Genomic DNA, 72,089 nt, shown 5'->3' with positions numbered 1-72,089 from the left:
GTTAGACGCGTCTAGCGCCAAAGTATGAGGAAAGAGCGTCATTTTTTTGCGTGAACGCCTTCCTTGCGTTAATGAGATGCAAGGTAGGCGTTCCCGTCTAAAAAAATGACTGCGACGCAAATGCGTCGTATTTATACTCCCGGGCAAAAATCACGCCCGGGAGTGGGCGGGGCAAAAAACCCCGCATTTGCGCCGGATTTTAGCGCCTGGGTCAGGGCAGGCGTTAAGGGACCTGTGGGCTCAAAATGAGCCCACAGCTGCCCTCCCATGCCCCCAGGGACCCCCCCTGCCACCCTTGCCCACCCCTGGAGGACACCCAAGGATGGAGGGACCCATCCCAGGGACATTCAGGTAAGTTCAGGTAAGTATAATTTTTTATTTTTTTAATATTTTTTTTGGCATAGAGGGGCCTGATTTGTGCCCCCCTACATGCCTCAATGCCCAATGACCATGCCCAGGGGACATAAGTCCCCTGGGCATGGCCATTGTGCAAGGGGGCATGACTCCTGTCTTTACTAAGACAGGAGTCATGTAAATGGCGTCTGGGCGTCGTTAAAAATGGCGCAAATCGGGTGGAGGCGATTTTTGGGCGTCAACCTGACTTGCACCATTTTAAGACGCCCTAACGCCATTTTCCCCAACGCCGGCGCTGCCTGGTGTACGTGGTTTTTTTCCACGCACACCAGGCAGCGCCGGTCTGCTAGCGCCGGCTAACGCCATTCAATAAATACGGCGCCCGCATGGCGCTTCAGAATGGCGTTAGCCGGCGCAAAACTTTTTGACGCTAAACTGCGTGAGCGCAGTTTAGCATCAAAAAGTATAAATATGGCCCCAAATGTTTTATTGTAAAAAAGTGGTAAGAATGTCTGCACAGTCATAGCCAAGAACATCCCAGCCATATAGTCAGGACAGATATCCTATTAGTAACGTGCACCAGACCACACCTGAAAGGGCCTGTAAGGCCTTGTTCCATAGATTAGGAAAAGAGAGCATGGGATTTTGTCTCCAGTTTGACCCTTATCATATACCAAAACCAGGCCTGCCAACTTAACACAGACCATGGCACAGACAGAGGGCAGTACAGCAGAGCCTGAGACCAGGCCCCATAACAATGAGCAAGCACCTGGTGGACTGTCACAATCATGTTTCAGTGTTGTGGCAAAGGCACACTGGCATGCAATGAGGAAACACATTGACAGCCACTAACAGGTCATACAGGATCAATGTCAACACAATGTGGAAGTAGAAGGAATGGATTGCACAGGATGACATGTCACAAGGCCACATAATCACGCACATGAGACCATTAGACCAACACACCACGGAAAACAGGTCTATTATGTAGCTTAGTTTCCTGCCCTCCCACCATCCAGGCAGCCTGGGCATAGGACTCAAACATCCCAAATCTGCAACAAACAGTACCTGGATCAATCCATGTCTCCTTCATGTCAGAGCAGCAACAGCCACTTGCCAATGACACAACTCTGAAATGCTCACATGAGGATGGTATGCTGAAGAGACCTGGAAGGAATAAGTGACATACAAGGAGTTTTTGGCAGGTAAAGGCATACATAATACACAAACCTCATTTCAAACTTCAGTTGTTTCACTGACAGTGCAATGTGACTGCCCAAAACAAAGGAGATCCTCAAGAGAGTCACATCTTGAAGCCTGATGTATCCAGCAAACCAAGGCTGTATGATGCATAGCATAAGATTTCCAGTCTTGTGGTGACAGAGATACCCTTCTCAACAAACACTGACCCCTACAGTACACCATGCAGTCACACCAATCACAGAACATCACATACTTACAAGTGGAGTACTGATTGATGGGATCTGCCTCCTCATCACTGTCATGCTCACTTGGCATTTCAGGAGGTTCACCCGGTGGCACTACCTGCTTCCCCCCTCACCAGGGATGCATGGGATGTTTCTTCTTAGGGCAAAGTTGTGGAGCATGCAGCAGGCCACAATGATCTTACACACTTTTGCGGGTGAGAAGAGGAAAACTCTACCTGTCTTGTCAATGGCCGGAATCTTGCCTTCAAGAGTCCAAAAGCCCGCTCCACGACACAATGTGTTTTTCCATGTCCCCTGGTGTAGTTGGGTTCCTCTTCGGTGTCAACAACCAGGGACGGTTTGGGTAAGCAGACTCCCCTGTAAGAAAATGTGACATGTGTGCAACCATGAGTCCAAAGCATTGTCTCACTAGCCGCAGACATAGCATACAAACACCCATGACAAAGGTTACTTACCAACAAGCCAGGCTCTCTCTGGGTACAGTTGTGTCATCAGCTGTGGAAAACAGCTGGATAGACCTGTTCATTGCCATGTGGTGGAACCAAGGCTACATGGGTACCATCAATGGCTCCTACAACATTTGGGATGTGTGCCAAACTATAGAACTCTGCCTTCACATGGGCAAAATCCTCACATTGAGGAAACCGGGTGTTTCAACATTGCTGAGACTCAATAGAGGCTGGGACATCCCACCAGTTAAGGTCACTGTATTTTGGAAGAACCCTGTGGCCAGGAAGCGCAACTCTGAAATAACATGACTTGTGCAATTGGTGGAATGCTATTTAGATAACAGATGGCTGGTATCAGATCTGGCTTCGACTGACGACAAAGATTCACAATTGTCTGCCTATCTAGGCGGTACATCTAGATTGCATGTCTGTCCCCCATGGCTTTCAAGTCTGCTGGTGGAAGGTACACAGAAGGATGTCTGATCCTTCTCTGCCCAGGGTAACTATGTGGGAAAATTAGGAGGCTATGGCAGTCTTTCATTGGGTCCCTTGCATATTACATAATACATGTCATATACGAACTGTGACATGTCATGTGAGTCACTGAAAACATGATACATAGCACTCATCAGGACTAACATTTTCACATTTGTAACACGTTACCATCTCCTTTTCAACATATACGTACACATCCGCTTTCTGGAAAGCAACAATATGTGCATCTAACTTACAACTCTGACTGTGATTCAATGCCCCAAATCCTGGAATGCCCATGGGGAGAAGGTGGTGTCTCTTACCCCAATTATGTTGTCATATGTGCTGGACCACATACCAATATGTTCACTAAAATGATTGACCTACATGAAAGGACAAAGACAGCATTCAAGATTCGCCAGCACAACATTTTCCAAATTGTGACTCATCTAAAATAGTGTTAAATTACATTGCATGCCTTTAAAATGGCAGCTGCCTGACTTACTCCATTGTACATTATGAACCGCCTGCGACCGCTGGCGGAAGCCATCATGGCAGTAGGTGTATTCTACTCTGGCAGACTTTGCCATAGGACAACATTGCTGCCTGTGGCGGTCTTGGGCCAATGGCAGTGTCCGCCAACGGTGACAGCTGCGTATGTGGTGGAGATGACTGCCATCTTCTGCTGAATCCCTCACTTGACTCCTGACACTGCTGCAAGCAAGACCTCCACTACCTGAGCTGCTGTGTACTGCCTCTGGGAGCAATCAGGCCTCATCTAACAGGTGATAGGGCTCCTGCCTTCTCCCCAGAAGGACTAGAGAAGCTGGTGGATGAGGTCCTACCCCGTATGAACATCTCTATGGTACACCAGAGGAGCAGGTAAGTGCCTCATGTGCACAATTTTATGTCAAGAACGGAGGCTCATATTATGCTTCTCTTACTTGCTGTAATTTTCAATAGCAGCAGTCAAGAAAACTACAACTCCCAAAAGGCTTACAACAGAAAAGCCAATGGGAGAGAAAAACGTAATAACAAATGCACCAATCACAACCATGGAAGCTATGCATACACCAAGCTTGACTGCGACCAGCCCTCTTTCTTGCTGCTCACAGTCAAGATAAGTCACGTTCTTTTCGCTTTTACATATTTATACTTATGGTGTATGTCTATTGTATTTGTTTTATAATATCTCGGTATGTTTCATGGTTATGCGTGTACCAGCGCTTTAGCATTCTTTCCTTAACAGCGCACAGTGTTTTATTTGGGTTCCAGAACCCGTTTTTGTACAGCGTGCTCGCGCGCGTCTGAGGCAGCTTCCCTGCCTCGAACGTTCTAACGGACGTGCTTCACTGGAAACGTGTCCGTTGAACTGTGCAGCTCAGCGCTTACCTCCTATTGCTCCGGACTGTTGTTTTTCATCATTTTCGGTGTGCCGGCTCAGCGTTTCTTCTTCCCGGACCTCATTTTACGAGGTGAAGAGTTTCCGTTTTTTCTCCCCTTGGTGTTCTATGCTGGGCCACGCCTTTTAGGGCGTGTTTATCCTCCCCTTCAGCCTTGCTGATATTTTAACCCCTTCTAGCCAGGTTTTCTTTTCCCCTTTTTCCTTATTTCTTTATATCATGGAAGGGCAAGACCCTTTTTCCGAATGCAATTTATTATGAAATTGGAGCCTTTATTAACGAGGCTGTGACTAAGGCTGTGTCAGCCACCATGAACAAAATGTCAAAGAACATTGAAAGTTTGGTACAAAATATGGTTCTCAAATCCTTTTTGGCCCAATCTGCAGGGATAGCAGAAAGAGAAAAAATAGGGATTTGTCAATACAAAAAGATGGCGCTTTAGTTGGTGAAGTTTCTTCACCCTTGACTGAGGATGATATGCCTCCCAGGCCTCCTTCTCAGGAGGGGAATGCTAAAAACGTTTCTGGAAAACGTAAGTCCAAAATAAAAAATACTTTTCCAGCACCAAAACAAGTTATAATTACACATATTTCGGATACCGATGAGGACATCAGTGATATTGATGATGATGACGATGATTCTGATGTATGGGGCTCGCTCGCGCAGGTTTCTCCCCCCAAAAAAGCCTAAATTGGAAATTTCTAACCCTTTTTCCGCAAAAATTATTTTAGATTCAGAAGGTAACCCCATGTTCGATCCCTCCTACCTTCACCATCCTAACTCCACTGAGTGGTCTCCTGCGGGTCATGTTGGTCAATACATAGCTTCCAGGTTAAGGCTTCCCCTGGATAAACAAACAAGAGCTAAGTTAAGGTCTGAATGCCCCAGACCCTCTCTCTCTTCCAACACCACTACCACCCCAGTGATTGATGAATCACTTTTGACTTTCTTCTCGAAATTTGGCAAGGACCCCCGTAAAGGGGTAGATAAGGCCTGGTCGAATTGCCAGGACAAGCTCCTTGATCTTGTGGGTCCTCTAGCTCGTATTTTGGATCTGGCAGAATCAGCCAAAACAGACAATGCAGACATTGACCCTTCAGAACTCTCCCTATGGACTCAGAGAGCATTCTGTTTGTTGGGCAACGCCAATGCTGCCATTACCTATGAAAGAAGGAAGGGACTGTTACTTAAATTGGATCCTAAGTTGTCTAATTTGGCGTCCATGGATCCTGGGGTGAAAGCTGAGGGTCGTCTCTTCGGAGACTCGTTTATCAAGGATTTGGGAAAGTTTGTCGCAACTTTTTCCTCTATCGATAAGGCTCAGCAGAACATCAAAAAAGTATTTAATCAACGGGTTTTCGCCAGGGCCGGTACAGGCAGGAGCCGCTCTACCGGCCGATTCACTCATCTGCAAGGAATCAGAGGCTCCTCATGCTCATATTCCAATTACGGATACCAATCCTACAAGCCCCAGTTCTACCCTCAGAGAGGCAGAGGTTACAGGGGCCGTGGACAACGCGGATTCAGATCCAACAAAAGCCAAGGTAAGCCTTACCTCTGGCCCTCCTCCAATAGGGGGCAGGCTCAATTTTTTCATAAAAAAATGGCGCTCTTTACTACCGATCCATGGGTTCTGAATACTATTCAGGGATACCAAATAGAATTTTATTCACAACCTCACCAAATTTATTTTCCTCCACTGCCAAGTTTCTCGACGGAAATGTCTCTTTTTATTTCAGAAGAAGTAAAGTCTCTCCTTTCCAAAAACGCCATTCAAATCTCATCTCCAGATCCCTCAGGTTTCCTCAGTTCGTTATTCCTAGTTCAGAAGAAAAACAAAAAGTTTAGGCCAGTCATAAATTTAAAGTGTTTCAACCAGTTTGTCGTCTACCGACATTTCAAAATGGAGACAATTCTTCATTTATGGGATATTCTCCTACCGCTGGACTTCATGGTACGACTAGATCTTCAGGATGCGTACCTTTCGGTTCCCATTCACAGGGGTCACCGCAAGTACCTTCAGTTTCAGTGGCTAGGTCTAACTTACCAGTTTTCTTCCCTGCCGTTTGGTTTGTCGTCAGCACCCTGGTGCTTCACAAAACTGATGAAACCAATAACGGCACATCTCAGATCTTTGGGCATCAGACTACTGATTTATCTCGACGATATCCTCATCTTACATAAGAATCGCAACACTCTTCTTTCCCAACTACAATTAACTTGTTCTGTTCTCTCCCAACTGGGGTTTCTAGTCAACAAAGAGAAATCAAGCATGGTTCCTTCGCAAAGAATTCAGTTTTTAGGTTTCGAAATAGATTCTTCTTCCTCCACCCTTCATCGTCCCCTTCAAAAAGTGAACTCCATCAAATCGGAGATTCGGAGAACGCTTCGAAAAAAACCCAGTTCTCTCTAAGATCCCTAGCCAGAATTGTGGGCCTCTTGTCCTCTTCAATTCAAGCCATATTTCCCGGCCCTTTACATTATCGGGCTCTTCAAAGATAAAAAATCCATCATCTCAGAAAAGGTCTAGCCTATTCAGATATGGTCTTTCTGGATCAGGAATCCCGCCTCGAACTCCAATGGTGGATAGACCATTTAGATGCCTGGAATGGCAGAACTATCTTTCCATCAGCCCCAGATCTTGTGTTAGAATCCGATGCAAGCCTGACGGGTTGGGGCGCCCGCTGTGGACCAATCTCGACTGGCGGTACATGGTCGTTACAGGAGTCCAGATTGCACATCAACTATTTAGAGATGCTTGCAGGTTCCTTTGCAATAAGGAGTCTGGCAAAAGGCAGGGTTCAGTGTACCATCCTCCTACGCATGGACAATGTTTCGGCTGTCCGATACATAAACCATCTAGGAGGGACCAGATCAAAGCCGTTAGCAGACCTGGCAAAAAGCCTGTGGGAATATTGTTTGAGCAACGAAATATCGATCACAGCGGAATATCTCCCCGGCTCCCTCAATCAGACGGCGGACTGGCATTCTCACTTCCTCAGGGACTACAGCGATTGGAAACTCCACCCCTCAGCATTTCAATCTATCCTCCACAAGTGGGGCCCCTTCAATATAGACCTTTTTGCCTCCCGCCTCAACGCCCAACTCCCCTTCTTTTTCAGTTGGCATCCGGATCCTTCGGCATTGGCTTCCGATGCGTTTCTTCAGGATTGGTCCCAATCAACCAACTACGCCTTCCCTCCTTTTATTATGATCACCAGAGTTCTGGCCCAAGTCAGGCATCAGGAAGCAACTCTGGTCCTCGTGGTACCTTTTTGGCAATCCCAGATTTGGTTTCCCCCTCTTCTGGAATTGGCAATCGACTTTCCCTTCCTTCTCCCCTCTTTTCCTTCCCTTCTGCTAGATCCTTTTGGGAATCCCCATCCCTTGGTACTCAACAGTACACTCACCCTTTCAGCATGGAAGGTATCAGGAATACCTCGTCTACCATCCCAATTTCGGAAGAAGCTACTGACTTCATCAATAAGGCATGGGTCCCTGGCACCAGGAAAGCATATTCTTCCGCCTGGTCCCTTTGGTCTAGCTGGTGTATGGGAAGGGACCTCAATCCCTTTTCAGAAGATATAAATTATGTAATTAACTTTCTGGCGGCGCAAGCTAGTGCAGGTAAGTCTTACAGGACAATTAACTTATATAGGTCTGCTATTTCCATGCATCACGCCCATGTCAACGGGAAACCGGTAGGTGAACACACCCTACTCTGTCGACTGTTGAAAGGAGTAAGATTTTCAGTTCCCCCATTACCTAAATATTCAAAGTTATGGGATGTCAATTTGGTTTTGAATTTGTTCCTGTCTTGGCAGGACAATGCTGATTTGTCTTTGAAAATGCTTTCAGCGAAACTTACTATGTTGCTTTGCTTAGTTTCTATTAAGCGCTTATCTGATGTTAGAGCACTTGATGTTACTTCCCGACAGTTTGCCCCCACAGTGGTACTATTTTCTATTAACAAACGCACAAAAACCAATTTACGTACAGTCTTTTATCCATATTTTCCAGATCAACCTAAGCTCTGTGTGGGGCAATGTCTCAAATGTTACGAAGAACGGACAGCTAATCTCAGAAAGCCCTCTGTTTCCCAACTGTTAATTTATTTCCAAAAACCACATAACCCAGTGTCTGCTGCAACTCTAGCCAGATGGGTTCATTGGGTGATGTCCCTTGCGGGTCTTGATACTTCCATATTTGGAGCTCACTCGGTTAGGGGTGCTATGGCTTCCAAGGCCTTCTGGGTTGGATCCAGGCTAGAGGACATTCTGAGATCTGCTGATTGGTCCAATGATAATGTGTTTAGGACATTTTATTGTAAACCAGTTCATACTGCTACGTCAATAATGATTAATATGCTTTAAAATAGCATAAAATGAGCCTCTGTTCTTGACATAAAATGTAGATTTTCCTAGTAGATTATGACTGAAAGTCTTAATTTTATTAAAGACACGGAGGCGAGTATTATCCCGCCTCAACAAGGAGATATTTCTGATTTGTCTTGTTTTTTCCCTTCCTTGCAGCTACTTCCACTCCAGCTCAAACTTCTACCTGATCAAAAGATGTGTTTGCCAAACACCAACATATCGGCTGGACGTTCAGATTCTTTTTGAAGCATTCCATCTTCTCCCTACCGGATTCCTGCTTCACTACTGTTTTGTCTAGCATTGATCCAGGACTTTTGTTCTTTGACTTTAGCAATTGCTATAATCTTTGCCATTTTTCCACTGTTTTCTCGTAATTCCTAGCCTTCTCGCATCAAGAAAGAGGGCTGGTCGCAGTCAAGCTTGGTGTATGCATAGCTTCCATGGTTGTGATTGGTGCATTTGTTATTACGTTTTTCTCTCCCATTGGCTTTTCTGTTGTAAGCCTTTTGGGAGTTGTAGTTTTCTTGACTGCTGCTATTGAAAATGAAAGCAAGTAAGAGAAGCATAATACTCGCCTCCGTGTCTTTAATAAAATTAAGACTTTCCGTCATAATCTACTAGGAAAACCTACATTTTCTCTGTACCTCTACTTATCAAAGCTTTAGTTAGCCTAGGCTTAGGCCCAGTTTGTCAGCTTATGTCCTCAGAACACTGTAGGGGCTGACAGTGTTCAATAATGGTTGAGTCAATAGGCATTTATCTATGTCAAGTGACAGGTTTGGAGTCCTGAGACAATGTGGTGAGTGTGTATTGGGTGATCTGTGACCCATATTGTGTTGGATTCACATATGTAGGTGAGGTGTCATGATGGCCATTAACAGGCAACTCTTGCCATAAAATGTTTTGCATGTGTGGTCACATGTGACTGCATGACAACAGGAGGTGTGAGTGCATTTTGAATTTGTCAGTTGATCACTATTTGAGCTCTTTCTGTGTTTGCACAGTGATCTCTAGCCACATCTGGCCTTATTAGCCTGTTCTTCTGCAGCCAGTTAATGACTCAGAATGCCCCTCAGCTCTGCACATAGACACCCAATGGCAATTGACTGAAAACTAGATGATGTACTGCGATGCATGTGATTTGTCGGATACAGTGTTTTGTGTAGGGTTATCTGCTCGGACTGCAGAGACCGGGCCTGTCTGTCATTACCAACAGCAAAAATCGAAATATGATCTGGTATCGATTCCCTTTTGCAATGCAAGTTTGACACTGTGCCCACACTCTGTACCCCTGCACAGCATGTGATGTTGCCAAATCATGCCTAACTGCCAATATGCAGCTTCCTGAGTCTCTGTCCACTGATTACTATGGGAATTACATTGGGGCACGCTGTTAATCTGTGACTGATGTGCTCTTTTCCACTCTGACAATGTGTGTCACAAGGCCTTGACAGGTCCCTTGATCCCACAGACCCATTTTCTCTTTCATCCAGCTCTTGTTTGTCCTGTGCATGCTCCGTGCATTTTGGGCATTGCACATCTGCAATCAGTGTGTTTTAAGCTGATGTGCCATGATATCAGACTCTGTGGTTTGGGTATAAAGCAGGACACATACAATGTATGGCCAGGTTTCTCTTAATATACTCTAGGTTTAGTGAACACACATGTGTGGAATTGTGTATTATAATGTTGATGTGACACACAGACTCCCACACCCTGAAGTAGCAGATGCCTGCATCTGTATCTTTATATGACCACACTTTGACAGGCTTGACACTTTGTGTAGTCTACATGCCACTCCCTTCATTGTGGTCCAAGCACAATAGGTCAGTCTTTAGGCTGTCTGTGACCTGCAGGGACTGTACGCAGTGGGTGGCATTCATAGGTAGTGGATGTTTGTGTGTGTTCTTTGCTGAGTGTTTTACATGTCACTTGCCACTTTTTGTGATGGGTTCCATTGTGTTCCTGATCAATGTCATGTGGGGAGCTAATGTTCAACAAAAGTCACAGTTGGCCTACCTGGTCAGTTCACGGCCTGAGCTGGGAGGGGTTTAGGGCACCCTATTGGGGTGTGTTTGTAGTCATATCCCTGTGTCCAATGACTGATGTGTACCACAGGTAGACAGGATGGTGAAGACAGGATGATAATTGATTGGTGCACTGACATGTATGTGACTCATCCATTTTCTATGGGACTTGTGGACATAATATGCGGTCTTGCTATTTGCGTCAATGCAAGACAACGCCCATCAGAAGAAGGGGATCTGAAGAACCATCGTCAAGAAGGTACGGACCATAAGGGCCCACAGCCAGAGAAGTGCCCACTGTCGGAAGAGGTGGGAGGACAACAGACGCTGGGTCCAGAAGACTGCAGAAGCCCAGCTGGGGCGGTCCTTCCAAAAAAGACAGGGTGGCCATTGGACCATGACCCCCCTCATGGCCCACATTTTGGTGGTGGCCAGCCAAGAGTTGGATGGGCATTTGAGGGCAGCACATCAGCCACAAGGGGGTGAGTACAAGGCAAATTCATGCCTGACCCTTGGCCAGGTGATTGAGTGAGGGACAGACTGCTCCCCCTGACAATGTGGGATGTGTCATGTGTCACAGATCATCTGGGTTCAAATTGGTATAAATGGGCCATGAGTTTCCATTTGCTGTGCTCATCCATTTGGAGCTGGAACCTAGAACTAAACTGGTGGGAACCCTCAGTCCAATTGAACAGCAGGGAGCACTCATCACTGTGTTTCGTGTACAAATGTTCTGCTTTACCTACTCTGGTGGGTGTTAGTTTCCACCAAAAGATCACTCCTCCCAAAAGTCACAGTCCAAAGGTAGGTAGGGCGTGGCTCACTGTCCACCGCCATGTGTCTGGGGCTATGTGTAGGTTGACATCTGCAACCCATGGGCACGCTTTCCCCATTGTATGTTGGGTGCTGGTGCCTCACAGCAGTCTGTGACGCTTGGTTGTCCATCGTACATGTGACATGACATGGCAAAATCTTAACATCTATAACATACTACTTTCCCTTGTTAAGTGGGGAATGTGCATTGTCATTTGTAAAGTGTCATCAGTGTAGCCAACATTCCAGTTTCCTATGTGTCTGTATGTGTTCCATTCCCACTAGGATACATAACTATGCATTAGATGTAGGCATGTGCTAGCCATGCCGATGGGATGATGTCTTGAATCTCTAACATTTATGTCCATGGGGTCCTGTTGTCATAAAGGTACATCTGCAATGATTGTCCATTTACTGTGATGCTCCAGACAGGACTGTGTCACCATCATAAGCTGTCAGACAGATACATTCATGTCTCACAATATGTCATTAGCCATGTGAACTGCAGTAGTCAAGCTGGACATGCGAGGTAGGCAGTAGCCTACCTGGCCATGATCGACAGGTAGGGCCAGGGTGTGGATCCACTTCATGATCATGTGTACCCTTGATGTGAAATGTTGGTTGTAGGTAATCAACCTGTGTGTTGATTGGGAATTGTGCCCTGACTTTTGGGATGCATCACAGATTGACTTGCAGTGATGTTTGCATCACATGTGTTTGGGCTCAGGGATTCATCCACAGACAGATGTCATACTTGCCATGTCTAATATGTGGGTAGTGATGTAGCGTCTCATTGTACAACAATATGGTGTCCTTCAGTTAGTGGTTGCAAGGTCTATGTCCCTCCTTCCTGCACGGTACAGTTGCCTACTACAAACACACTCAGAAGTAAACATGACAAAAGGTGTGAGACATTGGTGGAGTCTATCATGAACCGTACAGAACCATTCTTGTGTATATTCTGGAGACACCTCTCCATGATGTTTAGGTCCTGACTTCATTTTTGTTCCTTGCAACACCATTTGTGGGGCACGTCTGAGTGACCTTGCCACTACCTACTGGACTCATTCTGGGCAGGTGTCACTTATAGGACTTTATATTGTTGGGATGAGTCCATAGTGACATGGATATTTCCATGTCTCTTAATCCAGATATAGGATGTTTCTACCAGTGTTGTCTGAATCTCCTTAGCAACATCTGATATTGTTGATACATTACATCAGTGCAAGTTTGATGTGTGCATAGAATTGTGTCTGTGTAATTGGTAGGGTACCTTACAATGGGATCCAATTGATAGCTTCTGGTTCACTGGGGTGTGCTGTATGTGGCACAGTTTTGGGGTGGAGTAGTCACCTAGTTGTGGTAGCTAGTCTTCATCAGTTGTCTGAGACTAGGATGTGCTCTTGTGTTCCCTTTGTAATTCCAGATGGCATACATGGTTTTGTATTGGCACATGATGGTGCCACTTTCCTGGCACTTCATGCAGGGGATCACTTGACATGATGGTAGGTTGTGTCTCTCAGAGTTGTGACTGAAGTGTTTTCATGTCCAAGTTATGATCCTACTTCACTCTTTTGGCAGCAGCAGCACGAGCAGGCGAAGGAGACTGGGCTAAGTTGAGTGGGGAAGCATCTGGCCACGGGACCTCGGGTCAAGACACCACTGACACAGAGGGACCCAGTGGCCTGGAGGGTGAGGAGAGTGCCACGGTGGGACCAGATCTGCAGCTACATCCTCAGATTCCTCCTCCAGTGGCCATGCCCTGCTGGTGGCAGAACCATAGGGGACTACCCCAGTACCATCTTTGTCCGTATGAGATGCAGAGTAGGCAGTGAGACATTGAGACAGAGGAGAAATGGAGGTCCCAGATTTGGAGGTATATTTTTTAGCGTCACATTTGCAACATGCCAAGCACTGGTTAGATGGAGACCCCAACTGCGAGAGATCCTTATTAGATGGCACTCATGATGGACCCCAGCTTGGAGAGCTGTTGTTGCGAGGGCGGGCCATCCCAGATAATTTTCCACACATGATTTGACTCCTGGGCATACTCTGGAACAAGACAGTACTACGGATAATCAAGCATATGCCATATGTCTCAAACTTAGACATTTGGATAATGCACCCCTTTGCTCAAATAATAGATCTTATGGCAGTCGATAAATGGCAAGAGTGTGGCTGTATAATGTTATCAGACCTCTATCCAAAGGGTTGCTTTGTCACTAAGAAGTGGTGAAGGAGACTTTTAGCCTTGGAGGTGGGCAATTCTTGAAATATGCCAAAATTGCAACCACAGCACAACAGCTATGGCTGACCTTCCCCAAGGCCCCTGAGCAACCACACACTGGTGACTTTATTGTCTATGGGAGGTGGGCATAGGCTCATTACACATCCATCTAGGGTGCTGCATGTACGTAAGTGGCTAGCGCCGCTACGAATAGAAAAGGCCTTGCAACTTGTTAGTAATGAGCCTATTACTCCCAAGGTCTTGCTCAAAATATATGCTGGGGTTCAAAAGGTCTCAATCTGTGCCTGATTTAACAAATTCATTATAATATCATTCAGATGGTGTACCTATTTCCCAAGAGATTGCATTCCATTTACCCAATTATGGAGCAGTATTGTCCCTGCTGCAGTGCAGTGATAGCTGATTTTCTACATATATTGTGGCACTGTCCAGCAATTATACCTTATTGGATTGAAGTACTGTCCCATATCAGAGGCACTACTGACTGGGAAATGGCCCAGTGGATTGCCCAGTGTGTGCTGGGATTGATCCCCGACAACCCAAAAGGACACTGAGTAGGCGCTACACGAAACTGGGGCTTACTGTGGCAAAATAGTATTTAGTGATCAGCTGGCTGAGTCCTTGGCCCCAGACAAGAGGTCTGGAAAAGAGACTTACTTTAGTGGGCTGGGGGGGAAGAGGTGCATATGAGAAAAACATGCAGAGATGTGAAGGCAACAGGTGCCCTGTTAGCCGGGGGTGCAATGACACAAGCATTATTGGAGCCAAATGGGGAGAACCGCTCGAAAGAGGGGGAATAGAGTGATCCTGACAGAATAGAGATGTGCACCTGAATATGTGTAAAAAACTACATTCAAATGTTGTTTTTTTTCTCACAGTTGAACTGTGAACAGCATTGGGAACAACTTTTTGATGTATACTACAATACACAACGAAAACCACAGGGTGAGGGCTCATGGAGGGAGGGACAGGTGTTCCCTACAATGCTTTTATTTCGCTTCCTAAATTGTGTTTCTATCAGTTATCCCAGGTGATATTTATGTGTTCTTTGTTGGGGATGTTTAAGATATTCCCAAGTTTTTATGTGGCAGATATTTTTGATTGTCGTTCTGACTGCTAGTGATTTTTTTATTATGCATTCTTTTGTATTATTGCTGAGCAGGTATTTAATGCAGCTATATGTATAGACTAGTTGCTCAGGACTTTCTTCAAAATGATACTGCACTGGACCATGTAATGTGCTTCAAGCTGCCAATAAAGAAATAATGAGCATGAAAAAGATGCAGCACCGCACATGTCCAACTAATGATAATTGAATACATTCCCATTGAAATTAATGGAGATAGAGATTTGAACAAAACTAGGCCTGGGGGGAGTTGCAGAGTTCTGCTACGTGGAATTCCGTGAAGTGCTGAATAAAATTCCGCCACAGTGCGCAGAGTTCCGCGAGCGGCAGAGTTTGGGTGAGTTGTGCTTTTCGTGCTGATTTTCACCACTTGGAATTTCTCCTGCGCTGTAAAATCTGCGTGAACGGCATTGCGCAAAGTGCCAGACGGCACTCACTTCTTTCTGCCGCTCAAGTAGATTTTCTACTCTAGCAGCAGCTTCCTCAACACGACCCCTTGTGTTCAGTAATCTCGCCAATTTATCGATTTCTCTTGCTCGCGTTCACCAACTTAACATTGGCGGCGAGAGAAAAAACTCTGCTCTTCGTTACTTCGTGGAACTTTTATCAAATCTCCGCATAGAGCACAAAGTGGGGAAAATTCTGCAAACTCCGCCGGCAGAGCAGGGTTCTTTGCCTACCCCTAAACAAAACCTCATAGGAAATCATATTAAGTGAAATGGAAATATTTAAACTAGTTAAAAATACAAATATTTTTAATTTAATTCTACGAACATGTTTTATCACAATTTTACTTAATCTAATAACCCTTTTAAAATTAGAAATGAATGCGATATTGTTTATTAAAATATCATCAAAACAATTCTAATTAATTCTAAACATAACTTTTAATACTTTTTAATGCTTGATAAACATATATCTTTATTAATTTAGGTGGGATTTATGTATTTATAATTTACAATGCAGAAAAATAATCCTGATTTAATATAGTAAATTAATTTATTTAATATTAAATTTGTCTTTAATTCTGCAACTGTTTATATTGTTCTTAAATAAATAAATATAAAAATATATAACATTTATATTTTATTTTTTGTTTGCACATATGTTTTCCATCACTTCAGTTTATCCTGTAACTCTGCTTTGTGTAATGTTCAAATTTGCTGAAATTTTGTCACTGTGTAAAATCAAAACTGTTGTCCTTGTCAATGCTTGGCTACCTTGGCTATTAATCTTGACAGTGCATCCGATTGTTCATGAGCAAATCAACCATTAGTTGCCTGTAAATTCACAAACCCAACGGTTACTGAAATCTGTATCCTTTGGTGTAAGCAGAAGGTTACATGTTTATGCTATATATCTGCAAATGATAAACATACAAGAAAAAAGGTAAACAATTTTGTGGTGCGAACTATTGCTAGAAAAATACAACTGTGCACAATAAGCAAAATGCCTGTATTGTACCGAGGTCGACCCACACTAGCCAACCCTGTAATTACATCTATAGCTAAAAAAAAGTCCAAACCTTTCTATTTTTTTTGTTCAATAACATTGTGTCAATCAGAAACGATTTCAAAAGACAGCAGATTATGGTCGAGACCCAGGACCAAATGCACTAAGTGTTAAAGATCACGTTTTAAATTTTTATTATTTCTTCCTCAGAAACATTGTAAGACACTCTACTTAAGAGAGCGTTGTAATTAATCTATATATTTAATATACTTTTTTCTCTGATTGCTCAAATTGTTAGGGCTCTTAACATACATTAAAGCATATGATGTCATTATTAGAAAACAACAATGCAGGGTTCTTGCTAGAGTGCTAATTAAACTATTAAAATATAAAAGTTTGGACACACCACCATAAACTGTGTACCAATGTATACAAACATCAATGTTAATGTTAAAGAGTAATGCAAGAGTTTTAGTGACTGAATTTCAATAATTGAGGTGTATAATACTATTTTGGTACAAAACTAGACACAGTTTCATCAACTGCTTCTCAGTTGATCTGTTTTGTACTTGTTTCAGGCATTTGTGTTCTGCTACCAATCAATTTTGCTCTGACAGTAACCTTTTTGAACATTGCAAAAATGGCATATGCAGTGGCTGACTGACAAGCAGAATCATAATTTCTTAGAGAAATAGGGGCCTGACCTATTAAAGGATTATATAGGTTGGAAACAGTTGAATTGCTGCGTGCTACTAAAAGTTTTACCGACTTCTAAAATTGTCATACAGAATCGCTATTTGAAAGGACAACGTCGTAGCAGTCTCCGGAATGAGATGTACAATTTCTACAACTGATGTCCTGTCTCAAAATATTGGAAAGTTATTGACTATCTAGTTGGGTTGGTAAGGCATTTGTAAAAGTGTGCAAGCTGCTGTGCAACATGGCTTAAAGTTAAAAAGGTACAGTTCTATAACGTGGCCACTGTTGACCACGTCATAATGCTTTTTTCGTCTTTCACTGCAAGCCATGTTACACAGCAGCAGGGGCTGCTGTGCAATGAGATTTGACGTAAATAAAAAAACGAGCTAGTATGTGGCCAGCATTGACTTCACCATGGCAATTTTTTTTTTTAAAGAAGCCAGTCGTGGCTTGCTGCTCTTTAAAGGGACAGGGCTGGTGCTGCACATGGAGGTGCAGCGTGCAGAATGGGGGTTGGTGAGGGCATTTAATAAAACAAAAAGAAAGAAAAACTTACCTCCTCCGTTGCCGCCATGCACTCCTCTGTCCCTCGTAGCTCCAGGCTGCAGGCACAGGCTCCCAACCTGCCCTGCGGCCAATCCTGACCCTGCTCAGAGCAGCATGAGGACTGGCTGGGAACACCCAGCCAGCACACTCCCAGGCAGACTGGGAGCCTGTGCAGGCTCTCTCCAGCCCGGCAATTGCGTTGCTGGGCTGGAGAGAGCCTACTGCACATGTGTGTTTGGTCGGCTCGAGACGGCCAGCCAGACATACATGCACACTGAGAGAGTGCTCTGTGCACTCCCCTCAGTGCTCGTTCTCCCCAACACAGTTAATTATCATTTTCTTGTAAGGTTTTGCAGCTGCTGCTGCTGGCGTGGGCTGGGTGATGATCCTCCACCCTAACAGAGAAGCCACCCACAAAACACACATGAGGGACGATGAGCCAAATGTGGGTGGTGCAGGGGAGGAGGAAGTGGGCACCAACAATGGAAAGCAGTGGGGGAAGAAGCAACACAACAGAGATGCAGAGGAGGATAATGGGAGCAATAACAATGGGAGGGGAGAAGCTCACTAAGGTAGATATTTATACTTGGATTGCGCTGTATTAGCGCCCAAAATTCTGGTGCTAAAATGGTGCAAAGTTACTTCCATATTTATATTTTGACGCTAGACCCATCTAGCGTCAAAATATAGGGTTTAGTGCCATATTGTGGATGCAGCAAACTACATTGTGCCAATTAGATGCAATAGAGGGGTTCCCATCCACAATATCACACTAACCTTCTTACACCTTATTTATACTCTGGAGCAAAAATGACGTGCATGGAGTAGGCAGATCCAAATATTGGTGCTAAGCCTACTTAGCACCATTATTTAACGCCTGGGTCTGACCAAGCTTTAGGAGACCTGTTGACATATTTCCAGGGCTAAATTTCATGGTATGTGCTCACAGCTGCCCACCCCAAGCCCCAGGAACACCCCAACCCACACCAGAGGGACGGATGGGGGACCCCATCCTGGGTAAGTATAGGTAAGTATTATTTTTTTTTTCTGTGTCATTGAGGGCCCCTTACAATGGCCCCCTTGCATGGCACTGGGCCTAATTGGGCAGGGCCATTGGGGTGGTGGGCTTCACTCCTGTCCTGTCTTTACTAAGACAGGAGTAATTTTTTGGTGCTAATGCGTCAAGATGTGACGCTAGGCTGGTTAACACCACATATTATACGCATTAACCAGCCTAGCGTAATTTCTGGCACCCTAATGCCATATTCCCCTACTGCACCCCCCAGCTTGCGTCTTTTCTTTTGACACTAGCCGATCCGTAGCGCCAGCTTGTGGCATTCCATAAATATGTCACTCTGTGGTGCTCAGAAATGATGCAAGCCGGCAGTAAATTTTTTAGATGCAAAACTGCTTTTGCACAGTGGTGCTCTCATTTAAAGCTCTTCAATACCTTCAGGTCGAGTTTGTGCTACATAAAACTGTAAAAAAGAAAACAAAAAAAAACAAGGGAGGTGCAGGAGAAGAGGGTGGTAGGAGCAACAGCAGACAATGGGGAAGCAAAACAGGGGGTGGAGGGAGCAGCAACACAAGAGACAGCAGGAGGAAGGAGGTGGGACATGTAACACGAGTGAAGGGTCTATCAATCAATCAGTGATTTCTAAGGTGCGGCTAATCACCCATAGGGTCTCAAGGCGCTATTTGTGGCGTGCTGCTCAGTCGAAGAGACAGGCCTTGAGGTCCTTCCTGAACCACTTCAGTGATGCGGTCTGCCTGTGTTTGAGATCTAGCATGTTCCACGTCCGGGCTGCAGGGTAGGAGAAGGATCTTCCTCCTGCTGTGCTTTTCCGAATCTTGGGAACTGCTGCAAGGGTGAGTTGGGAGTAACGGAGGTGTCTTGGGTATATAGAAGGTGAGGCAGTGGTTGAAGTATGCCGGGTGTATATAGTGTAGTGCCTTGTAGATGTGGATCAGGAGTTTGTATGTGATGGGCTTGTTGACTGAGAGCCAGTGTAGGTTTTTGAGGTGGGAGGAGATGTGGCTGTGTCGGGCATGTCCAGGATGAGTCTGGCTGCTGCATTCTGGATTCTTTGTAGTCTTGATTGTAGTTTTTTGGTGATGCCGGCATAGAATATGTTGCTGTAGTCCAATTTGCTAGTGATGAGTGCGTGGATGACTGTCTTCCTCATGTCAAAGGGGATCCACTTGAAGATCTTTGGAAGGAAGCTGAGGGTGTGGAAGCATGATGACGAGACATAGTTGACTTGGTGGGTCATGGATAAGGACGAGTCCAGGATAATGCCCAGATGGCTTGCGGGGTCTGTGGGAACAGGGGAGTCTCCAAGTGCGGTGGGCCACCACAAGTTGTTTCAGGTAGATGGGGTGGAGCCAATTACAAGGATCTACATCTTGTGCGCGTTGAGTTTGATGCAGCTCGCTTCCATCCACACGACAGCTGCTCTCATTCCATTGTGGAAATTTCTCTTGGCCTTTACCGGGTGGTTGGACACGGAGTGGATCAGTTGGGTATCATCAGGCATAGGAGATTATGACCCTCATTCCGACCGCCATATTATGACTACTGTAGGATTTCCGCCACAATTTAGGTGGAAATCTGTCAGTAGTCGTGCTGGCGGTTGACAGTGGAAAGGCAGTTCCGCAGCCGTCACCTCCACAACAAAAGGACTCCACCTGTTGTATTATGAGCAGTAATATGACGTGGCGGTGTCATGATGGTGGGGCGCTGCTGACGGTGGAAACGCCCGGTCCCGTTTCCTGGCAGACAACATCCTCACCAGATAAGGTAAGTAAATTGTCAGACAGGGGAGGGGGGTGGAAGGGTGAGTGGTGTTGTGTGTGCGCGTGTGAGTGTGTATGCGTGTGTGAATGCGTGTATGATTGGTAAAGTGAGTGCGTGTTGGTATGTTTGTGTGAATGCATGTCTGTTGGTGCGAGTGAATGAGTGTATGTATGAGTGTTGGTGTGTGTGTTTGTGGGGTGTGTGTGAGTGTTCGTGTATGTGGGGAGGTTGGTGCTATCAAAGAAGGGTGGGTGGAGGATATTGTAATTGCAGGGGGATTTGGGAGAGTCATCTGCCAGTGGCAGGAATGGAATTTCTTGTCACTGGCAACCTTTCCACCAGGGTTTTCATTGCAGTGCTAATGCTGTGGAAACCCTGGTGGAAAGGTGACCAGTAATACCACCGGCGGTCTTCAGAGGACCGTCGGCCTGGAGGTGCTGTCCTCCGGCCCGGCTGTCCTACCTCCCTGGTGGTACCAGCGGAGATGTGGCGGTTTGGTAGAGGCCACACCACCACACTCGTAATGTAACAGCTGAGTGATGATCCTTGAGGCACTCCACAGAATGTATCTTTGGGTTCTTTCATGAACAGCGATAGTCTGACACTGTGATTTTCCAGTCAGGAAGGACCCAATCTATTCCAGGGCTTCATCTCAGATGCTGACGTTGTGGAGTGGGAGACGGTGTCAAGTGCGCCGGAGAGGTTGAGGAGGATGAGTGAGGCCATGCCTTCGTGGTCTAGTATGGTGCATATGTCATTGGTGGCTGCTAGGAGTGCTGTTATAGTGCTGTGGTTGATCCTGCATCCGGAGTGCGATGGGTCTAGGATTTGGGGTATCTCGAGGAATTCAGTAATTTGCTGGTTGACGGCATTTTCCGTTACTTTGGCTGGGAAAGGGAGCATAGAGATGGATATGTAGTTTTTCAGCTCCCTTGGGTTGGTGGTGGGTTTCTTGAGTAGTGGGTTGATCTCAGCATGCTTCCAGTCGGATGGGAAGATGGCAGTCTCAAAGGATCGGTTGATAGTTTGGCAGAGCTCAGGTGCTATGGTGGTACTGGCCAGTATAAAGATGTGATGAGGGCACGTATCCGAGGGTGCTCCCAAGTGGATGAAGATCATGAGTCTTTGGGTGTCCTATTTGGTGATGGGGTCCAGGAGTTCAGCATCTGGTGTCCGCCAACGGTGACAGCTGCGTATGTGGTGGAGATGACTGCCATCTTCTGCTGAATCCCTCACTTGACTCCTGACACTGCTGCAAGCAAGACCTCCACTACCTGAGCTGCTGTGTACTGCCTCTGGGAGCAATCAGGCCTCATCTAACAGGTGATAGGGCTCCTGCCTTCTCCCCAGAAGGACTAGAGAAGCTGGTGGATGAGGTCCTACCCCGTATGAACATCTCTATGGTACACCAGAGGAGCAGGTAAGTGCCTCATGTGCACAATTTTATGTCAAGAACGGAGGCTCATATTATGCTTCTCTTACTTGCTGTAATTTTCAATAGCAGCAGTCAAGAAAACTACAACTCCCAAAAGGCTTACAACAGAAAAGCCAATGGGAGAGAAAAACGTAATAACAAATGCACCAATCACAACCATGGAAGCTATGCATACACCAAGCTTGACTGCGACCAGCCCTCTTTCTTGCTGCTCGCAGTCAAGATAAGTCACGTTCTTTTCGCTTTTACATATTTATACTTATGGTGTATGTCTATTGTATTTGTTTTATAATATCTCGGTATGTTTCATGGTTATGTGTGTACCAGCGCTTTAGCATTCTTTCCTTAACAGCGCACGGTGTTTTATTTGGGTTCCAGAACCCGTTTTTGTACAGCGTGCTCGCGCGCGTCTGAGGCAGCTTCCCTGCCTCGAACGTTCTAACGGACGTGCTTCACTGGAAACGTGTCCGTTGAACTGTGCAGCTCAGCGCTTACCTCCTATTGCTCCGGACTGTTGTTTTTCATCATTTTCGGTGTGCCGGCTCAGCGTTTCTTCTTCCCGGACCTCATTTTACGAGGTGAAGAGTTTCCGTTTTTTCTCCCCTTGGTGTTCTATGCTGGGCCACGCCTTTTAGGGCGTGTTTATCCTCCCCTTCAGCCTTGCTGATATTTTAACCCCTTCTAGCCAGGTTTTCTTTTCCCCTTTTTCCTTATTTCTTTATATCATGGAAGGGCAAGACCCTTTTTCCGAATGCAATTTATTATGAAATTGGAGCCTTTATTAACGAGGCTGTGACTAAGGCTGTGTCAGCCACCATGAACAAAATGTCAAAGAACATTGAAAGTTTGGTACAAAATATGGTTCTCAAATCCTTTTTGGCCCAATCTGCAGGGATAGCAGAAAGAGAAAAAATAGGGATTTGTCAATACAAAAAGATGGCGCTTTAGTTGGTGAAGTTTCTTCACCCTTGACTGAGGATGATATGCCTCCCAGGCCTCCTTCTCAGGAGGGGAATGCTAAAAACGTTTCTGGAAAACGTAAGTCCAAAATAAAAAATACTTTTCCAGCACCAAAACAAGTTATAATTACACATATTTCGGATACCGATGAGGACATCGGTGATATTGATGATGATGACGATGATTCTGATGTATGGGGCTCGCTCGCGCAGGTTTCTCCCCCCAAAAAAGCCTAAATTGGAAATTTCTAACCCTTTTTCCGCAAAAATTATTTTAGATTCAGAAGGTAACCCCATGTTCGATCCCTCCTACCTTCACCATCCTAACTCCACTGAGTGGTCTCCTGCGGGTCATGTTGGTCAATACATAGCTTCCAGGTTAAGGCTTCCCCTGGATAAACAAACAAGAGCTAAGTTAAGGTCTGAATGCCCCAGACCCTCTCTCTCTTCCAACACCACTACCACCCCAGTGATTGATGAATCACTTTTGACTTTCTTCTCGAAATTTGGCAAGGACCCCCGTAAAGGGGTAGATAAGGCCTGGTCGAATTGCCAGGACAAGCTCCTTGATCTTGTGGGTCCTCTAGCTCGTATTTTGGATCTGGCAGAATCAGCCAAAACAGACAATGCAGACATTGACCCTTCAGAACTCTCCCTATGGACTCAGAGAGCATTCTGTTTGTTGGGCAACGCCAATGCTGCCATTACCTATGAAAGAAGGAAGGGACTGTTACTTAAATTGGATCCTAAGTTGTCTAATTTGGCGTCCATGGATCCTGGGGTGAAAGCTGAGGGTCGTCTCTTCGGAGACTCGTTTATCAAGGATTTGGGAAAGTTTGTCGCAACTTTTTCCTCTATCGATAAGGCTCAGCAGAACATCAAAAAAGTATTTAATCAACGGGTTTTCGCCAGGGCCGGTACAGGCAGGAGCCGCTCTACCGGCCGATTCACTCATCTGCAAGGAATCAGAGGCTCCTCATGCTCATATTCCAATTACGGATACCAATCCTACAAGCCCCAGTTCTACCCTCAGAGAGGCAGAGGTTACAGGGGCCGTGGACAACGCGGATTCAGATCCAACAAAAGCCAAGGTAAGCCTTACCTCTGGCCCTCCTCCAATAGGGGGCAGGCTCAATTTTTTCATAAAAAAATGGCGCTCTTTACTACCGATCCATGGGTTCTGAATACTATTCAGGGATACCAAATAGAATTTTATTCACAACCTCACCAAATTTATTTTCCTCCACTGCCAAGTTTCTCGACGGAAATGTCTCTTCTTATTTCAGAAGAAGTAAAGTCTCTCCTTTCCAAAAACGCCATTCAAATCTCATCTCCAGATCCCTCAGGTTTCCTCAGTTCGTTATTCCTAGTTCAGAAGAAAAACAAAAAGTTTAGGCCAGTCATAAATTTAAAGTGTTTCAACCAGTTTGTCGTCTACCGACATTTCAAAATGGAGACAATTCTTCATTTATGGGATATTCTCCTACCGCTGGACTTCATGGTACGACTAGATCTTCAGGATGCGTACCTTTCGGTTCCCATTCACAGGGGTCACCGCAAGTACCTTCAGTTTCAGTGGCTAGGTCTAACTTACCAGTTTTCTTCCCTGCCGTTTGGTTTGTCGTCAGCACCCTGCTGCTTCACAAAACTGATGAAACCAATAACGGCACATCTCAGATCTTTGGGCATCAGACTACTGATTTATCTCGACGATATCCTCATCTTACATAAGAATCGCAACACTCTTCTTTCCCAACTACAATTAACTTGTTCTGTTCTCTCCCAACTGGGGTTTCTAGTCAACAAAGAGAAATCAAGCATGGTTCCTTCGCAAAGAATTCAGTTTTTAGGTTTCGAAATAGATTCTTCTTCCTCCACCCTTCATCGTCCCCTTCAAAAAGTGAACTCCATCAAATCGGAGATTCGGAGAACGCTTCGAAAAAAACCCAGTTCTCTCTAAGATCCCTAGCCAGAATTGTGGGCCTCTTGTCCTCTTCAATTCAAGCCATATTTCCCGGCCCTTTACATTATCGGGCTCTTCAAAGATAAAAAATCCATCATCTCAGAAAAGGTCTAGCCTATTCAGATATGGTCTTTCTGGATCAGGAATCCCGCCTCGAACTCCAATGGTGGATAGACCATTTAGATGCCTGGAATGGCAGAACTATCTTTCCATCAGCCCCAGATCTTGTGTTAGAATCCGATGCAAGCCTGACGGGTTGGGGCGCCCGCTGTGGACCAATCTCGACTGGCGGTACATGGTCGTTACAGGAGTCCAGATTGCACATCAACTATTTAGAGATGCTTGCAGGTTCCTTTGCAATAAGGAGTCTGGCAAAAGGCAGGGTTCAGTGTACCATCCTCCTACGCATGGACAATGTTTCGGCTGTCCGATACATAAACCATCTAGGAGGGACCAGATCAAAGCCGTTAGCAGACCTGGCAAAAAGCCTGTGGGAATATTGTTTGAGCAACGAAATATCGATCACAGCGGAATATCTCCCCGGCTCCCTCAATCAGACGGCGGACTGGCATTCTCACTTCCTCAGGGACTACAGCGATTGGAAACTCCACCCCTCAGCATTTCAATCTATCCTCCACAAGTGGGGCCCCTTCAATATAGACCTTTTTGCCTCCCGCCTCAACGCCCAACTCCCCTTCTTTTTCAGTTGGCATCCGGATCCTTCGGCATTGGCTTCCGATGCGTTTCTTCAGGATTGGTCCCAATCAACCAACTATGCCTTCCCTCCTTTTATTATGATCACCAGAGTTCTGGCCCAAGTCAGGCATCAGGAAGCAACTCTGGTCCTCGTGGTACCTTTTTGGCAATCCCAGATTTGGTTTCCCCCTCTTCTGGAATTGGCAATCGACTTTCCCTTCCTTCTCCCCTCTTTTCCTTCCCTTCTGCTAGATCCTTTTGGGAATCCCCATCCCTTGGTACTCAACAGTACACTCACCCTTTCAGCATGGAAGGTATCAGGAATACCTCGTCTACCATCCCAATTTCGGAAGAAGCTACTGACTTCATCAATAAGGCATGGGTCCCCGGCACCAGGAAAGCATATTCTTCCGCCTGGTCCCTTTGGTCTAGCTGGTGTATGGGAAGGGACCTCAATCCCTTTTCAGAAGATATAAATTATGTAATTAACTTTCTGGCGGCGCAAGCTAGTGCAGGTAAGTCTTACAGGACAATTAACTTATATAGGTCTGCTATTTCCATGCATCACGCCCATGTCAACGGGAAACCGGTAAGTGAACACACCCTACTCTGTCGACTGTTGAAAGGAGTAAGATTTTCAGTTCCCCCATTACCTAAATATTCAAAGTTATGGGATGTCAATTTGGTTTTGAATTTGTTCCTGTCTTGGCAGGACAATGCTGATTTGTCTTTGAAAATGCTTTCAGCGAAACTTACTATGTTGCTTTGCTTAGTTTCTATTAAGCGCTTATCTGATGTTAGAGCACTTGATGTTACTTCCCGACAGTTTGCCCCCACAGTGGTACTATTTTCTATTAACAAACGCACAAAAACCAATTTACGTACAGTCTTTTATCCATATTTTCCAGATCAACCTAAGCTCTGTGTGGGGCAATGTCTCAAATGTTACGAAGAACGGACAGCTAATCTCAGAAAGCCCTCTGTTTCCCAACTGTTAATTTATTTCCAAAAACCACATAACCCAGTGTCTGCTGCAACTCTAGCCAGATGGGTTCATTGGGTGATGTCCCTTGCGGGTCTTGATACTTCCATATTTGGAGCTCACTCGGTTAGGGGTGCTATGGCTTCCAAGGCCTTCTGGGTTGGATCCAGGCTAGAGGACATTCTGAGATCTGCTGATTGGTCCAATGATAATGTGTTTAGGACATTTTATTGTAAACCAGTTCATACTGCTACGTCAATAATGATTAATATGCTTTAAAATAGCATAATATGAGCCTCTGTTCTTGACATAAAATGTAGATTTTCCTAGTAGATTATGACTGAAAGTCTTAATTTTATTAAAGACACGGAGGCGAGTATTATCCCGCCTCAACAAGGAGATATTTCTGATTTGTCTTGTTTTTTCCCTTCCTTGCAGCTACTTCCACTCCAGCTCAAACTTCTACCTGATCAAAAGATGTGTTTGCCAAACACCAACATATCGGCTGGACGTTCAGATTCTTTTTGAAGCATTCCATCTTCTCCCTACCGGATTCCTGCTTCACTACTGTTTTGTCTAGCATTGATCCAGGACTTTTGTTCTTTGACTTTAGCAATTGCTATAATCTTTGCCATTTTTCCACTGTTTTCTCGTAATTCCTAGCCTTCTCGCATCAAGAAAGAGGGCTGGTCGCAGTCAAGCTTGGTGTATGCATAGCTTCCATGGTTGTGATTGGTGCATTTGTTATTACGTTTTTCTCTCCCATTGGCTTTTCTGTTGTAAGCCTTTTGGGAGTTGTAGTTTTCTTGACTGCTGCTATTGAAAATTAAAGCAAGTAAGAGAAGCATAATACTCGCCTCCGTGTCTTTAATAAAATTAAGACTTTCCGTCATAATCTACTAGGAAAACCTACATTTTCTCTGTACCTCTACTTATCAAAGCTTTAGTTAGCCTAGGCTTAGGCCCAGTTTGTCAGCTTATGTCCTCAGAACACTGTAGGGGCTGACAGTGTGCAATAATGGTTGAGTCAATAGGCATTTATCTATGTCAAGTGACAGGTTTGGAGTCCTGAGACAATGTGGTGAGTGTGTATTGGGTGATCTGTGACCCATATTGTGTTGGATTCACATATGTAGGTGAGGTGTCATGATGGCCATTAACAGGCAACTCTTGACATAAAATGTTTTGCATGTGTGGTCACATGTGACTGCATGACAACAGGAGGTGTGAGTGCATTTTGAATTTGTCAGTTGATCACTATTTGAGCTCTTTCTGTGTTTGCACAGTGATCTCTAGCCACATCTGGCCTTATTAGCCTGTTCTTCTGCAGCCAGTTAATGACTCAGAATGCCCCTCAGCTCTGCACATAGACACCCAATGGCAATTGACTGAAAACTAGATGATGTACTGCGATGCATGTGATTTGTCGGATACAGTGTTTTGTGTAGGGTTATCTGCTCGGACTGCAGAGACCGGGCCTGTCTGTCATTACCAACAGCAAAAATCGAAATATGATCTGGTATCGATTCCCTTTTGCAATGCAAGTTTGACACTGTGCCCACACTCTGTACCCCTGCACAGCATGTGATGTTGCCAAATCATGCCTAACTGCCAATATGCAGCTTCCTGAGTCTCTGTCCACTGATTACTATGGGAATTACATTGGGGCACGCTGTTAATCTGTGACTGATGTGCTCTTTTCCACTCTGACAATGTGTGTCACAAGGCCTTGACAGGTCCCTTGATCCCACAGACCCATTTTCTCTTTCATCCAGCTCTTGTTTGTCCTGTGCATGCTCCGTGCATTTTGGGCATTGCACATCTGCAATCAGTGTGTTTTAAGCTGATGTGCCATGATATCAGACTCTGTGGTTTGGGTATAAAGCAGGACACATACAATGTATGGCCAGGTTTCTCTTAATATACTCTAGGTTTAGTGAACACACATGTGTGGAATTGTGTATTATAATGTTGATGTGACACACAGACTCCCACACCCTGAAGTAGCAGATGCCTGCATCTGTATCTTTATATGACCACACTTTGACAGGCTTGACACTTTGTGTAGTCTACATGCCACTCCCTTCATTGTGGTCCAAGCACAATAGGTCAGTCTTTAGGCTGTCTGTGACCTGCAGGGACTGTACGCAGTGGGTGGCATTCATAGGTAGTGGATGTTTGTGTGTGTTCTTTGCTGAGTGTTTTACATGTCACTTGCCACTTTTTGTGATGGGTTCCATTGTGTTCCTGATCAATGTCATGTGGGGAGCTAATGTTCAACAAAAGTCACAGTTGGCCTACCTGGTCAGTTCACGGCCTGAGCTGGGAGGGGTTTAGGGCACCCTATTGGGGTGTGTTTGTAGTCATATCCCTGTGTCCAATGACTGATGTGTACCACAGGTAGACAGGATGGTGAAGACAGGATGATAATTGATTGGTGCACTGACATGTATGTGACTCATCCATTTTCTATGGGACTTGTGGACATAATATGCGGTCTTGCTATTTGCGTCAATGCAAGACAACGCCCATCAGAAGAAGGGGATCTGAAGAACCATCGTCAAGAAGGTACGGACCATAAGGGCCCACAGCCAGAGAAGTGCCCACTGTCGGAAGAGGTGGGAGGACAACAGACGCTGGGTCCAGAAGACTGCAGAAGCCCAGCTGGGGCGGTCCTTCCAAAAAAGACAGGGTGGCCATTGGACCATGACCCCCCTCATGGCCCACATTTTGGTGGTGGCCAGCCAAGAGTTGGATGGGCATTTGAGGGCAGCACATCAGCCACAAGGGGGTGAGTACAAGGCAAATTCATGCCTGACCCTTGGCCAGGTGATTGAGTGAGGGACAGACTGCTCCCCCTGACAATGTGGGATGTGTCATGTGTCACAGATCATCTGGGTTCAAATTGGTATAAATGGGCCATGAGTTTCCATTTGCTGTGCTCATCCATTTGGAGCTGGAACCTAGAACTAAACTGGTGGGAACCCTCAGTCCAATTGAACAGCAGGGAGCACTCATCACTGTGTTTCGTGTACAAATGTTCTGCTTTACCTACTCTGGTGGGTGTTAGTTTCCACCAAAAGATCACTCCTCCCAAAAGTCACAGTCCAAAGGTAGGTAGGGCGTGGCTCACTGTCCACCGCCATGTGTCTGGGGCTATGTGTAGGTTGACATCTGCAACCCATGGGCACGCTTTCCCCATTGTATGTTGGGTGCTGGTGCCTCACAGCAGTCTGTGACGCTTGGTTGTCCATCGTACATGTGACATGACATGGCAAAATCTTAACATCTATAACATACTACTTTCCCTTGTTAAGTGGGGAATGTGCATTGTCATTTGTAAAGTGTCATCAGTGTAGCCAACATTCCAGTTTCCTATGTGTCTGTATGTGTTCCATTCCCACTAGGATACATAACTATGCATTAGATGTAGGCATGTGCTAGCCATGCCGATGGGATGATGTCTTGAATCTCTAACATTTATGTCCATGGGGTCCTGTTGTCATAAAGGTACATCTGCAATGATTGTCCATTTACTGTGATGCTCCAGACAGGACTGTGTCACCATCATAAGCTGTCAGACAGATACATTCATGTCTCACAATATGTCATTAGCCATGTGAACTGCAGTAGTCAAGCTGGACATGCGAGGTAGGCAGTAGCCTTCCTGGCCATGATCGACAGGTAGGGCCAGGGTGTGGATCCACTTCATGATCATGTGTACCCTTGATGTGAAATGTTGGTTGTAGGTAATCAACCTGTGTGTTGATTGGGAATTGTGCCCTGACTTTTGGGATGCATCACAGATTGACTTGCAGTGATGTTTGCATCACATGTGTTTGGGCTCAGGGATTCATCCACAGACAGATGTCATACTTGCCATGTCTAATATGTGGGTAGTGATGTAGCGTCTCATTGTACAACAATATGGTGTCCTTCAGTTAGTGGTTGCAAGGTCTATGTCCCTCCTTCCTGCACGGTACAGTTGCCTACTACAAACACACTCAGAAGTAAACATGACAAAAGGTGTGAGACATTGGTGGAGTCTATCATGAACCGTACAGAACCATTCTTGTGTATATTCTGGAGACACCTCTCCATGATGTTTAGGTCCTGACTTCATTTTTGTTCCTTGCAACACCATTTGTGGGGCACGTCTGAGTGACCTTGCCACTACCTACTGGACTCATTCTGGGCAGGTGTCACTTATAGGACTTTATATTGTTGGGATGAGTCCATAGTGACATGGATATTTCCATGTCTCTTAATCCAGATATAGGATGTTTCTACCAGTGTTGTCTGAATCTCCTTAGCAACATCTGGTATTGTTGATACATTACATCAGTGCAAGTTTGATGTGTGCATAGAATTGTGTCTGTGTAATTGGTAGGGTACCTTACAATGGGATCCAATTGATAGCTTCTGGTTCACTGGGGTGTGCTGTATGTGGCACAGTTTTGGGGTGGAGTAGTCACCTAGTTGTGGTAGCTAGACTTCATCAGTTGTCTGAGACTAGGATGTGCTCTTGTGTTCCCTTTGTAATTCCAGATGGCATACATGGTTTTGTATTGGCACATGATGGTGCCACTTTCCTGGCACTTCATGCAGGGGATCACTTGACATGATGGTAGGTTGTGTCTCTCAGAGTTGTGACTGAAGTGTTTTCATGTCCAAGTTATGATCCTACTTCACTCTTTTGGCAGCAGCAGCACGAGCAGGCGAAGGAGACTGGGCTAAGTTGAGTGGGGAAGCATCTGGCCACGGGACCTCGGGTCAAGACACCACTGACACAGAGGGACCCAGTGGCCTGGAGGGTGAGGAGAGTGCCACGGTGGGACCAGATCTGCAGCTACATCCTCAGATTCCTCCTCCAGTGGCCATGCCCTGCTGGTGGCAGAACCATAGGGGACTACCCCAGTACCATCTTTGTCCGTATGAGATGCAGAGTAGGCAGTGAGACATTGAGACAGAGGAGAAATGGAGGTCCCAGATTTGGAGGTATATTTTTTAGCGTCACATTTGCAACATGCCAAGCACTGGTTAGATGGAGACCCCAACTGCGAGAGATCCTTATTAGATGGCACTCATGATGGACCCCAGCTTGGAGAGCTGTTGTTGCGAGGGCGGGCCATCCCAGATAATTTTCCACACATGATTTGACTCCTGGGCATACTCTGGAACAAGACAGTACTACGGATAATCAAGCATATGCCATATGTCTCAAACTTAGACATTTGGATAATGCACCCCTTTGCTCAAATAATAGATCTTATGGCAGTCGATAAATGGCAAGAGTGTGGCTGTATAATGTTATCAGACCTCTATCCAAAGGGTTGCTTTGTCACTAAGAAGTGGTGAAGGAGACTTTTAGCCTTGGAGGTGGGCAATTCTTGAAATATGCCAAAATTGCAACCACAGCACAACAGCTATGGCTGACCTTCCCCAAGGCCCCTGAGCAACCACACACTGGTGACTTTATTGTCTATGGGAGGTGGGCATAGGCTCATTACACATCCATCTAGGGTGCTGCATGTACGTAAGTGGCTAGCGCCGCTACGAATAGAAAAGGCCTTGCAACTTGTTAGTAATGAGCCTATTACTCCCAAGGTCTTGCTCAAAATATATGCTGGGGTTCAAAAGGTCTCAATCTGTGCCTGATTTAACAAATTCATTATAATATCATTCAGATGGTGTACCTATTTCCCAAGAGATTGCATTCCATTTACCCAATTATGGAGCAGTATTGTCCCTGCTGCAGTGCAGTGATAGCTGATTTTCTACATATATTGTGGCACTGTCCAGCAATTATACCTTATTGGATTGAAGTACTGTCCCATATCAGAGGCACTACTGACTGGGAAATGGCCCAGTGGATTGCCCAGTGTGTGCTGGGATTGATCCCCGACAACCCAAAAGGACACTGAGTAGGCGCTACACGAAACTGGGGCTTACTGTGGCAAAATAGTATTTAGTGATCAGCTGGCTGAGTCCTTGGCCCCAGACAAGAGGTCTGGAAAAGAGACTTACTTTAGTGGGCTGGGGGGGAAGAGGTGCATATGAGAAAAACATGCAGAGATGTGAAGGCAACAGGTGCCCTGTTAGCCGGGGGTGCAATGACACAAGCATTATTGGAGCCAAATGGGGAGAACCGCTCGAAAGAGGGGGAATAGAGTGATCCTGACAGAATAGAGATATGCACCTGAATATGTGTAAAAAACTACATTCAAATGTTGTTTTTTTTCTCACAGTTGAACTGTGAACAGCATTGGGAACAACTTTTTGATGTATACTACAATACACAACGAAAACCACAGGGTGAGGGCTCATGGAGGGAGGGACAGGTGTTCCCTACAATGCTTTTATTTCGCTTCCTAAATTGTGTTTCTATCAGTTATCCCAGGTGATATTTATGTGTTCTTTGTTGGGGATGTTTAAGATATTCCCAAGTTTTTATGTGGCAGATATTTTTGATTGTCGTTCTGACTGCTAGTGATTTTTTTATTATGCATTCTTTTGTATTATTGCTGAGCAGGTATTTAATGCAGCTATATGTATAGACTAGTTGCTCAGGACTTTCTTCAAAATGATACTGCACTGGACCATGTAATGTGCTTCGAGCTGCCAATAAAGAAATAATGAGCATGAAAAAGATGCAGCACCGCACATGTCCAACTAATGATAATTGAATACATTCCCATTGAAATTAATGGAGATAGAGATTTGAACAAAACTAGGCCTGGGGGGAGTTGCAGAGTTCTGCTACGTGGAATTCCGTGAAGTGCTGAATAAAATTCCGCCACAGTGCGCAGAGTTCCGCGAGCGGCAGAGTTTGGGTGAGTTGTGCTTTTCGTGCTGATTTTCACCACTTGGAATTTCTCCTGCGCTGTAAAATCTGCGTGAACGGCATTGCGCAAAGTGCCAGACGGCACTCACTTCTTTCTGCCGCTCAAGTAGATTTTCTACTCTAGCAGCAGCTTCCTCAACACGACCCCTTGTGTTCAGTAATCTCGCCAATTTATCGATTTCTCTTGCTCGCGTTCACCAACTTAACATTGGCGGCGAGAGAAAAAACTCTGCTCTTCGTTACTTCGTGGAACTTTTATCAAATCTCCGCATAGAGCACAAAGTGGGGAAAATTCTGCAAACTCCGCCGGCAGAGCAGGGTTCTTTGCCTACCCCTAAACAAAACCTCATAGGAAATCATATTAAGTGAAATGGAAATATTTAAACTAGTTAAAAATACAAATATTTTTAATTTAATTCTACGAACATGTTTTATCACAATTTTACTTAATCTAATAACCCTTTTAAAATTAGAAATGAATGCGATATTGTTTATTAAAATATCATCAAAACAATTCTAATTAATTCTAAACATAACTTTTAATACTTTTTAATGCTTGATAAACATATATCTTTATTAATTTAGGTGGGATTTATGTATTTATAATTTACAATGCAGAAAAATAATCCTGATTTAATATAGTAAATTAATTTATTTAATATTAAATTTGTCTTTAATTCTGCAACTGTTTATATTGTTCTTAAATAAATAAATATAAAAATATATAACATTTATATTTTATTTTTTGTTTGCACATATGTTTTCCATCACTTCAGTTTATCCTGTAACTCTGCTTTGTGTAATGTTCAAATTTGCTGAAATTTTGTCACTGTGTAAAATCAAAACTGTTGTCCTTGTCAATGCTTGGCTACCTTGGCTATTAATCTTGACAGTGCATCCGATTGTTCATGAGCAAATCAACCATTAGTTGCCTGTAAATTCACAAACCCAACGGTTACTGAAATCTGTATCCTTTGGTGTAAGCAGAAGGTTACATGTTTATGCTATATATCTGCAAATGATAAACATACAAGAAAAAAGGTAAACAATTTTGTGGTGCGAACTATTGCTAGAAAAATACAACTGTGCACAATAAGCAAAATGCCTGTATTGTACCGAGGTCGACCCACACTAGCCAACCCTGTAATTACATCTATAGCTAAAAAAAAGTCCAAACCTTTCTATTTTTTTTGTTCAATAACATTGTGTCAATCAGAAACGATTTCAAAAGACAGCAGATTATGGTCGAGACCCAGGACCAAATGCACTAAGTGTTAAAGATCACGTTTTAAATTTTTATTATTTCTTCCTCAGAAACATTGTAAGACACTCTACTTAAGAGAGCGTTGTAATTAATCTATATATTTATTATACTTTTTTCTCTGATTGCTCAAATTGTTAGGGCCCTTAACATACATTAAAGCATATGATGTCATTATTAGAAAACAACAATGCAGGGTTCTTGCTAGAGTGCTAATTAAACTATTAAAATATAAAAGTTTGGACACACCACCATAAACTGTGTACCAATGTATACAAACATCAATGTTAATGTTAAAGAGTAATGCAAGAGTTTTAGTGACTGAATTTCAATAATTGAGGTGTATAATACTATGTTGGTACAAAACTAGACACAGTTTCATCAACTGCTTCTCAGTTGATCTGTTTTGTACTTGTTTCAGGCATTTGTGTTCTGCTACCAATCAATTTTGCTCTGACAGTAACCTTTTTGAACATTGCAAAAATGGCATATGCAGTGACTGACTGACAAGCAGAATCATAATTTCTTAGAGAAATAGGGGCCTGACCTATTAAAGGATTATATAGGTTGGAAACAGTTGAATTGCTGCGTGCTACTAAAAGTTTTACCGACTTCTAAAATTGTCATACAGAATCGCTATTTGAAAGGACAACGTCGTAGCAGTCTCCGGAATGAGATGTACAATTTCTACAACTGATGTCCTGTCTCAAAATATTGGAAAGTTATTGACTATCTAGTTGGGTTGGTAAGGCATTTGTAAAAGTGTGCAAGCTGCTGTGCAACATGGCTTAAAGTTAAAAAGGTACAGTTCTATAACGTGGCCACTGTTGACCACGTCATAATGCTTTTTTCGTCTTTCACTGCAAGCCATGTTACACAGCAGCAGGGGCTGCTGTGCAATGAGATTTGACGTAAATAAAAAAACGAGCTAGTATGTGGCCAGCATTGACTTCACCATGGCAATTTTTTTTTTTAAAGAAGCCAGTCGTGGCTTGCTGCTCTTTAAAGGGACAGGGCTGGTGCTGCACATGGAGGTGCAGCGTGCAGAATGGGGGTTGGTGAGGGCATTTAATAAAACAAAAAGAAAGAAAAACTTACCTCCTCCGTTGCCGCCATGCACTCCTCTGTCCCTCGTAGCTCCAGGCTGCAGGCACAGGCTCCCAACCTGCCCTGCGGCCAATCCTGACCCTGCTCAGAGCAGCATGAGGACTGGCTGGGAACACCCAGCCAGCACACTCCCAGGCAGACTGGGAGCCTGTGCAGGCTCTCTCCAGCCCGGCAATTGCGTTGCTGGGCTGGAGAGAGCCTACTGCACATGTGTGTTTGGTCGGCTCGAGACGGCCAGCCAGACATACATGCACACTGAGGGAGTGCTCTGTGCACTCCCCTCAGTGCTCGTTCTCCCCAACACAGTTAATTATCATTTTCTTGTAAGGTTTTGCAGCTGCTGCTGCTGGCGTGGGCTGGGTGATGATCCTCCACCCTAACAGAGAAGCCACCCACAAAACACACATGAGGGACGATGAGCCAAATGTGGGTGGTGCAGGGGAGGAGGAAGTGGGCACCAACAATGGAAAGCAGTGGGGGAAGAAGCAACACAACAGAGATGCAGAGGAGGATAATGGGAGCAATAACAATGGGAGGGGAGAAGCTCACTAAGGTAGATATTTATACTTGGATTGCGCTGTATTAGCGCCCAAAATTCTGGTGCTAAAATGGTGCAAAGTTACTTCCATATTTATATTTTGACGCTAGACCCATCTAGCGTCAAAATATAGGGTTTAGTGCCATATTGTGGATGCAGCAAACTACATTGTGCCAATTAGATGCAATAGAGGGGTTCCCATCCACAATATCACACTAACCTTCTTACACCTTATTTATACTCTGGAGCAAAAATGACGTGCATGGAGTAGGCAGATCCAAATATTGGTGCTAAGCCTACTTAGCACCATTATTTAACGCCTGGGTCTGACCAAGCTTTAGGAGACCTGTTGACATATTTCCAGGGCTAAATATCATGGTATGTGCTCACAGCTGCCCACCCCAAGCCCCAGGAACACCCCAACCCACACCAGAGGGACGGATGGGGGACCCCATCCTGGGTAAGTATAGGTAAGTATTATTTTTTTTTTCTGTGTCATTGAGGGCCCCTTACAATGGCCCCCTTGCAATGCACTGGGCCTAATTGGGCAGGGCCATTGGGGTGGTGGGCTTCACTCCTGTCCTGTCTTTACTAAGACAGGAGTAATTTTTTGGTGCTAATGCGTCAAGATGTGACGCTAGGCTGGTTAACACCACATATTATACGCATTAACCAGCCTAGCGTAATTTCTGGCACCCTAATGCCATATTCCCCTACTGCACCCCCCAGCTTGCGTCTTTTCTTTTGACACTAGCCGATCCGTAGCGCCAGCTTGTGGCATTCCATAAATATGTCACTCTGTGGTGCTCAGAAATGATGCAAGCCGGCAGTAAATTTTTTAGATGCAAAACTGCTTTTGCACAGTGGTGCTCTCATTTAAAGCTCTTCAATACCTTCAGGTCGAGTTTGTGCTACATAAAACTGTAAAAAAGAAAACAAAAAAAAACAAGGGAGGTGCAGGAGAAGAGGGTGGTAGGAGCAACAGCAGACAATGGGGAAGCAAAACAGGGGGTGGAGGGAGCAGCAACACAAGAGACAGCAGGAGGAAGGAGGTGGGACATGTAACACGAGTGAAGGGTCTATCAATCAATCAGTGATTTCTAAGGTGCGGCTAATCACCCATAGGGTCTCAAGGCGCTATTTGTGGCGTGCTGCTCAGTCGAAGAGACAGGCCTTGAGGTCCTTCCTGAACCACTTCAGTGATGCGGTCTGCCTGTGTTTGAGATCTAGCATGTTCCACGTCCGGGCTGCAGGGTAGGAGAAGGATCTTCCTCCTGCTGTGCTTTTCCGAATCTTGGGAACTGCTGCAAGGGTGAGTTGGGAGTAACGGAGGTGTCTTGGGTATATAGAAGGCGAGGCAGTGGTTGAAGTATGCCGGGTGTATATAGTGTAGTGCCTTGTAGATGTGGATCAGGAGTTTTTATGTGATGGGCTTGTTGACTGAGAGCCAGTGTAGGTTTTTGAGGTGGGAGGAGATGTGGCTGTGTCGGGCATGTCCAGGATGAGTCTGGCTGCTGCATTCTGGATTCTTTGTAGTCTTGATTGCAGTTTTTTGGTGATGCCGGCATAGAATATGTTGCTGTAGTCCAATTTGCTAGTGATGAGTGCGTGGATGACTGTCTTCCTCATGTCAAAGGGGATCCACTTGAAGATCTTTGGAAGGAAGCTGAGGGTGTGGAAGCATGATGACGAGACATAGTTGACTTGGTGGGTCATGGATAAGGACGAGTCCAGGATAATGCCCAGATGGCTTGCGGGGTCTGTGGGAACAGGGGAGTCTCCAAGTGCGGTGGGCCACCACAAGTTGTTTCAGGTAGATGGGGTGGAGCCAATTACAAGGATCTACATCTTGTGCGCGTTGAGTTTGATGCAGCTGGCTTCCATCCACACGACAGCTGCTCTCATTCCATTGTGGAAATTTCTCTTGGCCTTTACCGGGTGGTTGGACACGGAGTGCATCAGTTGGGTATCATCAGGCATAGGAGATTATGACCCTCATTCCGACCGCCATATTATGACTACTGTAGGATTTCCGCCACAATTTAGGTGGAAATCTGTCAGTAGTCGTGCTGGCGGTTGACAGTGGAAAGGCAGTTCCGCAGCCGTCACCTCCACAACAAAAGGACTCCACCTGTTGTATTATGAGCAGTAATATGACGTGGCGGTGTCATGATGGTGGGGCGCTGCTGACGGTGGAAACGCCCGGTCCCGTTTCCTGGCAGACAACATCCTCACCAGATAAGGTAAGTAAATTGTCAGACAGGGGAGGGGGGTGGAAGGGTGAGTGGTGTTGTGTGTGCGCGTGTGAGTGTGTATGCATGTGTGAATGCGTGTATGATTGGTAAAGTGAGTGCGTGTTGGTATGTTTGTGTGAATGCATGTCTGTTGGTGCGAGTGAATGAGTGTATGTATGAGTGTTGGTGTGTGTGTTTGTGGGGTGTGTGTGAGTGTTCGTGTATGTGGGGAGGTTGGTGCTATCAAAGAAGGGTGGGTGGAGGATATTGTAATTGCAGGGGGATTTGGGAGAGTCATCTGCCAGTGGCAGGAATGGAATTTCTTGTCACTGGCAACCTTTCCACCAGGGTTTTCATTGCAGTGCTAATGCTGTGGAAACCCTGGTGGAAAGGTGACCAGTAATACCACCGGCGGTCTTCAGAGGACCGTCGGCCTGGAGGTGCTGTCCTCCGGCCCGGCTGTCCTACCTCCCTGGTGGTACCAGCGGAGATGTGGCGGTTTGGTAGAGGCCACACCACCACACTCGTAATGTAACAGCTGAGTGATGATCCTTGAGGCACTCCACAGAATGTATCTTTGGGTTCTTTCATGAACAGCGATAGTCTGACACTGTGATTTTCCAGTCAGGAAGGACCCAATCTATTCCAGGGCTTCATCTCAGATGCTGACGTTGTGGAGTGGGAGACGGTGTCAAGTGCGCCGGAGAGGTTGAGGAGGATGAGTGAGGCCATGCCTTCGTGGTCTAGTATGGTGCATATGTCATTGGTGGCTGCTAGGAGTGCTGTTATAGTGCTGTGGTTGATCCTGCATCCGGAGTGCGATGGGTCTAGGATTTGGGGTATCTCGAGGAATTCAGTAATTTGCTGGTTGACGGCATTTTCCGTTACTTTGGCTGGGAAAGGGAGCATAGAGATGGATATGTAGTTTTTCAGCTCCCTTGGGTTGGTGGTGGGTTTCTTGAGTAGTGGGTTGATCTCAGCATGCTTCCAGTCGGATGGGAAGATGGCAGTCTCAAAGGATCGGTTGATAGTTTGGCAGAGCTCAGGTGCTATGGTGGTACTGGCCAGTATAAAGATGTGATGAGGGCACGTATCCGAGGGTGCTCCCAAGTGGATGAAGATCATGAGTCTTTGGGTGTCCTATTTGGTGATGGGGTCCAGGAGTTCAGCATCTGGTGTGGTGCTGGGTCTGTGGTGGTATTTATGAGCAGTGCAGGCCGGTTTTGGTTCTTGAAGCCTTGGTAAATGTCCTGGATTTATCAGTGTAAAATGGTGTTGAGGTCGTCAATGAGGTCTTGGAAGGGAGGGTTGGATGAGGTGTCTGTCCTGGGGTCCGTGAACTGTTTGATGATGGCAAAGAGCTCTTTGCTGTTGTGAGTGCTGGTGCTGAGGTGTTCTTGAATGACAGCTTTTTTGGTGGCTCTGATGTTCTGGCGGCGCATGGTGACTGCGTTCTTGTAGGCTATGCGGATTTGCTGTTCCTCCATTTCCATTACAGTCATCTGCAGGAGCGTTTGGACTCTTGCAGGTCTGTCACAAAACATTTGTTTTGCTATGTCGGTCTCCTGAGGGGAGCCACGTTGTTGGCACATTCCGATAATCAGTGGTGTAGATTGTGTGGTGCTTCATTAGTGTCCTCTGCATCCGGTGGGGGGGGGAGTGGCTGAGAGTGTTGGTGAGTTGTACTTCTGTAACTTTGCCCTAGTGTCTGCCAGGGAGGGCGGGGGCATAGCGGCATGCAGTGTTCTTCATGAAGGTAAAGTGGACATGCTTGTGGTCGGTCCAATGGTGTTCGGAGGTGTGAGAAATGGTAATGTTGTTTCCTGCTGAGAAGATGGGATTGAGGATGTGTCCAGCTCTGTCGATGGGGATGTTGACAAGTTGTTTGAGACCGAGTGTTGCGAGGTTGTCCAAGAGGTTCGTGGTGTTGGGATCATCATGGATATCAAGGTGGAAATTGAGGTTGTAGTCAGAGGAGGTGAGTGCTTGGGGGGGCAACGAGGTTGGCGATGTCTGTGCAGATTTGAGATTGGGGTCCAGGTCAAGGATGAGTGTGCCATGAAGGGAGGGGTTGGGGTTGTTTTGAATCTGGAAGTCTAGGTGTTCATGGGTTGGCTGAGACAGTACTCATTGGTGGCTGTCAGGCGGAGGGTGTTCTTGTGGACTGTGGCAATGCCTCCTCCAGACTGGTAGGCTCTGTCCATGTGGATGATTTTGTAGTTGTCCGGGATGGCCGTGGTCCGGGGCCGAGGTGGGGATGATCCACATCTCCATGAGGAAGGCAACGTCCTGAGCGGTCGAGTCGAGGAGGTCCCAGACTTCTACTTTGTGCTTGATGAGGGAGCGTGTATTGAGGAGTATGCACTTGAGGTGGTGGTCCGTGTTTGGTACGTGATTGTGTGGTAGTCCTTGGAGGATGCGGGAGCATGCACAGCATGAAAAAGGTCCATGAGTGTTCCTCGGTGCAGCTAGGTGTCAGGCTGGGGATCTTTTCGGGTTGAGGACACATAGGCCCTCATTACAACCCTGGCGGTCGGTGTTAAAGCGGCGGTAATACCACAAACAGGGTGGCGGAAACATTTTTGGATTACAACCGTGGCGGAAACCGCCAATATAGACAGCCACTTTAACACTTCGACCACCACAGCGGAAGAAACAAACAGCGCGGCAGTCACTGCTAACAGACAGGCAGGAAACAAAGTACTGCCCACCCTATTACAAGAGGCCTATCCGCCACCTTTTCCAGGGCGGAACCAATGCTATCAAAAGCACGACGGAAACAGTACACAGAAGGGAAAACACTTACCTCTCGACACCCAACGAGGAACCAGGATGCCATGGAGCCCGAACTACAGGTGTTACCAATGCTGGTCTTCCTCCTCTTGTATCAGGAGCAGCAAAGACGCTGTTGAGAACCACGGTGAGTACTGCACCTACAACACAGGGGAGGGTGGGAGGGAAAAGAGAGTGACACACACACGCAACACTCAATACCCCCACCCCCAACCTCACCCACAACACCATACACACAATTACATGCAGCAACATTACATATACACCCCCTCACCCCCTGGAAGAATGCAAGGACAAAAGGAAATGATTGTAACGATTGTAATCAATAAAAATCAGATAGTGCAATTTCAAAAATCAGTATATACAAATATGTACAGTAACTACACAAGTCCGGATAGTGTACTAATCATTGTCTGTGGACCACTGGGTCCAAAATGCATGGGCGAGGCCCACACATGATACCTGACTCGAAACGGAGAGAACATTGCTGCGGCATCAGATCGAAAATATACAGGCACCTCAGGGGGAGGGGGGCACCTCAGCCAGATGAACGGACGACGCGACTGCTGCACAAGGGGGCTCCATGCCCATTGATGTATCCTGGGGAGTGCAAAGTCACAGTCTCTCAAGTCTTTCCAGTGGGTGGTTTGCCCACTGCTTTATCCTGGGGAGTCCAAAGCCACAGTCTCTCAAGTCTGTCCAGTGGGCGGTTTGCCCACTGCTTTATCCAGGGCAGTGCAAAGCCACAGTCTCTCAAGTGGATGTCATTCTTCACTGGTTCTGGAGGGGGCCTGGTGCCCAGAGTGCTTCATCCTGCCAAGGACAGAAGTAGTGGATGTCTTTCTCCACTGGTTCTGGAGGGGGCCTGGTGCCCAGAGTGCTTCATCCTGCTAAGGACAGGGGTAGTGGATGTATCTCTCCACTGGTTCTGGAGGGGGCTTGGGGCCCAGAGTGCTCCACGTGCAGTGTGGCCGGTACAATTCCCTCAACTGGGTGTGCGTGCCATGAGATTGGTGAGGTTCAGATAGCATGATACGCCATGGAGGCAGCGACATACCCAACACTGCTGCAGCTGTGCCATCCACCTGCAGGTGTAAATAGTGATGGAAGAAATGCCTCATGATAGCTGCCCAGGGTCCAAGAACTCTCCTCCAGCCTCAGACGACTGACCACTGGGGATGGTAGCCATGTCAGCGGTGGTGCCTGTGTCCGAGGATGCCACGGGCCGGTGGCGGTGCTTGCGGCGGTGTCTGTCGCGGCAATGCTTGTGGTCGTGCTTGGGTCAGCACCTACAGAGGGACACAGCAGGACGTTTCCTGCAGCCTCAGATGGCTGCCCACTGGTGAAGAGGCTGGGGACTGTTGCTGAGGCTGTGGACGTGCCAGGGCGGTGCAGGTGGCGGTGCTTGCGGCGGTGTCTGTTGCGGCGGTGCTTGCGGCAGTGTCTGTCGCGGTGGTGCTTGTGGCAGTGCTTGGGTCAGCACCTGCAGAGGGACACAGCAGAGCGTTTCCTGCAGCCTCGGATGGCTGCCTACTGGGGAAGAGGCAGAGGACTGTCGCGGAGGCTGTAGCCATGCCGATGGCGGTGCAGGTGACGCTGTAGGTGGCGGTTGTGCTGGGGGTTGTGGTGGCGGGGCAGCTAGCGGTGTTCGCCACCGTACAGATTGCCGTGGTCGTGGACAGAAAGTGTGACACTGGTCCCTCAGTCGGTGCTACCATGCCCTCTCCTGACCTGCTCTTCAGCTTTTGGCCCTTCCCCAGCTTTGATGGTGCCACAGTTGTCTTGCCACTATCCCCTTTGGTTTTTGCTGAGCCCTTGGTGGCTGGTACTTTAGGATTCTCCCTCCGAGATGTGGGCACCTTTTTCACCATGGCAGGTGCCAGAATGTCCTTGCCCTCGCTACGTGGCACACTGACAGCCTGATGGGTGGCGCACTCCATGACCCCGCAGTTGCTGGCACCACTGTGGCTGGGGATTTGGTGGCTGAGGTGCTGGGCTGGGACATGGAAGCCTGGCCCTAGGGGAAGGACGGGGGAGAGAGGTGTAGGGAAGAGGTCATTGTTAGCCAGGAAGAGTTTCTTAGACACACTGGGACAGGAAGATGGAGTGGGTTTGGGAGTGGAGGAAGAGGTAGTGGTTGTAGGAGGTGTACGTCTGCTGAATTTGGGTGAAGGTGCATGGGCCGGAGGCTGTTGTGAGGTGGATGGCTGTTGGGTGGGTGTGTGCCTGCATTTGCGTACTTTGGGAGGAGGGCTCACAGACACACTGGTAGAGGACACTGGGGATGTGTGCATGGTAGTGGGGGTGGTGAGTGCACGTGAGCGGAGTGTGGTGATGGGCGTGTGGTGATGGAGGCAGTGGCTGAGGATGTAGTGCATGCAGGTGTGAGTGGAGATGAGACAGGGATGGAGGAGGAGGACGTGGAGGAGGGGGACACAGTGGAGGCTGTGGATGTTGCTATGTCTGCATGGGGATGGTGCTTGTGTGAGTGCCTGTGGGATGTGTGGTGATTATGTTTGCCATGTCCACTCTTGTGTGTTGATGAGTGTGCATGCTGGTCTGATGGTGTGCTTGGGATAGGCTGAGGTACAGGGGATTGGATGGGGGTGGAGAAAGTTGGAGGGGGGAGGCTGGACACAGAGACAATGGCTGCCATCAGTGCTGAGGCCAGAGCCTGAAATGCTCTCTGTTGGGCTGCCTGCCCAGAATGAATGCCCTCCAGGTATGCATTTGTTTGTTGCAAATGCCTCTCGACACCCTGGATGGCATTCACAATGGTAGATTGCCCATCAGTGAGGGATCTCAGGAAATCAATAGCCTCCTCACTGAGGGCAGCAGGGCTGACTGGGGCAGGGCCTGAGGTGCCTGGGGCGAAGGAGATGCCCACCCTCCTGGGTGAGTGGGCACGGGACACATGCTGAGGGGCCGCTGAGAGGGCGGTGCTGGTAGGGGGGGTTGCGGCTGTACCTGTTGATACGGTGGGCACAGAGGTGCCTGCCACCGCAAGGGAGCTCCCATCAGAGGAGGATTCACTGTCACTGCTATCTGCTCATGTCCCCGCCGTGGAGCTCCCCTCGCCCTCCGTCCCATTGGTGGCTTCAGACTCCATTGTTTCGCCCCCCAGGGCCAAGTGGGTTGCAGCTCCCTCCTGCTCCGGTGCCAATGCTCCTCCGCCTGATGATGCTATTGCACACAAGAACAGGGAGACTACAAAAAGGGGGGAGAAGACAGAAGAAAGACATGTTCAGTGCATGCAACACCACTACCGTTGGCGAACACAACACACAGGGAGCAGCCCTATGCACTACGCCATGCACTAACAGTTCCTAGAAATTTCACCGGACCATGGGGTACGAGGCCTAACACCAATTGCTGCACACATGGGAGCCTGACTACATGTAGATGGCTCTTACCACTGTTGGGGTTGGGGTGCCACATAGCCTGCTTCACAAGGGACCTTGCCTACAAACTTTGTCCTGGCATAGGGGAACTCACTACCCACCCCTCCCACCCAGACACCTCGTAATGCGCGCAGAGTCAGCTGAATGAGAGTGTACTCACCCCCTTGTGACTGCTGTGATGCCCTCAAGCGCCCACCCACCTCTGGATACGCCACCGCCAGGATCTGGAACATCAGGGGGGGTCATGGTGCGACGGGCCCTAGCTGGGCCTCCGCTGTCTTCTTGCTCTAGCGGCGCAGGTCCTCCCATTTTTTATGGCAGTGGGTGCTCCGTCTGTGGTAGACCCCCAGGGTCCGGACGTCCTTGGCGATGGAACACCAAATACCCTTCTTCTGGTGGGCGCTGACCTAGAGGAATGGTACGGGAGAAATGGAAATTACTTACATGTCCGGACCGTCATACTCATTGCCCCCCAGTTCCCACCCTTGCCCTGACGCACATAAACTCCCCGTCCGCACATGCAGGCCTCAGCCCCCCCCCATGTATCTTCCATCAACACCACACAAAACAGGCACTGCCCATGCAGCATACTCACAGTGTACCCACCTGTTTGTCTGGAGGACCGTACAGTTGCGTGTACTGGGGAGGACCCCATCCATTAGTTTCTCCAACTCCTCCGAATTGAAGGCAGGGGCCCTTTCCCCAGACACATGAGCCATTGTCGCTTCCAAACTGAGGTCACAGCAGCACTTGCAGTGTAGGTCCTCTCCTGTTGAAGGTCAGGTATCACGTGAGTGAACAGACAGAAAATGGCGGTCACGTCCGCGGCGGTACGTACCGTCACCGCCGGCGTACATCGTCATTGGCTCCTGGGACCCCTAGGGCCCAATGTTAACCAATGCTGAATTGCGCCGCGGTCTTCGACCGCCCACCGCGACGGTGTAGAACGCCAACACAGTTACCTCATATCCCCTTGTCCCACCTTACAGGTCAGGCAGCCGCCATTTCAGGAGGCCACATGGGATGTATGTTAACTGCATCACACCTGTCTAAGCCGGGAATATAGACAGATACCGGCACATTGCAGATTTATTATGTTTCTGAAAATTAAACATTGTGATACCTAGGTGTTGGATGACTCTCTGCTTGCTATTTTCCTACATATGGCACGTCCGCTGGGGCACGTGATGAGATGGCGGCATCCTCTGGTGTACAGACCCCTGGTGGACCTGTCGACAATGGAAGAGAGACACATCCTGGTCACATACAGACTTAATTTTGTGCAACAATCCAGGAACTGTGTGCACAGTTGGAGCCGGACCTGATGTCAGCTATCCGCCATCCCACAGGAATCCTCCCACTATTGCAGGTCCTGTCTGTACTATATTTCCTGGCCAGTGGGTCTTTTCAAACAACAGTGGCCATGGCATCAGAGATGTCCTAGCCAATGTTCTCAAACGTGTTGTCCAGAGTGTTATCTACTCTGCTGAAACACATGCGCAGCTACATCGTTTTCCCTCAGGTGGAGGATTTGCCCACAGTGGAAGGTGACTTCTATGCCCTGGGACATATCCCCAACATCATTGGTGCCATTGATGGGATACATATGGCATTTGTCCCTGTAGTGCTTTCCTCTTATTTAGTTTCTAAGCACTAACATAACACAACAGAAATGCACTTCTGAGGTCAAAGAAGACTTTTATTGTTGTTAATTCTTCCCCAACCACAATATTTATGAATGACGAATTAGTAGCTTTCAAGTCCGCGTTAATCAAACAAAATATATCAGTTTGCAATATACACAGCAGGTTATATTTCTAAGATATTGAATGCAAAGCAAAACAAATACTTCACTGTGTGGGAACTATTCACAGCTTCATCTTTCTAAGGTCTGCAAGCTGATGACCCCTGTCAGCCGCGAGAAAGAGATTCATCTACCCACACGGGATTGCTGGCAGCTGGCGCCAAGCTCCAGCACGAGGTCCGGCAGATTCAAATCTGACTCTCTGCAGCCTGTTACATTCGTTACAAAGGTGTGCCCCCTCCTCTCAGACCTGGGAAACTGAGCAAGCCTTTTGGAGACTGGCCAGGTCTCCAAGACTACTCCTGTTCCCAAGCTCAAGCAGAGAGAACAACACCCATGTACTCTCTCTTATCATGTCTAGTCTACTGTGAGAAAAACATCTTGGTTCTCTGGTGCAAAAACACAGCTTGGAAAAATACAGCTTGGATTCTCAACTGCAATGTCTAACTCCACGTTAAAGGCAATAGGCAGCTAACCTAGATATCAAATGCAATGTCTAGTGTCATGTCAAAGCCAATAAGCATCTAAGCTGAATACAAAATGCAATGTCTTATATCATGTCAAAGCCCATAGGCAGCTGAGCTGAATATAAAATGCAATGTATAATATCATGTCAAAGCCAATAGGCAGCGGAGCTGAATACAAAATGTAATATATGATATCATGTCAAAGCCAATAGGCAGAATATCTAATAGCATGTCAAAGTCAATAGGCAGCTAAATTGAATACATCGTGTCAAAGCCAATAGGAATGCAATGTCAAAGCCAATAGGCGGCTAGACTGGATACAGCATGTCAAAGCCAATAGGCAGAATACAGAATGTAATGACTAATGCAATGTCAAAGCCCATAGGCGGCTCAACTGAATACAGAAAGTAATGGCTAATGCCATGTCAAAGCCAATAGGCAGAATACAGACTAATGCAATGTCAAAGCCCATAGGCGGCTAAACTGAATACAGAAAGTAATGGCTAATGCCATGTCAAAGCCCATAGGCGGCTCAACTGAACAAAACATACCATGTGCTACTGGTGAACATTGAGCAACTAATATGCGCAGTGGTGAAACACAAAGTCATTGGTCAAACAAACTCCATCAAATGGCAGTACATTCCGCCCTTTGACCAATGAATTTTTGTTTCACATATCTCCTGTTTCAAACAAAAACAAAAAACATCAGCACAAACAAAAAAAACATTATGATCAAAGCAATCCCTGTAAAGCAATAGAAGTGAATTAACACATTGATTTCATAACCTTTCACATCAGATACATCTATATAGAAAAGACTGGGCAATTTGTATACTCTGAGTGAGTCTCTAATTTAACAGTGTTAGCAATTTGATGTGGCATGAGTTCTACTCATGTAAAGGTGCACGGTCCACCTGAAAGGTTTGCTGGAAGGTAAGCAAAAGTCAGAGTTCCATACGAGAGGGAAAAAAAAAAAAACACCGCTTAGTTCCAGTGGAAGAATGCAATCAAACAAGTTGAACTTGAACTGAAGGCGCAGTTTGCGCAAAATGGATCCATGGTGCTGGCACTTTACTCAGCCAGGTTCAGGTTGGGGATTCGGTCCCTCCCCCGACCCCACATGCACACACAGGAAGGGGGACCACACAGCACACTCAGGGACAGTGGCGAAACGTGGTAGGATCTGCAAAAGAAACAAGTATGACTTTTCTTGCAAATAACATTTTTCATTTAAACTGCACCCTTCCTCTTTCTTTCCCTGTTTTATAATCAGCAGGACGTTTTTGGGGCCCTTTGTTACATTTTCTGCAGGTTCTGGAGGATCACTTGGGGCTTCAGCCCACACATCAGTACTGAGGTTTTTATCTGCTGCGCCACAGCTTCCCTTTTCTTGCACTGTCAGAAGGGCTGGGGCAGACTCATTCTTTACCAAACCTCCATTCACTGCACTTTTGCCAATTTGGGCCATTCTGTCTCCAATTTGTATCAATGAATCAGATTCTTTTCTAGGTATCAGCATAATTTCGATTTTTCCTTGGTAATCTGCAGCAATCACTCTCCCTAAAACCTGATCAATTTGCCATTTCTGTTCTGGTAACTTTCCTCTCCCCAACTGCTCTGTGACTGCTTGCATGACGGATTGCTTTTGTGCGTGCTGCACAGTTTTTATCAAATCTAGGGGAATGTGCATCTCTCTCATCTCTGCCCACCTGTAAGTGGCCTTTTCTCTCAGCTGTTCACATTTCTGGGGCACCCACTTAGCCATCCCCACTAAGGCAGAATTCTGGGTGAACACTTCTCTCTCTGCATTTTTCTCATTAACATCTGCAAGGTAATTGAACCAGTTAGGTACAAGCCATATGTAAAAACAAACAGCTAAAACATTAGCAATAAACCAAAAATCAGCGTAAAAATGACACATCTCACGTAGCTCTTGCTTTAAAATCTGACACACATTATACAACTCCATTCCTTCTCCTGTGCCAGAAAACAACATTTCAGTCAATGAATCATTAGTAAAACAAACATGCTTTTTATCTTCAGTAGACACAAATTCAAATGGTGCACACAATTTCACTGGTAATTCTTTTACCTGTGGTACTCTAGCCCTGTCTTGCAAGTACCAGATCCATTGTATGATTCTAGCTAGGGGCACTATTTTCTTTCCTTGTTCATGATTTAAATGTACATAAGTATTTCCTTCTTGCACTGCGCAGAAACCTAAAGTCTGCATTATTTCATTTGCCAAATCACAAGCGCGCAGCTGCATATAATTTTTCACAGTGACCATATACAAAAGTGTTAGGATTTCACTCAAATGAGAGCTATTCTTTTTCCAAAAATCAAACAAGCTAATGAAACTCGGGGTGTCTTGCTCTAAAATCCTTCGTTTTACTTGTGCATTTTGCAACGGTAACTCGTAAATCACATTCACATTCTGGTCTCTCTCCTCCGTGTTATCAGTTAAGGAATGCATTTTGTCTGCCAAAAACCCTGGCTCACACGAAAACTCAGTGCAGCTCGGAGCTGTCTTAACCCCCTCATTACTGGAATGGGACAAGAAAGATTCTTCAAAAACAGCCCTTTTATAACTTTCAGTCGGGCTAATTTGCTCACGTAAATTCCTATTTTCATGTTCCAACTTCCTACATTTCTCCTGCATTTCTCTGTAAGCAGATAAAGGTATCCAGACCTTTCTGTCATCATTACTTCCAAAACACACGTTTTCTACATATGTACAACAGAAATTATTTCTCAAAGCATTATCAGGCCTTTTAGCTACACATGCATTTTCTTCTGTAATTCCCCAAACAGAAAACAATTCACAGTTTTTCGTAGCACCATCAGGCAGTTTACCAATACATGCATTCCCAGACATGGTCTGCCGTGCTACTGTGATTCTCCAAAAAAAACAATTTCTGTAATTCTCCAAACAACAAAAACAATTACACTTTTAAAGTGTGCACTTAGAAATCTACCAACTCGTCAAACCCCTTCTTAATCACCTCTTAATGACCGACCCCACTTCTGGTACCAATTGTAGTGCTTTCCTCTTATTTAGTTTCTAAGCACTAACATAACACAACAGAAATGCACTTCTGAGGTCAAAGAAGTCTTTTATTGTTGTTAATTCTTCCCCAACCACAATATTTATGAATGACGAATTAGTAGCTTTCAAGTCCGCGTTAATCAAACAAAATATATCAGTTTGCAATATACACAGCAGGTTATATTTATAAGATATTGAATGCAAAGCAAAACAAATACTTCACCGTGTGGGAACTATTCACAGCTTCATCTTTCTAAGGTCTGCAAGCTGATGACCCCTGTCAGCCGCGAGAAAGAGATTCATCTACCCACACGGGATTGCTGGCAGCTGGCGCCAAGCTCCAGCACGAGGTCCGGCAGATTCAAATCTGACTCTCTGCAGCCTGTTACATTCGTTACAAAGGTGTGCCCCCTCCTCTCAGACCTGGGAAACTGAGCAAGCCTTTTGGAGACTGGCCAGGTCTCCAAGACTACTCCTGTTCCCAAGCTCAAGCAGAGAGAACAACACCCATGTACTCTCTCTTATCATGTCTAGTCTACTGTGAGAAAAACATCTTGGTTCTCTGGTGCAAAAACACAGCTTGGAAAAATACAGCTTGGATTCTCAACTGCAATGTCTAACTCCACGTTAAAGGCAATAGGCAGCTAACCTAGATATCAAATGCAATGTCTAGTGTCATGTCAAAGCCAATAAGCATCTAAGCTGAATACAAAATGCAATGTCTTATATCATGTCAAAGCCCATAGGCAGCTGAGCTGAATATAAAATGCAATGTATAATATCATGTCAAAGCCAATAGGCAGCGGAGCTGAATACAAAATGTAATATATGATATCATGTCAAAGCCAATAGGCAGAATATCTAATAGCATGTCAAAGTCAATAGGCAGCTAAATTGAATACATCGTGTCAAAGCCAATAGGAATGCAATGTCAAAGCCAATAGGCGGCTAGACTGGATACAGCATGTCAAAGCCAATAGGCAGAATACAGAATGTAATGACTAATGCAATGTCAAAGCCCATAGGCAGCTCAACTGAATACAGAAAGTAATGGCTAATGCCATGTCAAAGCCAATAGGCAGAATACAGACTAATGCAATGTCAAAGCCCATAGGCGGCTAAACTGAATACAGAAAGTAATGGCTAATGCCATGTCAAAGCCCATAGGCGGCTCAACTGAACAAAACATACCATGTGCTACTGGTGAACATTGAGCAACTAATATGCACAGTGGTGAAACACAAAGTCATTGGTCAAACAAACTCCATCAAATGGCAGTACATTCCCCCCCCCACAGGAAGGAACAGGTGTACAGAAACCGGAAAAGATACCATTCGATGAATGTGCAGATGGTGTGTTTGGCAGACCAGTACATCTCCCATGTCAATGCCAAGTATCCTGGCTTTGTGCATGATGCTTACATTTTTAGGAATAGCAGCATCCCTTATGTGATGGGGCAACTCCAGAGGCACTGTGTGTGGTTAATAGGTGAGGTCAAGGTCCCAATACAGTTGACATAGGTGTCTGGGTATGTGGCTGTCCCCAAGGGTTAGTGTGTGTCTAACAGTTGTCCCTCAACATTTGCAGGTGACTCTGGTTACCCCAACCTGTCATGGCTACTGACCCCAGTGAGGAATCCCAGGACAAGGGCAGAGGAACGCTACAATGAAGCACATGGGCGAACTAGGAGGGTGATCGAGCGCACCTTCGGCCTCCTGAAGGCCAGATTCCGGTGCCTCCTTCTGACAGGTGGATCCCTCTACTACTCACTGAAGAAGGTGTGCCAGATAATCGTGGCCTGCTGTATGCTGCACAACCTGGTTTTGCAATGCCAGGTGCCTTTTCTGTAGGAGGATGGGCCAGATGGTGATCTTGGGGCAGCTGTGGAGCCTGTGGACAGTGAAGAAGAGGAGGAAGAAGAAGAGGATATCGACAACCGAAACAACATCATCAGGCAATACTTCCAGTGAGACACAAGTAATAAGATGCCACTGCTTCCCACATCTCATTCTATTGTTGGAAATAGCATAAGTGTGTCATTTTCATTTAGTGTATGGACCCTGACTTGTCACTTTGACTTTCCATTTCACAGATTTGAGTTCTACTTTGTGCTCTCTGCTATGTTTACTGCTGGCCTACAGCTGTGTTACATTGGTATGTGAACATGTAAATTGACAATGCTATATTCCATAGTTGTTCAATTACACATTTGTGAAAGCACAGACTGACTCCAGATTGTTTTGTGATTGAAGTGTGTTTATTCCTGTGCAAATAAGTGGAGGGGGTTGTAAAATGGGCTGGGGGGATGGTGGAGGAATGTCCATGGCAGAGTCCAGTCTATTTGTTTCACAGGTGCATTGTCCAAAGGGGCATAGGAAGTGGAGCAATGGCAGTTTAAGGATGGACAGGGTGACATAGAGGGACAGAAAGGTGATATTCAGGGGGGTCTCATTTCCTGGCGGGGGTCTTGGCATTGTTCTCTGTCTTGTTCCTGGATCTCAGGGCCCGTTTGCGGGGGGAGGGTTCTCCATCTGCAGGGGGTGGGGTGCTTTTGTCCTGTTGTTCCTGTGGTGGTGCCTCCTGTCCACTAGCACCAGCGGAGGTGGAGGGCTGTTCATCATCCAGGCTAGTGTCAGGGGCCCCTTGTTGTGCCACTGTGTCCCTCCTGGTGTTGGCGAGGTCTACCAGCACCCCTGCAATGGTGACCAGGGTGGTGTTAATGGACTTCAAGTCCTCCCTGATCCCACAGTAGTGTTCCTCCTGCAGCTGCTGGGTCTCCTGAAACTTGGTCAGTACCATTGCCATTGTCTCCTGGGATTGATGGTAAGCTCCCATGATGTTGGAGAGTGCCTCGTAGACAGTGGGCTCCCTGGGCCTGTCCTCCTCCTGTCACACAGCAGTCCTCCCAGTTTCCCTGTTATCTTGTGCCTCTGTCCCCTGAACCGTGTGCCCACTGCCCCCAGGCCCCTGATTTTCTTGGGTTGGTCTGTTTGCCTGGGTTCCCTGTAGTGGTGGACACACTGCTGATTGACATGTCCTGGGGACAGAGGGATGGGCCAGCTGCGTAGGTGCTGTGCTGGTGTTTCCTGAGGGGGGAGGCTCTGTGGTGGCTTGTGCCAGTGTCAGGGGAACCGACTGTCCAGAGGTCCCTGATGGGCCGGGCTGGTCATCTTGATCCAGTTGTGCAGAGCTGCTGTCATCACTGTGGGCCTCTTCTGTGAGGGGACTGGATATGTCTCACACCTCCTGTCCGGTGACGTTGGGTTGGGATGTAAATGCATAGTTATTGTATCTGTGTGTGCCATTGTGTGCAAAGGGGGAGTGACCCTGTACTCCAGTGCTTGCATTATTGGTTTGGTCCTTGTGTGATTGGTAATTTTGGGGCATGAGTGAGTCTCTCTACTGGACATGCTTGGGTAATGGGTGTCAAAGCATCTGTGTTACATGCAGGGCTTGGGTTTGGGATGTGTGGGTTGTGTTGGTGGGGTATCTGTGGGTTGTTGGGGTGATGGGTAAGGGTAAGGGTGGGAGTATGTGATGGCAGGCAGGTAGGGTGGGGGGGGGGATATAGTAGTAAAGATTTGCCTTACCAGAGTCCAGTCCTCCTGCTACTCCTGCGAGGCACTCAGGATGGAATATAGCCAAGACTTGCTCCTCCCATGTTGTTAGTTGTGGCGGTCCACCGCCTGTCCTCTGTACAACAATCTGGTGTCTGGAGAACACAGGATGCACCTTCCCCCGTAGGTCGTTCCACCTCTTCTTGATATCATCCTGTGTTCTTGGATGCTGTCCCACTGCGTTTACCCTGTCGACGATTCGGCGCCATAGCTCCATCTTCCTTGCAATGGATGTCTGCTGCACCTGTGATCCGAATAGCTGTGGCTCTACCCGGATGATTTCCTCCACCATGACCCTGAGCTCCTCCTCAGTGCACCTGGGGTGTTGTTGAGGTGCCATGATGTGGTGTGGGTGATGTGTGAGGTTGTGTCTGTTGTGATGTGTGAGGGGATGTGTTGGTGTGTGTTGTTTGAGGTGAGTGGATGTTGTGTAAGTAATGGTGTTGTGTGTCTGTGGATGCTGGTGTTGTTTTTGGTAGTGTCTCTCTCTGGCGTGGTTTCTAAATTCTGTAGTAAGGGTTTGTGGGTGGGTGTTTTATAGTGGTGTGAGTGTGTGGGTGTGGTGCGTGTATGTGTATTAGGAGTGTGTATTTCGAATTGTCCAATGTGGTTGTGTTTTGTATATGTGTATGTATTTTTTAGCGCGGCGGTGTGTACCGCCAATGGTTTACCGCGGTTGAAAGACAGCTGCGTTGATTCGTGGGTTGTGATAGTGTGGGCGTATTCCTGTTGGCATGACGGTGTTGGTTTGTTATCGCCACTTTATCACTGACCTTGGGTGTGGCGGACTTCTGTGGGTGTCTGTATTGTGGCGGATTCCAAGCTGTGGGTCGTAATACCTGTAGCAGAATTCCGCTGCCGCAACGGTAGGTTGGCGGTCTTCTGCATGGTGGTAAGTGGGATTTACCGCCAGGGTTGTAATGAGGGCCATAGTGTGTTGGAGTTGAACCATCGGATGGAGTGAGGACCAGAGTCTATGGTGCTAGGCACGGTCCAGGTGCAGACAGGTGCGGACGGACTTGCCTTTGGCACGCCCTCAGCACGCCCACTGCACGCAGCCGCACAGTTGCTGCCATTAGAAAGGGGAAGGAAGCAGAGGGTCCTGTTTATGTCTTATTTCTATGCTTAGATTGAATTTACAATATTCACAACTATCCCACCTTAATGCGAGCGCCACCACTGGGGTCAGCTAAGCAGGATTTATGAATGTAAAGTTTCTACTAGTATAGTTTACATACAAGTAGAGGTCTCCGCCACAATGCATATAGTAAAACATAATAATAAAGTTTATTGATTATTAAAAAATAATAAAAATATTTTAAGGTAAATTAAAAATGTAATTAATTTAAAATAATTATTAACTGAGAACTAAAATAATAAAATGTAACAAATTAACTCATTGAATTAAACATATAAAAATAATAAATAACATAAATTAATTTAATTTATATTTATTTTTTTTAATAATTTTAAGTGCAACCTAATTTTTAAAAAATGAATTATGAATATTTAATTGTATAACCTGATGTATAAATTTAAATGTATATATTACCCAGTAGTAGTCACCACTGGCTAACTAGAGTTAGGACCACATTTTCACTGGAAAAACTTATTTTAGTTTGCTGATACTTTGGCACTGTTTGATGAATCTTCATGAAACTCTCTAAAAAAGTTTTTTCTACTTCAGCCACTTCCTAGAGTTTTTTTGTGGTGATCCGTCACGCAGGAGCCAAGAAAAAGGGGATCCCAAAAGACGGTTTCACCATCTATTTTTCCATGGGAAAATTTACCAGTGATACTGCAAAAACTGCTGAACAGAATTAAATCAAATTTGGCAAAAAGCAAGATCTTGGTCCAAATAGCGTGTTGTTTAGGTTTCACCTGAACAATGCACATGCACTTTCATCTAAATCCATTGTTAACAAAGAAAAGTTTAAAAACAAGCTTAGAGCCCCCAGTATTTCTTTCTTCCTTTTATCACAGAGTAGTAGTAGTCGAGGGGTGGAGTTGCTTATGTGAAGGGGGCCCTGGACAAAGGGGTACATATTGAAAACTCAAGGGATAAGAAAGGAATGGGAGAGCTAACACCCCATTTCGTTCAGTTCTGCCATCTCAAAGCAGGCGGTCTCCCCACTAGTCGGCTTGACGGGAAAGCACATCATGATCTGAACAGAGGTCCACATGTCTGACTTGCCCTCTGACAGCTGCTATTCCCTAGCCACAATCAAAGCAGTCAGCAAATGGCTGATGGTGTCGGCAGGACTCTGGCGGTCTTTAGTTCAGCAAACCATCAACATTGTAATTCAGCTGGTGGACCACTTAGTCAGCTGTCGGAGTTTCCAATGCCGCCGTGACAGCAGGAACAAGACCATCAAATGTGTAAACAGGCCCTTAGTCTTTCTTATGGAAGTCAAAATCTTCCAACCCCGCCATAGCAACAAGGGTTGATTCTAGATTTAATGTATTTAAACTGTGCATTTAAACTGACAACTGACCATTGGAGTCCACTTCTTTGTCCTGGGTACAAATGGGAGCAGGTCCAGCTATTAGTGTTCTCATCACAGGTCTCAACAGCAGGTGCAGTTCTCCTTTTGTTTTCCACAGGTCCAGTTGTATTCTGAAGCGGGTGCCCAGTGGTGCCACATATATGCTTTGCTGGCTAAACTGGAGCATGCATTTGCGAGCCCTCGGATAGGTAATGATACACAAAAGGTCTCAAATTAATACACACATTGTGGTGTTGTACCAATAGAATGATAGAAAAATAGTCTTTGCATTGCATTATTAAAGTGAAAACCTAAATCATGTAATGTAATGATATTGTGAATAAATTGACACTTAAGAGAAGGCTAAAAAACTGCTATCATTCATGCTACAGAATTGTTGTCAATCAAGTTTCAAACTTGTTAAAAGTAACTCAATAGTATATGAGCCATTCATGTACATATAAATAACATATGTCATGAACAAGACCCAAGGTTTTTAATTGTAAAAATTCAGCATGTATCTAAATATACTTTTGACCACTGTGGCAAGAGTCGATGATGATCTAAATTGCTTTCAATAATCAAAACACAGCGTTATGTAAAAGATTCTTGTGCAAAATATATGGGGGCCTTCTACTGAGTGAGCAGAAGAAGTTATGATAGGAACAAACATAGGAAAAAATAGCGTGAAAGAAAACCCAACTTACACTAGTGATTCAAGAATTAATTCAGTATGTGCTGAAAAAGAAATAAACAATGTTTCTATAGCCACACAATAGGTCAGCCAACTGACCCTTGGAGTCCACTTCTGAGTCCCTGGCACTAGTGAAAGCACTTCTGTTCATCCACTCATCCAGTAGTCCAGATATTTTCAGACGGTTTCTAAAATTCACTAGCAAATGGGTTTGAGGGGTGGGTGGCTCCTGTAAACTCCAGATTCCCGATCATTTATAAAGCGCATGGATACCCACAGTTGGGGTTTCCCAGCGCTGTTCGACAAGAAGGAGTGAGATGCCTAACCAGAAGATACAGGAAAAAGGAAGGTCTTTAATTTTGTCCTGATTCTCAAAAGGTTTTTTTTCACACGCTTGCTGGGCCATTGTCAGATGTTTATCCAAAATCATTCCTAAGCTCTTTGGGCCTCATTACGAGGCTGACGGTCTTGATATCGCCAGCCTCGCGGTGGCGGTCAGAACTGTTGCTGCTGTGGTGGTCCGACCTTCTTATTAAGACCCTGGCGGTCAGAACTCTAGGGTACCGCCACCTCATTACGAGGCTGGTGGTCTTGAGATCGCCAGCCTCGGGGTGGCGGTCAGGACCATTGCTGCTGTGGTGGGCCAACTGACTCATGAAGACCCTGGCGTTCAGACCACCAGGGTACGGCCGTCTCCGCTGGGGTCAGTGATCCCAACGGGCTGACGGTGGCAGAGGTCAGAATCAGCCAGGGCTGCGATGCATGCAGCGCCACCTTGCTGATTACGACCTGGTTCTTCACCAGCCTATTCATGGCCGTTTTACCACCTTGAAAAGGCTGGCAGGGGTTTAGGGGCCCACAGGGGCCCTTGCACTGCCCATGAACTTTGCATGGGCAGTACAGAGGTTCCCCTACCCAGCATTCTCGCAATGTTTACTGTCTGCTGTGCAGACAGGGAACATTGTGAGGGTGCTGGTGCACCCTCCAGGTGACAGCATTGCCACTGCTCGATTATGAGCCAGAGAATGCTGCCACCACTTTTCTGCTGGGCTGACTGGCGGTAACCTCAATTTCTGCCAGTCAGCCTAGCGGGAAAGTCTTAATGGGTCCGGTGCGGAGGTAGCCAGTGTGGCGGCAACCTCCCTGTTGGAGGTTCAGCAGATAGGTCTTCTTCATCTGCCAAACTCCTAATTAGGCCCTTTATTTTTTCCTTAGGGAATGGTCATTCCCCCAGGGAGGTTGGCCATAAATTCTTGTCCCAGAGCATGGAACTGTGTCCCAGTACCAGCACCTCCATTTTCTCCCAATCACACTTTAAACAGCTAGCTTTCATCTATTCAAACACACTTTCCAGGCAACAGTTCAATGTTAAGGAGATTAAATCAATGCCTGGTAATAGTGTAACAACCAGATGAGTATCATCTGCATAGGATAAAATCTTAAATCCAGACAAACAAATGATGTATCCCAGTGGGCGATTATAGAAATTAAAGATGGTGGGGTTAGAGAAGAGCCCTGTGGTATACCGCACTTTAGCTGATAGCTAGATGAAAGTTCAGATCCTTCACTAACCTGAAAGTTACAATTGCAAAGTAAATATGTGAAACTCTGACCAAGTTACTTACAATTTCACGTAATTAGGCAAATTGCAAATCTAGCATATGTCACTGAATTTTAGTATGAAATGCATCATAAAGACCATTTTGCACACAGAAAATAGTATAACAAAACCCAATTGCGTATCCAGTAAATAACCTTATTAAGTCTAGACTCTTGGTCCTCAACAGACCTGGGTGGCAACTTTGGGACATTGCTTAGGAAAAGAGTGTTGGCTCTGTGTCTGGGACCAATGCTATTAGGAGTCCCGCCTAAAGCACTATTTGTTCTTCGAGAAGGAAAAATGCAAGCTGGATCCTTAATTAGATGGTTGTCAAATAACTTCCTATTGGTTGACAGAGGGCTATCCCTATTTATCGGTAAATTGGAAGTAGGATTTTGCCTTGAAGCAGACTGACGGTTCAATGGGGCAAAGAGGCTTCCAATAGGATCTTCCCCGTTCCTTGTCTTGTCTCCGCCGAGGGGGATACTATTGCACCCAGTGAGTATATTTCTAGGGTTCATAATATAGGAAGGTATACTACCTTCAGCGACCCTCCTATGGGATCCAGCTCTCTGGGCGTGATTAATTAGCCCCTCACGTGCTTTAGTATTAAATGTAGCAGAATCAGCTGCCAAAGTCCCACCTGCCCCTTCTGCCTCTGTCTTCTGGCAAATGCATCCCGATAGTTTGGCCATATTCCCTTGTAGCAGTTTAGTTAGCTGCAAGACTAGATTCTTAATTTCGTCTACTCTCTGGAGAATTAAGGGCAATTTAGCTGCATTGTCAGACACATCAGAGCACATGTCAGTAGTAATAGGCAGGGAAGAGGCAGCTTCAATAGCCCTAGCAGCTGTAAGAGGGTCGTGGACCTCAATCACAGCGCTTCCCTCAGACAGAAGCTCGAAACGATTTTTGCATGGAATATTAGGGACCAGCCTTATCTCCGGACTCAATGGTAGGGGTATGCGTTCCATTTCCTCCATGTGCAAAATCTCCTCGGTTTGAAAGTGATTGGAGATACTGCTACCAGTCACGATACCCTGCAGGAAAGAGGGAGCAGTGGCATTAACAGCGGATGATTTCCCTGCACAATCTGTTGAACCCCCAGTATTTACTGGTCGAGCTTCCCTATTCTTGATAAAAAACTCCTGAATCGTTTTAGGTTGGAGTGGAGGCTTCTTCAAGGGCAAAAGGCCATGAGTGCCTAGTTCGCTGTTAAGTATAGCCTCTACCTCCTCGAAAAGTTGATCAATCTCATCGAGTGATTTCGATTCCCCTTGGGCAGGTTTAATAGTTGTTTTCCTAGGTCGTTTTTTCTGCTTTTTTATACCTTCCAGTGGAGCCGGCGGGCCAACAGCCTTCCTTTTCCCCATAATTCTAAATAAAAACAGCAGATACAAGTAATTAGAGCTGAGGTTGTTACCGGACTCTTGGCAGCAAAACGATCCTTCTAGCAGGTATGTTGTGGTTTGTGTCAAATCAGGTCCCAGAATCTGAGTAACAGAATAGAGAGACGGAGCCCAGCCCGGCCTCAGACGATCAAAGACAGGCGTAGACGGGCCCTATGTTTGAGAAGGTGTCCGGGTGGGTAGATAGTTATCAACCACTGCCCAGGGGCCTTGGGAGTCGGGATAAGAATGATATAATTCAGGCCGACCTCCTTTGGCCACACGATGTGGGTTGACAAGGCTCCTTCTTTTCAACAACTCCTTGGCAACAACGTGCTTCCTGTGTACGAAAGGGGGGTGGCCCAGCCCGGCCTCTTCCGGGCAATGACGGGCAAGGACGGGCCCGCCCTTGGCCCGGGCTTCGCCCGGGCGCCGCCCGCGCGCGTCCCGCGACGGCGGGAGCGCTCTTCCAATTTAAAGGGCTCCTGCCTCTCGTCACTTCCCCCGGACTCCTGGCCAATCAGAGCGTCCCGCGACGGCGGGAGCGCTCTTCCAATTTAAAGGGCTCCTGCCCTGCCTCTCGTCACTTCCCCCGGACTCCTGGCCAATCAGCGCGTCCCCAATAACTCAGAGAACAACAGCCACTCGGGCTCTGTCATTTATGTTGTTCCCTTGCTTTTGCTGATAAGGTTTGCCCTGAATGGCACATTCAAACGTATTTTTTACTACTAACTTTGCACGATTAGGTGCTGTGCCATAATAGCATAATTTTGGGAGTTTTACATACCGGGAATAACATGAAATTACTGAAATTATGCTAACTAGACCAGTGTAAAACAAATTTCACTGAGGCATTGTCATGATATTGTGATTACCAAATAATGTGGGATTTAATTTCAAAATCAAGTATATTGTTTTTTCATATTTTTAAATGTTTGTCAGTATCATCAATGTTAAATGAAGTACATATTGATTTCATTATAGTTTTACTTTCAACTGTTAGTATTTTATTTGAATATCAAATTAGTTTTTTAATTTATTATTTCATATGTAATTGTTTTGGGCTGTGTGGAGTATGAGTGGGTAGTGCTTAATTTAATGATATTAGAAATTATCAATTTATTTACATATTTTAAGTCTTTATTGGGTATTGTATGGTTTAACATACATTACAGAAGTATTTAAACAAATATTGGGGCTATTTTATTTTTATTTCATAATAGAATAGGAAAACAGGATTCTTTTTTGAAGGATTATGAAATGACAGTTTATTAAAACAATAGAAAATAGCATTGTATTTATGACAATTTCTATGCAAAGAAAATATTTTTGAGTTTAGTGTTTAGTTGCTAGTTAGTATACAATATTGTTTAAATCATTATTTTGTTCAGTAAAAAGATTGGGTGGATATTTTTTCTTTTTCTTATGTTTACCATTTTACATTTTTTTTGAAAAATTGGTTTATTGTTAGATTTATTATTAAAAATGTAAACAAATGTATTATTGTGTATTTCAATAATTAGAATGTGTAATAAACCAACCATGCTTTTGATTTATTGTCTTTGAGTTATACTATTTTCAATCCTTATTTAATGTTAGATCAGTGAATCAAAACCTGGCCTAATATTTCACATTTTCCCAATATTAGTGAGACAGGATTTAGAATATTCATACAGAACCCTAAATCTATGCACTTTTCCCATTGTTATTATGGCTTCTTCCTAGATGGAGTTTACAGGGTTCGACTCTGCGGAATTCTGTGGCATTGATTATAAACTCTGTGGGATTCCGCAGAGGTGGAGGTCGTGACCTGCAGCGTCTTGAATATGCCAGATCTCGGAAGCAACAGATCCTAGAAGCGCAGTGCACACAGGACAAACAAGTGGACAAGAGGCCTGAAACTGCAGCTTACATTGCCTACGGCACGGGCTGAATTCAGGCCAGGGCCGTAGGCAGCGAAAGTTGCAGTTTCAGTCCTTGTTTGTGCACAAATAAGGAAAAAGAAGAGACGAGGACTTACCTGAGTATTCCAGGGAGCCCTCCTTTCAATGTCGTCCTCTCCGAGTCTGCAGCAGCTGCCTCTCTCTGCCTCTCTCTGGCCTCTGCTCCCTTCTCCTGGCCTCCGGTGCTCATTGCAGCCCAGGGCTGCACAGCACAAGCGCAGACTGTCCATGGTTGTGCTGTACAGCCCATAACTGGCCTGCAATGCGCACCGGGCGAGCTCCACTCCGCTGGCGGGGCTAGCAGAGTTTTTGGATAAACTTCACGTGAGTTCCAAAAACTCGGTTTGCTCCGACAGTGAAGCAGAGCTGCCCCCACTCCCCTAATTAGAATTGGAATTACAATAGTATACCTGCGCCCCCTAAATAGATTGGGTTCTCTTAAAATGCATGGGATTGCAGTTAAAATAGTAAATATTACCCTTTAATATACATTCATTTTCCCCCAATTGTGTTGTCCCTCAGGTAGAACCTAACCAATCTATTTTCTATACATTTAGAGGGTCTGCAGTTAGAATTGTAAATCTGATGAAACTCCAACTTTAATAGGACTGGGGTTGAATAGAAGATTGGACTCAAGCCCCACTTCACCCACACTCATATATTGACTTTCCCCAATATTTGTGGGACTAAAGGTAGATTGCTTAATCAAAATATGCATTTTTCTTAACTTATGTCAGCATCAAGTTTGAATTATAAATCTGCCCCAATCACCCCAACACACAAATGTATGTTACCCAGTATCTATGCAACTTGAGTTAGAATAGTAAATCTGACCCTCTGACCCAAAATAAATGATTTGTAATTTATTCAATGCTTCTGAAATTGATGGCTAGAATAGTAAATTCAAACCCCATCCCCTGAATGTATGCATTTTTTATTATGTTTGTTGAGGTGGAGTTAGAATTGTAAATCTCACCTTCAATATATGTGAACATTTCTCAATGTTTATGGTCTGGAGTTTGAATAGGAAATCTGCCTCACCTTCAAAACATACAGACTTTCTCCAATGTGGTGTAGGAGTAGACATACAATTGTAAACCTATACCCTCCCCCCAAATATAGACACCTTCCTTGATTATATTATACTTCCTTCCACCCAGCAAATATATGTACATTGTCCAATGTTTGAGGAACTGAAGTTAGAAAAGTAAAATTCATCCCACCAAACATATCCCCAATTGTAGTGTGTTTGGAGTTACAGTAGTAAGCATGACCCTCACAAATATATACAATTTGCCCAGTGTTAGTGTGTGTGTGTAATTAGAATAGAAAATCACACTACCAGTGTGTACGCTTTCACCAATGTTTGTGAAATAGAATTGGAATTGAATTTAAAATTGGAAGTGTGATCCCTATATTTAATTAACTTTTGCTGATGGCTCTATATTGTTGTATAGATAGATGTTCAATTCATTGAGGTTAATTAAGTAAAAAAAGAGGACGTGTTAATTATATATATTAAGGCTTGGATTATGTGTTCATCCTTTTTGAACTGTTTATTAAATGTCTTTAAATGTTGTTAAAGATTTTTGCAATTATTTAAAATTGATTACAAATGTAGGCCCGTGTTTATACTTTTTTTAGCGCCGCATTTGAGCCGCTTTTTGACGCAAAACGGCGCAAACCTACAAAATACAATGGTATTTTGCAAGTTTGCGTTGTTTTTGCGTCAAAAAACGACGCAAATGCGGCGCAAAAAAAGTATAAATACGGGCCGTAATTTTTAATAAATACATTTTTTTATAATAAATGCAACTGTATAAAATAATAATACCTATAGTAATTAAAACATGTTTTATGCTCATTATGTAATAATTTAATGAAATTGTAATTTAAAAAGACTACTATAGCTAGTTTAGTGTATGGTCCCTTGCACAGTGACGGATGTGCATCCCTGCACTGAGTGCAATATCTGCATTGTTATGTGGATGCTTGGTACCAATTTGTCGTCATGGGTGGATATGGATTATGTGTGTGTGCCAGGACATGGGCCTCCCTGACAGACTGCAATCTGGCTAGAACAGGAGGAGTAGACAATGGGCTATCCCTTGCAGGGGTAAAGGCTACTGCCCATGCCAAAAGGTATGTGACATGAGTGCATTGGTGTTAGCATACTGTTTTAGTAATACTGATCAGTGGAGGGAATAGGCCTCTTCTCTGTGTCACTGTGGTGGGGCTTTCAGGCCAACACATGTAAGGTTCTGCTGTTGTGTACTTAACTTGCCTTTGGTCCACATTGTGATAGTAGTTAAATTAAACTTTATTTCAGAAAAATTAATTCCATAAAACATGAGTTTCAATAAAATATACAAATATTTCGTTTTAAATTGATCTTAAATCTCTCTTTACAATACTCCATTATAAACACATAGAATCACGATAAAAATTTAAAACAATTCTATATCCAATTGGTGGCTAATCTCAAAAAGAGTTCTCTTTGGATTTACAATAAAACCATGGATAAAAAACTTTCCATTTCCATCTGCTCTGTCATCTGGTAATATCCAATGTTAACAGATATTTTTACATAAGATGGCACTCCTGCATCCCTCATAGGGAATGTCCAAGAGGGATTAAAGGTATTTAGATATCTTAAACAGTCATATTCTTAAACTAGAGAATATCTCTAACATGACCAAGATATTCTAGCCTAAAGGTGTAGGCCCTTTGCTTTCCTTATTATTTGCACTGAGAAAAATAGTTACTTGTGGTAAAAACAGTGTGAATGGATATGTGACCATTCAATAACCTTAAGGACCCCATCTGCCTCCAGATGCCAAGAGATTTACACAGTGGACGTATCCATTCCCACCTGGGCTTTTTATAAACTGGGCAAAAGAACAGCATGTGAGGTAGACTTTCATGGGCTAACAAGGAAAAACAGAGTGCAGACAGGCAAGGAAGCATGATTCCTCCTAGGTTTCCATGATGTCAAAAATGTCCCAATTTCAAGTTCATCGTAATTGAAATTTAAATACAGGGTTTTTGCAATTTGCTGCAATGGAATGTTTAGAAAGAGGGCTTAGTCTGGATGTATTCCCAGTAACAGTTTTTTACTGAGTTTTTGAGGATGCCACCAGTGATTTGGGATCTATCCAAAAGGGACCAAGGCCCAGCTTGTCAAAACAAGAATGGACGTATTGGAACTATGGGAAGATACAGTAATTAGCAAGGGTCAAAAGTTCCTTTAGTGCACTCCAATGTGGCCTAAGCTCCTCCATGGTACAAATCCTCACCTAATACAGTAGGGGCCTCAGCCTAGTGAGTTTCCCCACTCTTTTAGAGCAATGTCAAGAAACATAGGTGTTAACATAGTGCTCTTGGGGAGATGGAGAATTGAGCAAACAAACGTATTTTGTACTTAAAGTAGACAGATCTATATTTGCATGGCCCCAGATTTCAGCCCCGTATTGGGCAGCTGATTGGGCCTTTACTTTCCATAGTTCTAGGGCTTGGAGTAGGGCTCTTGAGGGCGTTCCCCGGAATTTCCTATAGATCACTAAGGCTTGATACTGGGCCACAACCCTTCTCTTCTATATGTGGGGAGTCCATGATAATCTACTATTGAGTACTATACCCAAATACTCAAACCTAAAAATACGCTCCTGACTTTCATTAACCAGGGACAGAGTTTGTTTAAATGATTTATGGGGTCTGACTACCATGAATTTTGTTTTTGAGATATCAATCTCCAGGCCCTTGGTGGAATACAAACTACTAAAATTCACCAAAAGCTGCTGCAGTCCCATAGGAGTCTTTGAAATTAGGAGCTTTTCATCACCTAATAGTAATGTGAGCACCCTATACCCATCACATTTTGGTACATCTGTGTTCCCCTGCAAAAGGGTCTCCACTACATCATTAACACAAGGGGAAGAGGGTAGGGGATAATATAATCCCTGCCTCACCTCTCCGGATATTGGGATTTTATCAATTAATTGCCCCTGAGGATCCCATTGAACTTCGGCATAGTTGTTATGATGGAGGCTTATGAATTGAGGAAGGATGTCTTTCGGGACCCTAGCTCCTTTGGGGATTCCCAAAGCATCCTGCTAGGAACCAAATCGAAGGCTTCTTTGAGGTCAACAAATGCAATGTAGGTGTGCCCCTCTCTAAATCTAGTGTATTTCCAAATAATAAGCAGCAGCCCTACGGGCCCTTACAATAAAACCATGGATAAAAAACTTTCCATTTCTATCTGCTCTGTCATCTGGAAATATATAATGTTAACAGTTATTTTTACATGAGATGGCACACCTGCATCGCTCATAGGGAATGTCCAAGAGGGATTAAAGGTAATTAGATATCTTAAACAGTCATATTCTTAAACTAGAGAATATCTCTGATATGATCAAGATATTCTAGCCTAACGTTTTAGGCCCTTTGCTTTCCTTAATAGCTGCACTGAGAAAAAAAGTTACTTGTAGTAAAAACAGTGTGATTGGATATGTCACCATTCAATAACCTTAAGACCCCCATCTGCCTTCAGAAAGCAAGAGATTTACACAGTGGACATATCCATTCCCACCTGGGCTTTTTATAAACTTGGCAAAACAACAGTATATGAGGTAGACTTTCATGGGCTAACAAGGGAAAACAGTGTGCAGACAGACAAGGGAGCATGATTCCTCCTAGGTTTCCATGATGTCAAAAATGTCCCAAATTCAAGTTCATTGAAACTGAATTTTAAATACAGGGTTTTTGCCATTTGCTGCAATGGAATGTTTAGAAATGGTTCATAAGAGGGCCTATCCTTTGTTAACACAAATTGGTTTGTCAATCTACCAAAGGTGGGGTTACAATGGAAGCTAGTCTGGATGTACTCCCAGTAGCAGTTTTTTTACTGAGTTTTCGAGGATGCCACCAGTGATTTGGGATCTATCCAAAAGGAACCAAGGCCTAGCTTGTCAAACCAAGACTGGACGTATTTGAACCATGGGAAGATACAGTGTTTAGCAACGGTAAAAAGTTCCTTTAGTGCACTCTAATGTGGCCTACGCTCCTCCATGGCACAAATCCTCACCTAATGTAGTAGGGGCCTTAGCCTAGTGAGTTTCACCACTCTTTTAGAGCAATGTAAAGAAACATAGGTGTTAACAGAGTACTCTTGGGGAGATGGAGAATTGAGCAAACAAACTTATTTTCACTTAAAGCAGACAGATCTATATTTGCATAGCCCCAGATTTCAGCCCCGTATTGGGCAGCTGATTGGGCCTTTACTTTCTACGGTTCTAGGGCTGGGAGTAGGACTCTTGAGGATGTTCCCTGGAATTTCTTGTGGATCACTAAGGCTTGTTACTGGGCCACAACCCTTCTCTTCTGTATGTGGGGAGTCCATGATAATCTACTATTGAGTATTGTACCCAAATACTCAAACCTAAAAATACGCTCCAGGCTTTCATTAACCAGGGACAGAGTTTGTTTAAAGGATTTATAGGTTCTGACTGCCATGAATTTTGTTTTTGAGATATTAATCTCCAGGCCCTGGTAGAACAAAAACTACTAAAATTCACCAAAAGCTGCTGCAGTCCCATAGGAGTCTTTGAAATTAGGAGGTTGTCATCAGCTACCAGTAATGTGAGCACCCTTTACCCATCACATTTTGGTACATCTGTGTTCCCCTGGAAAAGGGTCTCCACTACATCATTAACACAAGGAGAAGAGGGTAGGGACTAATGTACACCCCTGCCTCACCTCTCTGGATATTGGGATTTTATCAATTAATTGCCCCTGAGGACCCCATCGAACTTGGGCATAGTTGTTATGATGGAGGCTTATGAGTTGAGCAAGGATGGCTTCAGGGACCCTAGCTCCTTTAGAGATTCCCAAAGCAGCATTCTAGGAACCAAATCAAAGGCTGCTTTAAGGTCAACAAATGCAATGTAGATGTGTCCCTCTCTAAGTCTAATGTATTTCCAAATAATAAGCAGCAGCCCTAAGGCGTGGTCGATGGTATTGACTTTGGGCCTAAATCCTGCTTGGTATGGAGTCATAATTCCTGTTTCAGCAACCCAGTCATTTAATTTACTAAGCAGCTGTCCTTCATAAACTTTCTGGAGGGAATCCAGAAGGCTAATTGCCCTGTAATTAGCTTGGTTCTCCTGATTTCCTTTTTTAAAGATGGGAATAATTTCTGTCCCTTTTCCTGTATCGGGGATTGGAACTCCTGAACCAATAGCATTTGCAAGTTAAAAAAGGGAACCAATACAGCGTAATCATGACACGGTAGATCTCCAGGGATTTTATCTGGCCCAGTGGCCTTGCCCAGTTTGATGGATGCAATTGCTACCCTACTATCCCCAAGCGAAAAGTGAAGATCACAGTGGTGTTGTTCTGTAGGGAGTGAGGAGGTACTGCTAATTCTATGGGTGCCTGTTCATATAATTGAGTGAAATGATCTACTCAGGCCCCTGGATTCAAGTGGCAATCAGGTTTTGGACTCGAGGAGCTACTCCCATGGGCAAACATTTTCCAAAACAGCCTATTATCCCTCTTCTGTGCAGCCATTACTAAGGCACCCCAAGAGTTATCCTCACATGCATGCCATGCAGATCTTAACATATTTTTAAATACTCACCTTAATATATGAACCTCTTGCATATTTTTACTTTTGAGTGCATCAACTAGGGCTTTGTTAGCTTTGTGACAGTCCTTCAAGTTACTTTCCTCAAGGATTTCATTGTTGAAGGTTGGTCAAGATTGATTTCAAGGATTCTGTCAGGTCAATATGTATAGCTGTTATAGGAACTGTAGAATTAACTGAAATGGGTACTTCTAATAGTCTTGAGAGTCTCCAAAACTGAGGACCGATTAATGGACCTACCAATATTTCCAATTACTGGGGTGAAAGTAAAGGTACTAGAGGGCAGGAAACGCTAGTCCAGCCACTCAAGATTTTAGCAGGAAGGGGCTAGTTGTCACTTTTAGTCCAATTTAGATGATAGCAAGAATTTTCTAAATGTAGCAGCTCCCTGACTATCTAACACAGATCTACCATTACATGCTCTCAGCCCATTAGATGATGTGAAGAACCTGCATGACAGCCACTGTCCCTCTCCTTGAGGATAATATCATAGCCATATATGGGTTCAAAGTTTATATTGAGCTCTTCCCCTATGATGATTAGGTCTTTGGGATTAATTACATGTACAGAGCGTTGCAGGGTAGCCAGTGTAGATGATTCTGCACTCCTACTTCTAAGCCTACAATATACACTATACAAATACATACATGACTATTTTGGAAAATGAATTTTTAAACGCAGAAAGTCTAATGCATCAAGATCTGGAGTGACAATATGCAAATTTAGGTCTATTCTCACCAAAATCAAAAGACCCTCCAATGGTCTACCAGAAACAAACAGTAAAGCATTTATATGGAATTTGGTATAGCCCAGTTCATACAAAGGTTCCATAGCTCATGTCTCTATATATAATATATTCCATCTAGTCCGCTGCTAGCAGGTTGGATTTAAGACCTGCAATGTTCCAAGAGAGGATATTGTTTGCTCCAGGAGGAATACATTTTTGTCCATAATGGGAATAGTCTGCAACCAGAACCTCCTGAGTTTGAGATATAATTGTCAGTGGAGACGAGACAGATAAATGGGAGCATGGCCCTTCTATTTCATTCAAAGAAATGGGGGCTATTACAAGGTGATCCAAGCTACCCATTTATTCATCTGGCCTTGGAGATAGTCCAACATCTCCAGTTGATCTATTTGTCAAGGAGGGGGCAACTGGAAAATAACAATAATCCCACTTTATAATGTCTAAGGGCCTGATTGTGAGTTTGGCAGTCTGTGTTCGGCCATGGCGGAGGCAGCAGTCTGACCGCCATTGGCTTAGTGGTTGGACCACCGTATTACAGTGTATGCGGTCCCATAGAGGAAAGACTGCTGCTGCCCCACCGGCACCACTAGGCAGCGCAGACCGCTGCAGTGCGATGCAGGCCAAACAGGCCAATGAAGCCAGTGTTTCTGACAGACACATTACGATGTTGCCTACCACCAACATGACCATGATGGTCCAACCACCAAGTCCTAGCTGCTAGAAACGGAGAGCATAAAGGAAGCAACTCACCTGCAGACAGCGTTACACGTCCTGTGCAGCCATGGAACCACTCAGACACGTCCTGCTGCTGCTGTTGCTAATAGATGGAACCCAAAATCCACGCCACTGTGGATGCAACTAACAATAAGAACTCACACTTACCTGTGTCATGAAGCACAACAACAGATCGTTGCACCATCGTCCATATTATATGGGGCTTATGCTACGGGCACCAGGTACACTTGACAATGTGTCCCGGGTTGAAGTCATTCACAGAGAGCGCATACACAGCTTTTAAACACCTTTTGGGCAGGTCACTGACCCAACACTGCCACACTCCACAATAACATACGTCTGCTCATCTTTGGCACAGGGACGGTGAAGTGTACAGAACATTGTGCCACACAACAGCAACACCACAGCAACATTACATCTACCAATTCAACTGACACTCTCACATTGCACACATGCTGTGGACTGCCATCAGATTGAAGACACATATGTATGGATGTGTCCTGGAACACAAATACTCCTCCCATGAAACATCCCTGTAATGAACCCACAGATCACCCACATTGCAACACAATGGAAGGTCAATAGAATGCACAATATTTTGAGAGACAAATATTCAAAGCTCACAATGCAAACAATACCTGCAGAAAGAGATGTGGGCATCAGGAACACTCATGGAAGGACGCTGCCCTATGACACATTTCACTTTGCACATGCCCTAAAGCACCATTTGCACAGGAACTGGCCCTTTAGGTATCTCAGGGACAAAAAATAATAGAGCAAAGTGACATGCCAATTTGCATAATGTCTAAGTGCTAGTCAAAAAAAGCAAATACAACAGTAACAGCATGGACCATACATCTAGATGAAGTAGCTGTAAGGTACACACATCAAAATGGACACATAGTCAGTGAAATGCAAAGTAAGGTAGCAAAATTGAACACCCTCCTTGTGTGGACAAATAAAACTGTAGCTTCTACACATGAGATGAATATCCAATCCATATCAGGGGGACAAATCTAAAACCATACATGCTGACACTGGCCAACAGAAGATGAAATACCTACTATAGTAAACAGAACAGAATGCAATGACACACCAATTGGTTTAACACTCATATCCATACAGTGTACATCTACCCTTGTCTTGGGTGACACCATCACTGCCACAAATTCAGATATTGTAAACAACAACAAATGAATCAACAATCAGGGTAAAACACATAACTGTAGGCATACATTACAAGTTGCTCAGGAACAACAGAAATGTAGAAAAGTAATGATAGGACAAATGTGCATCCAACAAAACAATAATTTGGGTTTATTAATTCAAAATGATGTAGGTTAAATGCCATTAGCCAGTCCATATGTGTCCATGCACAGTACTGTGCCCAACCTTGACTCAATCACTGCCGGGGAACCTCTACAGGAAAGGACATCAAGCGGGTAGGCAGGCACCTCAGGAATCATCCTTAGAAGGGGTGGGGTCAGATTTGGGATGGTTGTGTTTGGGTTCATGTTTGGAAGGGGGGCTTTTTCTTTGGAGGGATGGGCTTCTTCTTTGAGGAGGGGTTTGGGTGTTTGCAGGGGGCAGGTGTGACAGGGGAGGACTTTGATGTGGAAGGGATGGGTTTGGATGTGAGTGGAGCCTCTTGAGTTTGGGAGGGGGTGGAGAGAATAAGGGAGAGGCAAGGTCAAAGAGGAAACTCTCCTTGGAAAAATGGGTCAGGACATTAGAAAGGGTTGGGGATTTGCAGGTTGAGGTGATGGTGGTCTTGTCTGTTGGTGTTGATGCCTTGGATGTGTCTGTATGTGGTAAGCTTGTGTTTGGGTGGTGTCTGTTGTGTGTGTGAGTGTGAGTGTTTGTGTGTCTTGGGGGCTGGCAGGTGGAGGTGCTGGATGATGTGGGAGTGATGGATGTGTGTGTGTCTGTTGGGGTGGTGTCTGTGGGTATGGTAAATGTTGTGGATGTGTCTGTGTGTGTTGGGTTGTGTCTGTGGGTGTGGTAGATGTAGTGGATGTGTCTTTGTGTTTTGGGGTGGTATCTGGTGGTATGGTTGATGTGATGGATGTGTCTGTGGTGTTGTGCTGGTGTCTGGGGGTATGGTGTCTGAGCTGTGTGCATCCGTGGGTTGTGAGCTATTGTCTGGGTGTATGGTGGGTATGGTGGATGTGTCACTGGGTGCTATGGTGGTGTCTGTGGGTATGGTGTTGTGGTGTGTGGGTCAGAGCGGGTGGTGGGGTGTCTGTTGAAATGGTGGCTGATGTGATGTCTGTGGGTGAATGTTGAGTGCCTGTGTGCCGGTGTGTCTTGTGGTGCTTGTGTCAATGTGTGCTGCTTGTGTATGTTGAGGTGGAGGCATGCAGATGAGTCTATGTGCTTGGGACAGATAGAGAAATCAGGAATTTGGATCGGGAAGAGGGAGGTGGTGGGGGAGGATTGTGGGAGGTGGATGGGTGCTGCCAGTGAGGAAGCCAGAGCCTGAAAAGAT

This window comes from Pleurodeles waltl, chromosome 4_1, assembly GCF_031143425.1.
Source record: "Pleurodeles waltl isolate 20211129_DDA chromosome 4_1, aPleWal1.hap1.20221129, whole genome shotgun sequence".
Classification (NCBI taxonomy): domain Eukaryota; kingdom Metazoa; phylum Chordata; class Amphibia; order Caudata; family Salamandridae; genus Pleurodeles; species Pleurodeles waltl.
This window is presented reverse-complemented; position numbering follows the sequence as displayed.